The sequence below is a fragment of the Bidens hawaiensis genome, unplaced genomic scaffold (genome assembly GCF_021521415.1).
Source record: "Bidens hawaiensis isolate Kalapana, Puna unplaced genomic scaffold, B.hawaiensis_p1.1 tig00021536_1, whole genome shotgun sequence".
In the NCBI taxonomy this organism is placed as follows: domain Eukaryota; kingdom Viridiplantae; phylum Streptophyta; class Magnoliopsida; order Asterales; family Asteraceae; genus Bidens; species Bidens hawaiensis.
In genome coordinates this window covers 193,740-265,828 of record NW_027493355.1, presented here as the reverse complement: position 1 = coordinate 265,828, position 72,089 = coordinate 193,740, and the positions used below count along the sequence as shown (strand labels likewise).

Here is a 72,089-nt window from a genome sequence, read left to right as displayed (position 1 = left end):
CACCGGATTCGCTTGCGTAATCTGAACTTGTAGTCTCGGGCACGCGTTCCGGAAATGACTGGGATCACCGCAGTTAAAGCACGTCCTGGGTCGTGGATTAGGGTATGTTGGTTGTGGGTTCTGCGGGTAGACTGGTGGTGTTGGCGCAATTGGATTGGCGGAAGGGACTCTACAGTACTCAGCAGAGTGACCAACGCGGCCACATCGGTTACATTGTCGACACGGGGTTTGGGTTGGGTGGTGAAGTCTACAGGTTGGGCAAAAGGGTTGGTTTCCTGTGTAAGGTTTCTTAGTTGGCGGGGCAGGGAGTGCGGGATTGGTTGAGGCATAGTTGTGGACTATAGGGGGAGTTGGGTAAGTTGACAGTGGGTTAGGCGCGTAAACTGGAGGTTGGTAGGTGGGTTGCTGGACAATGGGCGGGCTGGTAAGCGCGTAAGCTTGTCTGCGCCTACGTTTCTGGTTATGGTTTGAGGGTTCTGGTTTGGTTTCTGCGGGTTCAGGGACAGTTTTGGTGGGTTTGGTCTTCTCAGTTCCCCGCAGGAACAGGGTTCCTGCTCTGACATGGTTGTCGCTGAGCACAGCGGCCAACTCAATGGCGTCAGAGAGGGTTGCTGGGTTTCTGGCCCATACAGAATCTTGAATTTCCATGGGGAGACCCCCAAGGAATTTCTCTATGGCTCGGCGGGAAGGGGTAACAAGGTGAGGGACAAGCAGGATTAGTTCATGGAAGCGCGTCGCGTACTCGCGCGCTTCACCGCTGTATTGCTTAAGATTCCAAAATTCCTCCTCCAGGCGCTTAACTTCGTTGGGAGGGCAGAATTCTCGCGTCAGAATTTTCTTGAATTCCTCCCATGTCATGCTAGAAGCAGCTTCTGCGCCACGCGCATGAGCTACTCCATTCCACCATGTAAGCGCTCTAGATTCCAGGACACTGGAAGCATATAGGGTTCGTCTGTCTGGAGGGCATTGGGTATGGAGGAAAGTGTTTTCTATCTTTTCGAGCCACTGGAGCATCACGGTGGCTCCTTCAAGACCTGTGAACTTTGGAGGGTTACCCGCGTTAAAGGACTTAATGTTATAACCGGAGGTATTGTTTTGGCTCAAGGCTTGGGCTATTGCGGCGGCCATTTCCTGGGAACGTTGCTGTCTACGCCTGCGCGAGGCTTCTCTCCTCTGATGACGGCGAGATAGCGGAGGCATTCTATAAAAGTTTTAATTTAGTTAATATCTTAGCGCAAAGTTTAATCTTATAAAGCTTGGTTTCGCGGAGTCAGTTACTGTCAAAAGTTAAAGTAAAATAAATGACCCTAGATGCAAACTTAATAAAGGTAACAAATTCGAATCAAGAATCGACAATTCATGTATCACCATGACTTTCCGAATTCCCAATTTAAAATATACGAGTAAACGAGTATTGGAGATTGACGATTCATGTATCACCATGACTTTTCAATCCTCAATATAAAATATACTAGAAAATGAGTATTGGAGGTTGACAATTCATGTATCACCATGACTTTTCAAGTCTCCAACCTCAGAACATAATCGTAAATGGAAATTGAAAATCAACTATTCATGTATCACCATGACTTTTCGGATTTTCAATCCCAACAAACGAATATGTAAGTAAAATCAATAAAAATCGAAATTAAGCAAAAATCGAAATATCGCGAAATAAATCATAAAATCATATACTGCGTCTGCGCAAGCATATTTATAAATAACGAGTAATTAACAATAAGCGCGCAAACATGAGATTTCTCTCATGCGCGAGAAGGGACTCTTAGGTATTCTAGGCCGTTACGTCTAACCACCTATCCTAAAGTCAACGAGCTCTGATACCAATCTGTAACACCCCGACCAAAGGCGGATTATACATCGGGGCGCCACATATTGTTTCATTACTCGTGACACTATTGGGTGTCAATATTTAATAAATATATTCATTCGCGCACGCGCAACGTAAACACAAGATAACATAAATCAACATAAATCAATATATTATAAGACAAAATATTCGAACAATAATAACTTGTCTTGTTACATTTTAATCTAAGTCCAAAAGTAGAAACGTCCTATGTGTCCACAAGCTCCAAATGTAGCTACAGCAAACCTGAACATGTGTTAAAATAAAACGTCAAACACTTGCGTGTTGGTGAGAAATCAAGTTTAATACAATACATAGATAACAATAAATCTGCGCGCAACACGTGTATGTCTGGTGTTTAACAAGGGTGTAATCAGATTGTGATCAAGCCTAAATAGATCATAGTTCATAGTTCAATCCGTGCTCCCAAATGAGCACAAAAACAAGAAAAACATCTGTGCAAGTGTAAACAAAGAAAACCGTAAACGATAGGTCTCCCGTGTTCATCTAATGGATCCATGAAAACTTCGGAATAGGCCGAACAAAGCGGTTAATGATACACACATACAAATAAACAGCCAAGTAAACGTCCTCAACACATGGGATACTGCGCGACTAAAGTTCATAAATAAGTTTAAGACTAAGTTTGTATGAACACATGAACATCCCAAAACATTAAAAATAAAAAGGGATTAGGTACGAGATTACTCACTTGATAAACGGTGCGGTGAAAGATAAAGCAAGAACCAACTTTAAACAAGCACAAGTTAACCTATAATTAAAGATTATTGTTTTAATGATTTGATTTAAGTCTTGACTATAAGTTAGCATAATTAATAAGTAACTTAAACAAATTATTATATATTATAGATTACCGGAAAACAGGGCAGAACAGGAGAGAGGACGGAGGCAGAGAGAGAAGGCGGCAGAGGGAGAACAACGGCAAGGAGCAAAGGAAGAGAGAACAGGAGAGTTTAAGTGTTTTGTGTGTATAGTGTTAGGAAAATAACATTATTATTTATAGGGAAACCCTAGGAAACACAATCCCTAGAAAAGGGGAAAAGATCTCAAAAAGCAAAAGATTCCAAAAGCAAAAGATATCAAAAGATATGGCAGCTGCAGGGGGCAAAGGAAAAGCTGACAGGTAACAGTAAACAGGCATGAGCGGGTCAGATAAAGGTACTGGTCAAGCATGGAAAAAGCAGATCTCAAAAGATAATGTCAGTCACTTTTTCTGCCAACCAATGGGGTTGGTGCGCATGCTGCGCCGAAAGTAACTTTTCAGACATAAGATAGGTCAGGTCAACAACACAGAAGATAAGACATCACAAAAGCAAACGGCTAGATTAAACAGAAGAAAACTCAAAGGGGTTTAGCGCGAGAAGGCATCGAGCGCACGCGCGAGGGCGAAGGCAGACAGAGAACAGCCCACAGCGCGCCGCGGGAAGAACTAAAATCTTTAGCGCGTCGCGGGAAGAACTACCATTCTTAGCGCGCTGCGAGAAGAACTATAATTCTTAGCGCGTCGCGGGAAGAACTTCCGTTCTTAGCGCGCTGCGGGAAGAACTACAATTCTTAGCGCGCTGCGAGAACAGTTCGCCTCGCGTATCGCAGGAACAACTGGTCTTCGCGCAGGCTTCCTTGTAAGGAGTCTGGCGCGTGGAGCTGCGCAGACAACCTTAGGCGGGAAGGAACAAAGGACAGTTAGGGGTTCAAGGCTTAAGGGCGGAACAACGACAAGAGAGAGAAAGAGGCGGGATGGCAACAAGAGGGAAAAGAAGGCGGAAAGAGAGAAGAAGAGGGACGGGACGGCGGGAAGGAAAAGAGAGAAGAAAAAGGAAGGAAAATATATTATTATTATTAAAAGTAAAGTATAAGTATAAATAAATATTAAATCATAAAAGAAAGAGATCGGATCGGAGAAACGGGTACCTGGGTCGGGTCGGATCGGGTCAGATGTCACAGTCTCCCCTACTTCAAGAAATTTCGTCCCGAAATTTATCTCGAAGTAGGTTGCGCAGAGAACAGGTGCGGGTATTTGATCTTCATATGATCTTCCCTTTCCCATGTAAACTCGGCTCCGCGCTTGGACTCCCAGCGAACTTTCACGATAGGGATGCGACTGCGCTTGGTTTGCTTTACCTCGCGATCCATAATCTCAACAGGCTTCTCAACGAAATGCATGGATTCGTCAACTTGAACTTCATCAAGTGGGATGTGAAGGTTCTCGTCGACTAAACACTTCTTGAGATTGGATACATGGAACGTTGGATGTACATTGCTGAGCGCGGGCGGCAGGTCAAGTCTGTAGGCAACTTTTCCCACACGCGCGAGAATCTTAAATGGTCCAACATATCGAGGAGCAAGCTTACCTTTCTTCCCAAAGCGGACAACACCCTTCCAGGGCGACACTTTGAGGAGAACAAGATCACCAACTTGAAATTCGAGAGGCTTTCGCCTACGATCTGCGTAACTCTTCTGTCGGCTTCTGGCAGTCAGCAGATGATCACGGATCTTGGCGATTTTATCGGTTGTCTCTTGAACAAGTTCGGGTCCTGTGATTTGAGCTTCACCCACTTCGCTCCAACAAATCGGGGAGCGGCACTTACGACCGTAAAGTGCTTCAAATGGGGCTATACCAATACTGGAATGATAGCTGTTATTATAAGAGAACTCGATCAAAGGCAGGTGCGAATCCCAATTACCTCCAAAATCAAGAACACAAGATCGGAGCATATCCTCAAGAGTTTGAATAGTTCGATCAGACTGACCGTCAGTCTGAGGATGATATGCCGTACTCATGTCCAAGCGAGTTCCTAGCGCAGATTGGAGAGATTTCCAAAAGCGGGATATAAAACGGCCATCGCGATCGGATATGATGCTCAAAGGAGTACCATGACGGCAGACAATCTCCTTGACATAAAGCTGCGCAAGTTGCTCAACACGGTAGTTTTCACGAATGGGCAGAAAGTGAGCAGACTTAGTCAATCGATCCACTATTACCCAAATGCTATCATGTTTGCTTGCTGTCAAAGGAAACTTGGTAATAAAGTCCATTGCTATACCTTCCCATTTCCACGTAGGAATTTCTGGTTGTTCGAGCAAACCAGATGGGCGTTGATGTTCAGCTTTTACCTTAGAACAAGTCAGGCATTTAGCTACGAACACAGCAATATCCTTTTTCATACCGGGCCACCAATAAGTAATGCGCAAATCCTTGTACATCTTATCAGCGCCGGGATGAATAGAATACCGAGATTTATGCGCTTCACTCAGGATATCAGCGCGAAGATTCTCATCAAAGGGAATCCAGATGCGATTTAGATAGCAGAGAATTCCACTCAGATTAGGGACAAAGTGCGCTTCCGCGCCACATGCTAACTCGGCGCGAAGGTTACCATTACTGATGGATGCGCGCTGCGCGTCGCGAATGCGTGATTCAAGATTGCTCAGAATCGGCGCAAAGTGAAGCTACGTGCGCGGCAAAATACAGTTAAGCTGGCTGGGTATACGGCTGAGCGCATCAGCTACCACATTAGCCTTACCAGGATGATACCGGATCTCACAATCGTAATCGCTGATGAGTTCGTTCCATCGGCGTTGTCTCATGTTGAGTTCCTTTTGATCAAAGATATGCTGAAGGCTTTTATGGTCAGTGTAGAGGATACACTTAGTACCATAAAGGTAGTGTCTCCAGATCTTCAAGGCGAATACAACTGCGCCTAGTTCGAGGTCGTGAGTTGTATAATTCTTTTCATGAACCTTGAGTTGCCTTGATGCGTAAGCGATAACCTTGCCTCGTTGCATAAGAACACAACCGAGACCTTGGTTGGATGCATCGCAATACACGACAAAATCTTCATTACCCTCAGGTAGCGCAAGAACAGGAGCTTCACACAACAAACGCTTGAGCGTCAGAAAGGCTTCTTCTTGCTTCGAGCCCCAAATATACGGTTTACCTTTGTGCGTTAGAGCTGTTAAAGGCAATGCGATCTTTGAGAAGTTCGAAATGAATCGCCGGTAGTAACCAGCTAAGCCCAGAAAGGAACGGATCTCGGTAGGAGTGGATGGCGTAATCCAGTTCTTGATTGCTTCAATCTTGGATGGGTCGACATGAATACCCATCTTGTTTACAACATGACCAAGAAACTGTACTTCATCCGACCAAAATTCACACTTGGAGAGCTTGGCAAAGAGCTGCTCGGCTCTAAGCTTTTGCAACACCAACCGAAGATGTTGCTCATGCTCGGCCTTGGTCTTAGAATAAATCAGAACGTCATCGATAAACACAATCACGAATTTATCCAAGAAAGGCCTACACACCCGATTCATTAGATCCATGAAAACGGCGGGTGCGTTGGTTAAACCGAAGGACATGACCAAGAATTCATAATGGCCATAGCGAGTACGAAAAGCAGTCTTGGGAATATCTTCATCGCGGATGCGCAACTGGTGATAGCCAGAGCGGAGATCGATCTTGGAGAAACAAGAGGCACCTTGGAGTTGATCAAAGAGGTCGTCAATACGCGGTAAGGGATACCGGTTCTTAATGGTGAGTTTGTTCAACTCGCGGTAATCAATACACATGCGAAACGTACCATCTTTCTTTTTAACGAACAACACCGGAGCACCCCAGGGCGAAGAGCTAGGGCGAATGAATCCTTTAGCGGTCAACTCTTGAAGTTGACTTGCCAATTCTTGCATTTCAGCGGGTGCAAGACGATAAGGAGATTTAGCTACGGGGGAAGCACCAGGGACAAGATCAATACGGAACTCGACTTCACGAGCGGGAGGGATACCAGGAAGATCATCAGGAAAAACTTCAGGGAAATCACGCACAACAGGGGTATCGCGAAGCTTCTTCTTTCCTTCATCGGGTTTAACCACATGGGCTAAAAATGCAATACACTTCTTCCGCATGAGTCTTTGGGCTTCGGCGCAAGACATAAGCTTAAGACCACTGGAGGGTTTCTCGCCATAGATGTGAAGATCATTGGACTGGGGGGACTTGAAGAGGTAGGTCCCAGCAGAGCCCAGTTGGACCCGCAAGACTCATCTTGAAAAGAGACGTCTGCGCAGAAACCAATTGGATCCGCAGGACCCACCATGCTCAGAGACGTGACGTCCTTACGCGCAGTACGCAAGCTGTTCCAGCAGGAAATGCCTCCCAATGGTGAAGTACTCCGCCTGTTCCCGCAGCTGCGGATACAAGCCATCAGGGAAGGCCACCCGCGCAGCAAGGCTACACGCACAAGGCACTTAGCTCTCAATAATTCAGTTGTCACCTGAAGGAATGAGCAAAGCCGGGAGCAATCCCGCACAAAGGCGGGAGGGGGAATACTCCCGCCCAAATAAGCCAGTCCGTACGATACGGGAAGATCTTCTGTACTGTACCTGACGAGGTATGGGCAAAAGATCTGACCAAAGATACGACAGCTTATTGACAACAGTATGGCGAGCAGCATGCTCTTGTACTGTATGTCACTATTAGCCGCTGCCTACTCACCAACTCCTGTCATACCACGTGCACAGCCGGCAGTTGGTGGAAAAGGAATAGTACACAGCAGGCCTGGTCACTGTCAGCTGCTGCCTACCCACCAACTACCAGCATGGCACGTGCGTAGGCCACAGTTGGTAGAACAGGAATACTATTCAGCCGGCTATACCTTCTTGGAAACCTACCTTCGGCTATAAATACCTCAAATGGTATGATCATCTCATATTATCATCTTATCATCATATACTATCTCGTATTACATATTATACCTGATATCTGCTCTAGCAATCTCTTAATATACATTTATATTTAAGAGCAATCTAGTCTGATTCTCACGCCGGATGGTGGTCACAAGGAGGAACCCCCCCCCCCCCCCTTCTCAGTGACGAGCTCACGGTGTCTGTTTTGCAGGTTATCAGAAGAACCATCTTTGCCGGGTTTAACCCCTCGTGGGAAACATCTATCTAACCCCCAGGTTACCCGTAATCTGCCCGGGGTCCGATTAGTGTTTCTTCACTTATATAGTATAGTTCTTGTATATCACCAAATTGTAAAGAACAGAGAAGTTGAACCTAAATTAAGCAGCAAAACGCTAAACACCATGTTGTATTGCTTCACAAGCATATTACGAGCGAATACGTGTTTAACCGACTTTCTTTCATAAGCAATTGTTTCATGTCGCAAGCACGAATTCCTTCATGTCTAGTAAGTTTTGTTGCAGACAAAAAATATGTTTGCACTAGAAAAAAGTAGACTCAACAAACAATTGCAAATTATTATTATCAAACAAGTTCTGTAAACTTTGTATTCAGACTTTATAATCATTCCAAAATATACCAATCATAATAAAGTTTAAATTTAATATATTTAATTGTAAAAGAGATGCATTATTTCAAATCATTGTTTTAAGCAATTTTAGGTTATCCACTATCATGAGCATTTGCCCCAACCGGTTGTCACGTGAAGTAAAAGACAAAAAATCATTATTAATTAAAAAATTAGAAATTCATTTTTTCTCCTGGCCAGTTCGTTTCACCAAACTCTGTTTGCAAACGGTTGATGATTATTTTAATATATATATACGATACCTTTTCTCTTCTTTAAACCATTATTGTGTATTATTCATATTATTATTATTATTTTATTTTTATTAGATTGTTTTGTTACGTAAAATTAGAAATTCCTTTTTTGCTTCACAGCTAGACACCAGTTTCTTTTTGCAATGTTTTTCATTTCATTGTAATTTTATTTATTTAAAAATTTTATATATGTTTTTAAATTAAATATAAATAATAAACTAGTTTAAAAAAAATAATTTATTATTTTTAATATTTTTTATATAATAAAAAACAATTATGAATCATATTTACTTAATAAAATATGAGTTTAGGTTGGGTTGTGATAGTGAGTGAAATATTGGATTGGGGTTTGGTTATGTATGTGAAAAAGAGAGAAATTAATTTTTTAATAAAAAGTTGAGTTAGTTTGGGTTGTTATAGTGGATAGTCTTAGATCCTCTTCAGTAACCTAGAGATTATCAATTTGAGTATAAAATTTGTTCTCTGTTCAAAATATACAAATAAAATAAACATAATATTTTATTCAGACACTAAAAACAGTAAAAATTTGATTTTGTAGAAGATAGGTACACACTTATTTATTTATTATTTTTATTTTTACAACAAATTTACGTAACCGAGAAACTTAAACCTAATTTTTTTTAACTTTTTATTGTTTTAAAGGTTTTATCTTTTAAATAGATCATCAACACCCTTGATAGACAGATATATGAATGGATCCATAAATATACTTTTCTATTAAAAAACAAGATTTACAATGAAAAATTAATTGAAAACCAACATGTTTACTTCTTTATCTACCAAATAATTTATTTTTACACAACAAATACAAATTTATATTCCTTTTCTAAAAAATACCCAAACAAACTAGTGAAAACACGAATATATACAATGAAAAATTAATTGAAAACCAACATGTTTACTTCTTTATCTACCAAATAATTTATTTTTACACAACAAATACAAATTTATATTCCTTTTCTAAAAAATACCCAAACAAACTAGTGAAAACACGAATATATATAGATGCAAACGCCATACGAAGCTCGTTCATTGATATAGGTTCGGGGTTCCTGTCACTTTGATGTTAAAAAAACCAAAAAACATACGCAAACATATATTGACCTTTTATAAAAGAACCAAACTAGTTTTCAAAATCTATTTCACTACACATACAAACATTTTACCAAAGTAAGCCCAAATTTAATATCATTTTAAGTAACCTTCGTACACAATTTTTACTACAACCTTTAGACAAAATCATTTCAATAATTGAATTCTTTTAGGGTTCTTTTACTAGAACAAATAATAATAACCTGTGACCCCACCTAGCATTAATATCACACCAACCGATTTACCTGTTCAAATATTATTCCCGCTTATGTACGCACACATTCCAAATATATTATTACCGTTACTTGTAACCAAACTACACATAAGGCTGAGGGGTGTGGGGGGCGCGAGAGGGGGCGCGAGTGGGGGCGTCAGCCAATAATATTGTGACGTGTGGCAGAGAGAGAAAGTTGATAAGATGGGTGTTGGTAGTGGTGCTCGCGCCCCGGGACATGGTGTGGAGGGGCGCGAGAGGGGGCGCGAGCGGTTTTTTTTTTATTATTTTTTAAATGTAGTAAAAAAACGTATTATTAAAAAAACGCAAAAATTATTTAAAAAAACACATATTTTTTTGAAAATTCATATAATAAAAAAAACATACTAAAAATTAAACAAACAATAATATTTAATAATAAAACTAATCTAATACAAGATCCTCTGGTCGCCTCGCCCACAAATGTTCAACCAACTCATGTCGAAGATCCTCGTGTATCTCACGGCTCTTGATATTTGCTATGTTATGAAGTTTTTGTTGATCACTGATTGTGGACGGTTGTGGCGGAATGTCACCTTGGTAGTTTTGGCATATAGCTTTGCCCTCGTCTTCTAACGTCATGTTGTGTAGGATAAGACACGTGTAGACGACGTCCATTATCCTCTCCCGAGCCCAATAACGTATCGGGTTCGCCAGAACATAATATTGTTTTTTTATAGCTCCAAAAGCTCTTTCAATATCTTTTCTAGCAGACTCTTGCTTCTTCGTAAAATACTTCCGTTTGTCGGCGACTGGATCTGTAAAAGCTTGAACTAACACAGCCCATTCGTTGTAAATACCATCGACCAGATAGTACCCGTACTTGAAGAGTTCTTCATTTGCAACAAAAGATTGAGGTGGTTCAACCCCGTCGATAAGGTCGTTGATCAAATGTGACTGATCGATAACATTAAGGTCGTTATTTGACCCAGCAACACCAAAAAAAGCATGCCAAAACCAAAGATCCTGTGACACCGCCGCCTCAAGTATGAGGGTCGGCCCTTCATGATCACCACGGTGGAACTGACCTCGCCAGGCCGTTGGACACATAGCCCATCCAACATGCGTACAATCGATGCTACCTAGCATCCCAGGAAAACCATGTTTTTCTGCGTGCACCTCATATATGCGTTGGATGTCATACGTTGTAGGTTTACGCAGATATCTCCGAGCGTAAGTCGATATGACTCCTACGTACAATATATATTAAAAAATGTAATAAATATTTAATAAAAAGTAAAATTAATGTTTTTTACCTTGGCAGAAAAAATGAAGGGATTCACGTGCAACCCTTTTCGACATCTGTAAATACTCGTCCAAAGCGTCCGACGAGATGCCGCACGCTAGTTGACGGATAGCAGCCGTGCATTTTTGAAGAGGGGTAAAACCGGGAAGACCCCTAGCATCCTCCCTTTGTTGGAAAAAGGGATACCGTGCCTCTAAATCACTCGCTATACGCGTGAACAATTGCCTGCTCATTCGAAAACGAGTTCGAAAATCCGACTCCGCGTATACCGGTTGAGGGCTAAAATAATGCCTCATCAAAGTATCGTTAGCACCCGATCGATCACGATCACGAGGTGGTGCTCTAACCCTCGGGAGTCGGGGTTGATGGGCTTGATTTTGCAAGAGATTTACCACGGCTGCGGTCAAAACTCCCCCTACATGAAGAAGCAAATCATCCTCTTCGGAGGAGTCGGAATCAGACGAGTACGACGACATTATTTTTAAAAAAAAAAATGGGACGATGGGTTGTTTGGAGATTGAAGTTGTGTTTGATATGGTAAAAATGGGTTGATTTAGGGGTATTATATAGGATTTTGTAAAGGTTTTTTTAAAAAAGTTTGAAAGAAATGGGTAATATATAGAAAGTGTTGTATAAAGAAATGGGTAAGTTTGGTGTTTTTTGAAGTTGTGTTAAAGTGTTGTATAAAATGGGTAATATATAGGAGTAGAAAATTTTTTTTTTTTTTAAAATTAAGAGCCAACGGCTCAATTTTATCTTTCAAACGGCTCTTTTCACCACTCCCCATGCCCCTCACGCTCAACCTGTCCCGCGAACCCCCTGGCGCCTGCCTCTTTTTCCGCGCTCGCGCCCCTCTCGCGCCCCTCTCGCTCCTCGGTGGTGTGGTGCTCGCGCCCCGGGGCGCGAGTGGCTGTCCTCTTGCGCCCTTTCTCACGCTCCACACCCCTCAGCCTAAATCCAACAACGTTTTAAACTCACTTCCCAACATTTTTCAAATTCAAATTTCTTACCTTAATATTTCCTACCTTAATATAAGTATATATATATAACATCCGACCTCTCATACCAACCAGTTACATTTTCTCAATAATGTCACAATCCAAAAATGTCAACAACAGTCAAAACCTGTCAGATGATAAAGAGATTTCGGAACCGAATAGAGTTAACAAGAGTTTAGATTCTAATGTGGATAAGGAGAATGTTGAGTCTAATATTCTTGTGTCGAAAGACTCGAAACAAGGGCCCGTGGTGAAGTCTCGGGTGAAGGATAGAGCGTGGAAGCCGTCTTCGTTGCAGCTTTGTATGCAGTTGAATGACCCGAACCCGATTTTTGGGGCGGGGTTTTATGAACCGGTTGATTCGGGCAAAAATAATTCTGGGAATATTTGGGATTATTCGGATTCGGAATCCGCTCCTGCTTCATCTTGGTCTACAATTCCTAATAGGTGTGTGTTAAGAACCATTATTATTATTATTATTATTATTATTATTATTACTATTATTATTATTATTATTATTATGTGTTAAGATCAAGAACAAATAACTGGAGTAATTATCCAGATAATATAGTACTTTTATAGTTATTCAACTAGAGTAATTTTTAATATTGTACAATATTGTTGGTATTGTTATTATTTTAGGGGTGCAAACGAGCTGAGCTTAAAAGTAAGCTCGTTTAATAAACGAGCATGAGCCCGAGCTTCACTTATCGAGCTCGAGCCGGCTCGCGAGCCTAAACGAGCAAGTCATTAATATAATATTTTAAAATATAAATTTAATAATTTACTAATTAGTAATATTATGAACATTATAAAAATAACTAAAGAATATATATTATTTTATACATAAAATTATAATTGAAAAAAATATATACAAAAATAATTAATAAATAGTAAACGAGCCGAGCTTGAAAGAGCTCCAAACAAACCGAGCTCCAGCCTAGTCGAGCTTGGGCTCGGCTCGGTTGCACCCTTAATTATTTAGTTCAAAAGTCTAGAATAATAATGTATTTTGAAAGGCCGAATATATTATAACTACAACGAAGAGAAACCAAAGAGGTGTAGAATAATGATTATTATTTGTATGTTTAGTAGGTTATATTTAATTGTACCACCCTGCAGCTATTATTATTATTATTATTATTCGAAACTTATTAATTCATTTCGAGAATAATAAATTAACTAATTGTATGTTTATTTTCAGGTCTTTGTTATGCAGACCGTTACCGGTGGATATTGGAAGATGTACTTGTATTATTGTTAAAGAAAAATCAGTTGATGGGTTAAATGGTGGGAGTGTTTACACACTCTATACCAATGTAAGCTTTAAGGTTCTAATGATTAAAATGATGTTACAAGTTGATGTTTTGTGACTAATTATTTATATTGCAGGAGGGTCAAGGAAGACAAAACAGGAAACTTGCTGTAGCTTATCACAGGCGTCACAACCGAAGATCCGAATTCATAATTGCGCAGAATACGAAAGGGATATTATGTTGTGCAGATGACAGTTTTGTAGGGAGTGTGACTGCCAATCTCATGGGTTCCAAATACCATATATGGGACCAGGTAACGTTTTCTCAACAATCGTTACTATGTGATTTTGACTCGTTTGATTATTATTATTTTGATTTAGGTTGTGTTTTATCTGATCAAATAAAAATTTTCACCTAAAGGGTGTTTATGAAAATTCGCTTAATTAGCGGGGTATTGGTGTGGGTCCAGTGAGTTACACGTTTAAAGATTATTATGCAACATTATTGTTTTTGTTATCTTTGTTGACACGTTATTTTATTTTGTTTAGGGAAGGCGACTTAATCCCGTGACCAAACAGTCCAAACTCTTAGCGATGGTTTCGTAAGTTCCATCTCTTTTCGCATTTCAATTTTCGGATGATCATAAATTCATAATTGAAACTTATATTTACTAATGTTTTTAAACCACTTTTTATTATATTATAGGTTTGTTCCTACAATAGCAACATGGACAGGAAGTTATAGGAGCATGAAGGCATGGCTTCCCAAACACCAATCTATGCAGTTGAAGAATACAGCTCAGGTAAATGGGCTTGTCGGGTCACGGGTATAACGGGCCAGGCCAGCCCAAATTTCTTTTTTGTCCAAAACTTAGGGGTGCAAACGAGCCGAACTTAATCAAGCTCGAGCTTAAAAGTATGCTCATTTAAACAACGAGCCTGAGCCCGAGCTTCACTTATCGAGCCCGTCATTAATATAATATTTTAAAATATAATTTAATAATTAGTAATATTTTGAAAAAATAAATAAAAATTACTAAATAATATATATTAATTTATACATAAAATTATATTGAAAAAAATATATACAAAAATAATTAAAAATATATAAAAAAATAATTAATAAATAGTAAACGGGCCGAGCTTGAAAGTCTACTCACGAGCTGAGCTCGAGCTTTGAAAATAGAGCTCCAAACGAGCCGAGCTCGAGCCTAGTCAAGCTTGGGCTCGGCTCGGTTGCACCCCTACCAAAACTTACTCTTTGTAGTGATTACAAAAAGTAATATGATCACATTTGTTTATAAATATGTTGTTTCAATGCAATTTTTTTATATACAAAATATGGCTCTAATGTTTATATGTTCAGGCACAACATATAAATGGGCTAGCTAAAGACTGGGAAGAGAGAATGGATAGAGTACATCAGCTGTATTCAAAAGTACCACACTACAACAATGTAAAGTTAACATTAATCTAAAGCTATATAATAATTTCAAGAAAAATTAATATTATCGGCTAAATACGCTGTTTTGCTTTAGATTACGAAGCAATACGAGTTGGATTTCAGAAACAGGGGAAAGGCAGGGCTTAAAATCCAGAGTTCGGTCAAGAATTTCCAGTTGACCATGGAGGTAAAGTCAACTTTCCTTTGAATATTAATAAAATTGTCGGGTTGGTGTGGTTAAATATAGTTAGGCTTGTAAACGAACCGAACGAACACAAACACTTAATCGAGCACATGTGTTTGGTTAAATATAGTTAGGCTTGTAAACGAACCGAACGAACACAAACACTTAATCGAGCACATGTGTTCGAGTTCGTGTTCGTTTATGTTCGTGTGTTTAACTTCTAAACCAACATAAATGAAATAACTGAACAAAAAAAAACAAAAATGAACATATATAAACAAATGTAAATGAACACAAACAAACGTAAACGAACATAAATGAACACAAATGAACAAATACTTCAAGATAATATTTAATTATTTGCTATTAATATGTAAACGAAGTAACGAACATAAATAAATATATCATAAATGAACGAACAAAACATGTGCTCATGTTCGTTCGTTTAATTAAGCGAGCGTAAATTATTTGTTCATGTTTGTTTGTTTATTAAATAATCGAACATAAACGAACTTCCTGTCGAACGGTTAACGATCAGTTCACTGAACGCTCGTTCATTTGCAGGCCTACATAAAGTTGCAAAACTTATGTTATAACAATAATTTTAGTTAACTCGTTCATAAGTAATTTGGTCGAAAATCGCCTCTAATATGTAGAATTGATGAAACTTAGCTTAGCATTAAGTTATATACAATATTGTTTTATTTTGTTCAGAAAGATGGAAGACAAACAATATTGCAACTTGGCAGAGTGGCTAAATCCAAATATGTGATGGACTACAGGTAACAAAACTGCAAGGTTATTTATAACTTAATCTTCAAATAATAATAAACCGCGTTTGGTTTTCAGATATCCGCTAACTGGTTATCAAGCCTTCAGCATATGTTTGGCATCTATCGACTCAAAGCTTTGCTGCACGATGTGACAAGCCGATCGCAAAGACATTTATGAACAAAATTTGAAATGAAAGTAATGTTTTTGCTTTTAATTACTTATCATTCCTTATGATGATGTATCTTTTAAAAAAAAAATGTTTTAGATGCAATTAACTATTTGCTGTGATATGCATTTATTTAATATCAAGTTGCATCTAATTTCTTGTTGTGACACTAGCAGCTAGCAGCTTAGCACTTGGTGTAGAACACATATTAAGAAAAGTCAAATAAAATTAGGCTATCCATTTGGCATCTATGAGGCTTTTACTAATAAATTGAGTACCATCTATATTTGGTTATTCCAACTGCTAGCTACTATTAAATGTAGCTTTGAAAAATAAAACTCAACACCAATAATATTCTGGTTTGACATTTTTGGAAGGTTTAGAACGTGTGTTGTGGGATAACTAGCAAGAAGAGCTGGTTATCATGTCACGTAGATAATGGGATTATAACTTAGCTAGCATGTTGTGAGTTAATTTGGTTTAACTGATTTAAAATAAAAAGAAGTAATATGTAAATATTACATATTAATGTAAATATTACATATTACTTAAAAGTAATATGTAAGATTACTTTCATTGTAAGTAATCTTTTTGACACTTTTTGTCACTTGAATATAAACATCTTTAAAATCGAACATCAACTATTTCAGTCCTCTCTCAGTGGAGATACATGTTCGATTATCACTTGGGCCAATTTGAATGACATCTGTGTGAAGGGAGGGATGGGGGGGGGGGGGGGGGAGTTTTTACGCATTCCATCCGGTTCCCGCACATCTGGGGGGTACGGTCTCAAGACGATCAAGAAGTCAAACTTGAACATAACCTCAAAATGATAGGTTTATCCATGAAATTATCTACCGTTAAAAATATATATTTTTGTCATATATGCATGTCAAACTTGTATATTTCAACTTAGCATTAAGCATTGTCTTTAGTTATAAACTTTTATACATGGCTTTACATACATTGTGAAATATAAAAAAAGAAGAAGAAAAAAACACATTTTTTTTTGAAAAATCACATAATAAATAAGGATTTTAAATGCATTAAACATCTTTATTGATATTCTTTTTTCTCGAAAAAAAGAAAAAGGAAATAAATATAAAAATAAATGAATGTCTATAGCATAAGTATATCTACAACCACTAACAACTCTTTAAAATAAATAACCAAACTCTAACCTAATAAAAAACTCACGTCATCTCATATCATGTCATATCATAACTGCTCAATTCATCACGGGTTTAATCTAACTCACACTGAAACATCGGCGCCGTTAAATCCGCAAAAATACTGTCTTCGCCTTCCGTATGACTATTCGACTCATGACAATCAAAATACGTCAGTATATCGTCTGGAAAGCTCCGCCGAGGCAAATCTGACTCCGGCGGCGGGGACGGCGAATCCGCCGTTTCCGCCGCCGAAGTCTGCTCAAGCATTTCCTTAAATTTCATTGACTTAAATAATAACCCGACGGCGGATGCGCCACGCGGCGGCGGGTGGCCGCTGGCGGTTGTTACGCCGGAACTTGAAGTTTCCGGCTGGTTGTTGTAACTGAAATTTAACTCTAGGTCTTGACTAGGGTTAAATATTGGGTTACCGTTAAAGTTTGTTTGGATGCCATCAGATACTGAACTGTTGTTGGAATCTGTTTCATTGGGTTTTGGTAAGTTGATGTAACGGCTGAGGTCAAAATTTGTAACGGCGTTAAGTCCTCTATACTCTATTGCTGCCAAGTCATATGCTGTTGCTGCTTCTTCTTGAGTAGCTAAATGACAATATGACAAAAGTTCAGGGGTGTATTCATAAAATTACATAATAAAATTTGACACTTTTTTTTTCAATTTAAGACTCGAGATCAACCGGTTAAAAGCTTGAGTTTAGCTGAGTTCAAACAAGCTTGAGCCAGCTTACAAGCCTTGACAAAAAATTAGTAAATACATATGTTTACAATAATTGATATTATGTGTAAAACTTTAATAAAAATCAAAATTAACTAAAAATAAGTAAATAATATAACTTAAATAATTAAAAATAAACAAGTTGAGCCTCAACGGAACTCGAGCTTGAAAAAATCCTAGACGAGCTGAGGCTCAGCTTATTATTTACTTATAAAAATAAGTAAATAATAAAGTAAACAATATAACAAAAATAATTAAAAATGAACAAGTTGAGCACTCGAGCAGAACTCGAGCTTGAAAAAATCCTAGACAAGCTGGGGCTCAAGTCGTTTACACGTCTAAATTTTATGCTTTGTAAATCAATTGAATAAGCACACATGTGAATTATTCATGTTCATACTTCTAGCTTTAACCGAAGAAACGAACAAATAGGAACAGTTAAACGAACTAATTTTCTTGTTCATATTTGTTTGTTAAAAAATGAGTGCCTGTTCGTTCATTAATTTTCTAAACGAGCATAGATAAAAGATTATAAACGAACGTAAATAAGCAAACCTAAATGAAGAAAATAAACATGTTCTTTTTTATGTGTTCATTAGTAGATTACACAAAGTTTGATTCTAAGGTTTAGTTGAATAAACATAATTTTAATTGAATATGTAAACATACATAAACAAACTTTCTAAGAATTCAAATGAATAAACAAGACACGTATTTATGTTCGTCCGCTTAATTAACTGAATAAAAATGTTCATGTTTGTTCATTTATCAAGCATTCGATTCGTTTACGGGGGCCTAACATTTACTTTGAATTAAAGTCAAAATAATAAAATTATTACGTGCATGAAATATTTGGTAGGAGGTTGGGACCATGGTCCATGAAGTTAACAAATTGACGTCAAAAACCTGCTTTAAATTTTCATAACGTCACTAGATAGCAGTTGAAGGTTGGTAATCTATTATACCAACTACATCTTCATTTATTTTTTTATAACTTTCCAATTTATTATTTACTACTAATAAACAAATTTTTTATTCAAACCAATCAATTTTTCAGAAAATAAGTTCAGTTGCGGCCCCAAGAGAAGCAATTGGGCGCCCGGTCAGGACACGTTTTTTCCGGACACAAAACTATAAAAAGAATTCCAATATTACATATTTTAATATACCTGAACACTTAATAAGTGTATTGTTATAATAAACTCATTCTAATAATATGATTTTGCTAATTATTATGTAAACTGATATACCTTTAATCATCTTTAAAAAAAGTTAGTTTACATTATCTAGTTTATTAAGACTAAAGAGATAAATTTTTTGGCTCGATCGGGACACGTAAATTCTCAGAGTCTCCAAAAATATATTATAATAGGGTAATTGTTTATCAATAAGTCCAATACTTTTGAATGGGATGTTTAGAGTTTGATAACAAATAAAAAAAGTCTTATAAGTTATGTCACACATTTAAAATAATATAATTTTGGGTTTTGTAATTTTCATTTGTAGGTAAGCAACTTTTGATTTTGATGGGATAAAATAACAAGATGTAAAATAAGAATTTACCGTATGTTCCAAGATAAAGATATTTATTGCCAAACACCCTTCCAATACGAGCCTCCCACCTACCATTATGATGGTGCCTACACATTAAATATCAACAATAAAAAACTTATAATTATATATCATATATACCACAACACTATCGTTATCGACCTCCCAAAAATCAATGGACAATAATAAAATACCTTGCTACACCTCTGTATTTTGAAACTCCTCGTGAAAAACCGCTACTTTTTCTATCATAACATTAATAATAATTAGATAGGAAAACAAAAAAAACAATAATTTACGTAAAAAAACGTTTACAGATATTCCCAACTTAAAAAATGTTTACAGACAGTCTCAAATAGCAATCCCATACGTATTTTCAACGTTATCAAAAAGTTAACGGGGTTAGTTTTCAGTTACTATAAGATTGCTGGAGAAAAATACGTTCAAAATCGCGACCGTCTATTTTTATGTATCCACTTTATATTTTTCAGAACATATTTAAACTTGAGACCTCTGATCTAAAAGTCATGTGCCTCTACCAAATAGGTTGGTCCCACGTTGGCAATTTCATGACGACTTTATATTAAAGAAGATAAGGTTAGTGGTTATGTACATTAGCATCTACCTTATACTAATGAATAATGTGAAAATGTTTTGAAAAATAAAAATTCTAGACAAAAATTTTGTGTCGACATGGACAATGACTTATGAATATACCTAAAATAATTGACATGTGTGTGACTTGTACGAAATAAAGAAACATTACAAACTATTAAACAACAAAATGGTTGATTTTAACATATTGCGTTGATTAGTTTACCTTCGTAGTGATCCAATATACTCCTCCTTCGACAAACTCTCCATTTCTTGAAGCTCGTCTTTGTACGTTCCTAGCTGCGATATAATGGAACATAAATATAAAAAAACTACTAATCCGTGTTTATAAAAATAAATAACTAGGAGTTTAAATTATAGAAAAAAAATGGTAAATAGAATGAAAATTAAAAAAAAAATAAAAAATAATTACAGGAAAATTGAGGGTGGTATCTTGTCCCCAATACTTCAATGCTGCCAAGTCATATGCATGTGCTGCGGCCTTTTCATCGTCGTAAGCCCCTAAATATCATCATTTTGGATAAGTTCAAATTTTGTATTTTTGAACATCATTTTGAATTCAAACAAGTTTTCCCACTTTTTATTATATTATTATAGTTTAATATGACTCACGAAATTTGGATATACATCCGGATATTGATGACATATTGACATGGATGTTGAGTATAAAAATTATCCGAACCATCTAAACCATCTAAACCGAGCTAAATCATAAATCAGCCGGTTCAGTTTTAGGGTTTGGTTTACGGTTTGATACCAATAAGTAAGGGAAACTGAACCGGCTGATATATTTAACAGACAATTTTTCTTTAACTTACATGGGTTTAAGAAAAAAAATGGCTTTTTTAACGAATAGGAATCTTAACACTTATAATAATTAACTTTAAGTAATTTTAATTATAATCAGAATAGATTATTAATTTAATCGATTTAATGGTACTAACTTTTTTACATTTTCTCCCTACACTATAAAACATTTTGTCTTTTTATGACATATGCAAACCGCTAAACCGAACCATTTTGAGCGGCTTGACCAGTCCAGTGGACCTAGTCAACCCAGTGGTTCAGTTTAGGTTCTCAAAAACCATAATTATCGGTTTAAGCCAATAAGCTTACCTAAATATACTGTATGCATCAGCAAATCACCACCATTTCCATGAACCAGCAATCATAAACAAAAACTAAATCAGTAATTAAACAAAACCGAATCAAACAAGTGAAAATAAATCATGATTTAACGACGAAAAACCTTGTCGTCCTTTTTTATTCTGCGACTGATTCCAACAATTCTTATCCCACAAATGAGCTTCATATCTACCCGTCCATCTATGCCTTCACATTCAATAAACTCAAATCAATTAAAAAACTAAAAAGTAGTGTTTACAACTTTACATCGGTACAGAATGCAAATTGGCAACAAGCCGCTCTACTAGCCCTTTATGGATCAACTTTGCTAATCAAAATGGGGTTGCAGAGCAGCTTGTTATTGTCCGTTTACCTGCCAGTTCATTGTAATCGTTTGAGTTTAAATAAATTATTTAAAAAACAGTGTTTACATCAATACAAAATGCAAATTAGCAATAAGCGGCTCTGCTAGCCCTTTTTGTATCAGTTTTGTTATTCAAAAAAGAAGTTGCGACACAACTTGTTGTCAATTTACATACCACTTCATTGTAATCGTTTTGAGTTTAAATAAATTATTTAAAAAGCAGTGTTTATATCGATACATAATGCAAATTGACAACAAGCTGCTCTGCTAGCCCTTTTGGATCGTTTACCTGCCACTCCATTGTAATTGTTTTGAGTTTAAAGAAAATATTTAAAAAGCAGCGCTTACATCGATAAATAATGCAAATTAGCAACAAGCTGCTCCGCTAGCCTCTTTGTAAATCATCTTTGTTATTCAAATAGAGGTTGCAGCCAGCTTGTTGTTGTCCGTATACCACTTCATAGTGATCGTTTTGTTTTGAGTTTAAAGAAATTATTTTATATTTCCTAGAAGGAAAAAAAAAACTAACTCGTAGATCGTGAGGTCATAACATTAAAAAGACGTACCTGGTTACGCCTCTATAAACTGAGCTACGTTGTGGGGGCGAATCTCTTTGAACCGTTTTACGCGTTCTCTTCGCTTTACCAATAACCGGTTTGGTCGGTTTCGTTGCGGTTGATGATACATTCTTCTTCTGTGAGACCCTCGCCATTCAAATCAAACTTTAAAAGATAGTTTTTTCAGACACGAGAGAAAAACAAACAGACTGGCTCTCAGCGTCCAATAAGAATGGACAATTGTTGAAACATATAAAGCAATCAATAGATGTGAGAGAAATAATAATAATAATAATAATATTAAAATGGACTCAGTGGGAGCCGGCAAATGGAGTAATGGTACTTGTAATTACTGTTTTAAACTTTACCGTGAATGTGTGTGAGAGTATTTGTGTGGGGGTGGGTGAGAGGAGAAAAGAAGGCCGTCTATGAGCGGCTGGGAGTGAAATTGTATTAAGTTTTTGTGATGTGTTTTGGGGTTTGTGGTGTTCTCATGTCATTTGGAATTGATGGTGATATCATAGAGCTGGTTTTGGGGTTTAGTAGGTGGTTTAACTGTTTATAGAGCCCTAATTTTTATAGATTTGTTTGTTGTTTAGGCCCAAATTAAATCTAATGGTGGACTTTGGGGTTTGGGGATCCACCCCTAAAAGTTAAGCTTTTTTAAAACTTTTTATTTTTTTATGTGATTATGAAAATTATAGATTAAAGAATTATAGTTTACAGAACCAAATTTCTCTTGTTAAAAGAATATGGTATTAATGTTTAAATAAAGTTACTTTCAGTTTTTTCTAGATTAACTAAATATTAATATTGTTCTGTTTTTATAAAAGATATATATATATATATTAATGTTTAAAACTAAGTTACATGAATTAAACATTTATGAAAACAGTTATTATCAATTGGCTTTTATTTTCTCTCTTCATAGTTACCTTCCACTTGACATTAAACTAAAAAATAAATAATAGACTATGAACAAATTCTATATCTGTTTCCTTTAAATCATTTAGTTTTAATATTGAGAAAAACAAAACTACAATGAAATACAGTTTAAAATTTTAGTGGTGCTTAAAGTTGAAAAGAAGTTATTATAATTGAAGAAACGTGGATCGACTCACTGGTAGACGATCTACTTTCCTCGGGTGTGATTATGCTATCCCACCGATGGTTCTCTGGAATCTGGGTTCTTCCACCTACAAAATGAACAGCACCGTAAACTTACCCCTCAGAAAGGGACAGAGGGGTCCTCTTTGGGGTAACCCTCCGGTGTGAGAATAAGAGTTTGTAGGAGAAGATAATAATATGAGAGTAAGGAAATTGGAGTGTATTGCTTAATATAGCTGAATACTGTGTAATTGGGTGTCCTCCTCCTTGTGGAGTTGATGTGGTATTTATAGTGCTAGGGTTTCCAATGATTGGGCTTAGACCCAATTAGGGCCTTGTTGGCCTCCTCCAATTGCTTTGCGCCACGTGTCCTTGGGACACCTGGTGCTTTTTCATTGGTTATAATCACGTGGTAGCACATGAGTTTTGCTGAGTTGTCCACCTTTCATTGGCAGCTGTCAACATCAGCATATTCTTATTCCTTAAAAAGATACCTTTTGGAAGGTTGTCTGAAGTGCACAATCAAGGTTGCCCTAATCCTGATTTGGATAAGGACGAGGTTAATTATGTGCATGTGTGATATGCGCCTATCCTGAGGATGCGCGAGGTCTTCTCTTTATTCTCACGCGCAGATGTTTCATGCGCAGATGTGATATGCACAAGCATGTGATATGCGCCACGCACAGATGTGATATGCGTGAGCATATGTGATGCGTGAGCATATGTGATGCATGAGCATATGTGATGCCTGAGCATGTGATGCATGAGCATATGTGATATGCGTGAGCATATGTGATATGCGCCATGCGCATAGGTTTTGGCTTTGTGCCTTCATAATATCTTGATTTCAAGCCTCTTGTCTATATCTTGTGGGTTGACCCGCCTCGCTCGGTGTTGAGGCGGGTACATACCTCTTCAAGCCCCCCAGTCTAATGTTTGTCTTGTCTCGCGCGAGCGAGGTAAGATAGATATTAGACTTAAAGGTTGCTCTTTTAATAGTGTCTTTTCTTCTTATTACTCATCGGTGCGCGAAATTCTATCCTTTTTGGTTGAAAACGAATCGTCCCTGTACGTGGTTGGTCGTTGCTGACATGCGTCAGTGATGGAGACGTGTCAGACCTTTCGTGTGCTCGAGGTGCTACAGTTGCCTTTCATATCCCCCACATAGTGTCAGGAACACGTGTCGCGCTCGCGTTGGTCCGTACCTGCGAGTGGTGGCGCGTGAACTCTGGCAGCCCCTGTATCGCTTCTTTTCGTGTCCCCTCACACAGTGTCAGGGACACGTGTCGCGCTCGCGTTGGCTTACACCTGCGAGTGGGGGCGCGTGAAGTTCGATTAGTACCAAATTTTCTCTCTCCTGGGCCTATAAAAGCAAGCCCTTAGAGTTTTAATTCTTCATCTTCTTTGTTGTTTATTCGAAGCTTTCCTTTCTTTCATTCTTTTCCGATTACCTGTCTTCTGCTTCCAGATCTCTGTTCTTCAGAAGCATCCTTTGTCCGTTTTTACAGTTGTATGTCTGATAGCTCAGACACCACAATCTCCCCTATCCATCGCCGTATGAAATCGTTAGTAATGTCTACATTGAAGAAGACCGGCAAGGGGAAGAGGGCTGCTGAGGCCTCATCGGAGGAGGTAGGGAAAACCAAGGCAGTGAAGAAGTGGGATGAGATCCCATGTAAACTGAGGCAGTCCGATTTTGACAGCCTTATCGCCTCTCAGGGTTTTCTCCCTGAGTATGGCTGCATGCTGCCGGCGGCCGGGCAAACGGCGGCGGACCCGCCCACCGGCTATATATCCCTTTATTGCCATTTTTTCACCCACTGCAACCTTCGTCTCCCGATGACAAGGTTTGTGGGTGCGCTGCTTAGGTTTTATGGGATTCATATATCCCAAGTCCATCCGTTTGGACTCGTGCGCATGACTCACTTTGAGTTCATGTGCAAATCTCAGCGCGAGGAGCCCACCCCTCGTCGCTTTCAATTTTTTTATAAGCCCAAGATCCAAGATTCTTGGTTCTCATTTATTCCTCGCAGTCAGAAGGTCAAGTGCTGCACTGTTTCATTCAAGAGCCTTCATGACTGGTCTGAGAGGTTTTTTTATATCAGGGCTGGTGTGATCACCATCCGCATGACCATGCGCGCGATCTCTTCTGCGCCTGCGGATGTGGGTGTCTTCAAGAACCCAACTGGCGCCTGGGTTAAAAAGTTGACTGTCGAACCATCCCCCGCCAAGAATATTTGTGAGGAGGCGCTGGTGGGGGTTGGTATGAGCAGGAGGTGGGCCGACAGCGCGACTGAGCCCGTTATCCAAGTTGACGGCTTGTGTAAGTTAATCTCCTTGCATTACTTCTGCGCGAATATAATTCGTTTTGCTGATCATTTGACTTGTTTTGTGCAGTCAGCAAGGAGTATGTCCACGCCGCCTATGATGAGCATATGGAGGGTGGCTCCGTCGCGCTGGGCGCTGGGGAGGTTGGCTTCCCCGATCGCTTCGATGACATGTTCATCCCTGTTGATCTGGGATTTCTCTTTGACAGCGATGCGCCTGGTAAGCCTTTGTACTTATGCTTACGCCTTTATAATACCAAATTTGGCTAACATTTCTGTTGCACGTATTGTAGACGCGCTTGAAAACTACGAGCTGGAGCTCGCGGAAGAGGAGGAGGATGAGGAGGTTGAGGTGCCCCAACTAAAGCGTAAAGCTAAGGGAAAAACTGGCGCAGGGGCCAGTAAGAAACAGAAGAAAGATGTTGCCCCTGTTGCTCAGGATCCTCCTACTCAGGCAAGGGGATTTGAGAAAACCCAGGAGTTTCCCTCCAAGTTTTCCTTGTCTTCCCTGCCTCAAAAAGTGGGCAGACCTCCTGTCCACACGAGGTATGGTGCCGCTACCTCCTCCCTTCGCGTGGCGGAAAAGGGGAGCGGCGTTGCGCCTGCCGTTTCACCTTCGACAGGTATACTTTGCTTATCCTTTATGGTTCTATGAGCGCGATTCTGATAGAATTACTAATGAATCTTTGTTCACTCAAATGTTTGTAGAGCCGGCGACCTTGGTAGATCAACCTCAGGCGCAACAAGGTGCCGAGCCTGCGCCGGAGGTCGCTTCGAAGTCCCCTGTTTTACCCTAAAAAAAGGGGAGAATGGACTTCATGGCGATGTTTGACTCGCGAACGGCATTGCGTCAAGGTATGTATTGCGCTTTTATTTTCTTAATTTTTTTCTTTTAGATCAAGTCATGAACCATATCTTTTGTTGATTTTTCATAGGAGTCATAGCTGGCGTACAAGCTGCTGGCGGCACTCCTGGCGCCGGTGCCAGCGCCGTTGGTTCTGCTCCTGCTCCTGCAAGCGCTGAATCTCCCCTCATCGGGATTACTAAGGAGCAGGAGTCCGTTTTACGCGCCGACCTGGCGGCGTCGAGACCTCCCTCACCTCCTCCTGCGCGCAGCCCTCCTCGCGAGACTGACTTTGGTTCTCGGTCGCAGGAGAAAAGGCTTGTTTCAGAGGAGGATGAGGAGGTTCAAGTTGAAGGCTCCGACAGTGGCCGCGCCAGCCCTGCAGCGCCACGAGATTTTCCGGCGCAGTCTTCTCGTGGGGCTGGCGCTGACTTTTCTGCTTCATCCCCGCAGGTATAGGTTCGTTTTTGCTCCGCTGCGCGGACTTCCATATTAGTGTTTTGATGACTTAGACATTACTTTGTGTTTGCAGGAAGCCGATCACATTTACCGCCCGAGATGGAACATTACTGAGAACAGCTCATTTCAGTCCATGGGTGTGTGTGAGGACTTCTGGGCTCATTCTGTGCCTCCAGCTGAAAGGAGGTTTCAGGAGGGCCGCGCTCGCGATGACTTGCTCAACGATCATCTGTTTGCTGGGTCGGCTTTCTTTGCTGCCTCCCAAGAGCTTCGCTATAATTACGTAAAGGTACGTGATGCTCTTGTGGAAGCCAAGCAAGAGGCTAAAGTGTCTGCTTGGCATCTTTCTGATGCTCGAGAGAGAGCTGAGAAGCTCCAAGCAGAGCTCAGTGAGAACAGAGCAAGTGCCAACACCGCCTTCGTGAAGCGCGGGCATGAGCTACATGCTGCGCGGGAGAAGCTACAGGCGGCCGAGGCGGACGCGGCCAAGTACGCGCGTAGAGTGCGCGACTTGGAGCTGGACGCGGAGGCGCGTGACCAAGCTCTTGTCCAGTCTATAACTGACAAATCATCACTGGAGAGTGAGGTTGCCCGCCTGAAGAAGGAGCTGGCGGCCACGCAGGCCGAGAAAGATGAAGCCTTGGCGACGGCAGCGTCTAGCCAGGAAGCACTCGATGTTGCGCGAGCGGAAAAGGAAGAAGCCTTGGCGGCAGCAGCGTCCGACAAAGAGGAGCTGAAACAGACTAAGGAAACTGTTGAGTTGTTAAACTCTCAGATTCCTGCCCTCGAGACGACTGTTTCTTCTCTCGCGCAGGATCGCCAATGGCTAGTCTCACAAGGTATGACTCGTTGCGCTTATGCGATGAAATACTCAGACGAGTTTCGGGCCCTTGTGATGGATTGCAACGCTGCCTCGCGCTTGGTGGGTCGAGCTGAAGGGTTCAAGGATGGTTGTGAATATAGCGCACTAAAGAAGAACCCATCCGACTACCCTTACCAGCTCGACGTTGTCTTCGCGGATATGGCCGCGATGGGGGAGAAGTATTTGAATACTCCCATTCCCATCCTTGGGCAGGTATTTTAACCTTAATGAGATTACCTTGACTTATTTTCCAAGTCCTTTTTTTTTTTTTTTTTTTGTACTCATATTTTTCCATATGATTTGCAGATATCCGCGCTTGCTGACCAGCCCGATCTCGGCGCGCTAAAGAAATTACTTGACGAGTGCGAAGGGGCTGGTGACGGCGATGATGGCGCGGGGAATGCTGCCCCTGCTAGCGGCTCTGGCGTGGCCAAAGGATCCGCTCCTGACACTATTGTGATAGAAGACTCCATTCATGACGAACAACTTGACTATGGTCAGTTTGGAGATGACGAGGAGCGGGCTGCGCCAGATGCTGAGGGCGGTGATGAGGACTATGAAGAGGCTGACGTCGACGTGGAGACTTGAGAAGCCCTTCATGTTTTTTATTTTTATTTGTAGTTTGTATCTAATCATCTTGTAAACTTGTAAATTTCAATGCTTTGGAATGAAATTTTGTTTTTCCCTTCTTCGCATCTTGCGCAGTCCCCATTCATCTCTTTATATTGCATGTTTGCTTGTTGAATATAAGATATGCTTGCACGTTGAAATAAGAACAAGGTTGTAAGGAAATTATTATACTTAATCCTTGTCATATTGTAAGTGATTTTGCCATATCTTGATTATGTTGACACGTGCCTTGGCGTTTTCATTATTCCTCTTTTGCGCGACGTTATCTCGCATTTATTATAGGGAACTATGAGTTTTTTAGCCTTTACGTGTCAGTATGTGTTACTCAGATATCCATTACAATTTCATGCGCGACCTCGACCTGAGACCTTAACAACTATATTTTGGCATTTGCTTTGCCTTAGTTGTGCTTAGGTATTTTTATGGTCAGGCTGCGTAGCATGTAGGATGGATGTTGTGAGTGATTTGAGCTAAGGCTCACATTATTGGGCTAAGGCCCTGAGCTAAGGCTCATATTATTGGGCTAAGGCCCTGACGTTTTAGAGTTAAGACTCGTTAACGCGTTTGAGCTTGAAGCTCGCGCATGTATGTTTTACTTCGTTTTATTTTGTTTTGATGTCAATACAATGTTGTCGTATTGTTCAAAATTAATAAAGGGAAGTGTGAAACATGTATGCAAAAGGTAATAGAATCCTCATTAAGAGAAGATAGCGCGTATCATTATTCATAATGGCTTAAAAAGCCTTGATTACAAACTTGACATTTTTTTTTTACATGAAACATTTTCTAAGCTGTGCCGCGTTCCATGCGCGCGGGATCTTCTTTCCATTCAAATCTTTTAAAGCGTATGCGCCTTTTCCCAATTCTTCGGAGACTTGATAAGGTCCCTCCCAGTTGGGGGACATTTTTCCCGGGGGAATCGCGCGGCTAGCTTCATTGTTTCGAAGGACAAAATCATTTTTCTTGAAGTGGCACTCTTTCACGCGCTGATTGTAATATTTTTCCAATTTTTTCTTGTATCTGGCTTCACTGATGATAGCCGTCTCTCTGCGCCCCTCAAGTAAGTTGAGATCCAACCTCCTTTCGCGCTCGTTATCAATCTTGCTCATCATGAGCACTCTATGGGATGGGCATCCAATTTCTGCTGGAATCATTGCCTTTGTTCCATAGGTTAGGCTGAACGGGGATTCGCCGTTACTGGTTTTGCTTAATGTCCTGTGCGCCCACAGGACATTAGGTAGCTCTTCGACCCAAGAATGGGATTCTCCCTCCAACCTTTTCTTCAGCCCATTTAGCAAGCTTTGGTTCGCGCGTTCCACTTGGCCATTCCCCTGAGGGTGGTATACTGAAGTGAAAATTTGGTTGATGCGCAATTCCTTGAGCCAGCTAGATATCTTCTTGTCAGTGAATTGTTTGCCATTGTCGCTCACAATTTCCATGGGAAGGCCAAAACGGCATATGATGTGGCTCCAAATAAACTGCTTCATCGCCTCGGCTGTGATTTTTGCTAGTGGCTTGGCTTCGACCCATTTTGTGAAATAGTCTACTGCCACTACAAAAAATTTTACTCGCCCTTGCGCTTGCGGTAGGGGACCCACAATATCGATTGCCCATTTGTGGAAAGGCCATGCGGAGGTCACCGGAATCAAGTTGTTCTTTGGCCGCATGGTGTTTGGTGCAAAGCTCTGACACGCTTTGCATTTTTGAATCTCTTTTAAAGCGTCCAAGTACATGCCTGGCCAATAGTAACCTGCGCTCATTGCCTTGGTAACCACCATGCGCGGGCCAGCATGTATTCCACAGATTCCTTCGTGTATCTCTCTGATCACATAGCTTGCTTCTTCAGCATCTAGGCATTTCATGAGCGGTCCAAGATAAGAGCTTCGATATAGTGTACCATCAAGCAGTTCATAGTTCTGCGACTTGTGCCTTATCTTCCTCGCCTGTGCGCGATCGTCCGGTAGTTTTCCCTCCTTCAAGAATTCCATTACTGGAGTTATCCATGATGAAGGGGTTGTATGAGTTACAAGGACAGACTTCGCTCCCACCGACGGGTTGCTCATTACTTCTACCCTGACATCTTTGCCAAAGTGATCGAAGCTGGTTGATGCCATCTTGCTCAGCGCGTCAGCAGATTTGTTTTCACTGCGCGGAATATGAATGATTCTAAAGCAGTCAAATTGCTCGATGAGCTTTTTCGCCTGCTCTAGATACAGAGGCATGGTGTTCTCCTTGGCATCATAAAGGCCATTGACCTGTGCTGCTACCAAGTATGAATCAACATGGGCCTCTAGCTTTTTAACTCCGAATTTGTGCGCGATGCGCAGGCCAGCCAGCAGGGCTTCATACTCAGCTTCATTGTTGGTGCTCTTGAAGTCCAACCTGATGGCGTAAGTATATTCCTGATTCTCTGGATCCACCAGCTTGAGGCCTGCGCCGGATCCTTCGTTGTTTGACGCTCCGTCAGTGAATAATCTCCAAACATTTTCTTCATCATTGGCTCGCGGAGGGTCTACCTCGCGCTGAGCCTCTTCAATTTTTCCTTCGGGGATTTCTGCAATGAAATCAGCCAAGACTTGTCCCTTTATTGCTGGACGGGGCTTATAGGCGATCGTGTGCTCTCCTAATTCCAGCGCCATTTTGTTAGCCTTCCCGAGAGCGCGGGGCGCCGCAAGACTTGCTGGATGTTGTAACCAGTTAGAACTTCAATAGGATGACCATTGAAATATCTATGAAGCTTGCGCGACGCATGTGTTAGTGATAAAACTAACTTTTCCATGATGGAGTAGCGCGTCTCAGGATCTGTCAGCACCCGACTCACATAGTATATTGGCGTTTGGATTCCCTTGCGATCCACCAACAATACTGCGCCGATGGCGCGCTCTCCTGCTGATAGGTACAATGTCAAAGTTTCACCAGGAAGTGGAGCTGTGAGCGCGGGCAGATTTATCAAACACTCTTTTATCTCACTGAAAGCTTGCTCGGCCTCAGGAGTCCATTTGAATTGGCTTTTCTTTAAGCAATTTCTCAATGTGTTGACAAATGGGGTAGATTTGCTTGCATGGTTCGCTAGGAACCTGTTGATTGATACCAATCTACCATTCAGCTTCTGGACTTCTTTCATGGTGGATGGCGAGGGCATGTCAAGGATGGCCTCCACCTTTTCTGGGTTCACCTTGAAACCATCCTTGGTGACCATTACACCTAGAAATTTTCCCTCTTGTACGCCGAAAGTGCATTTGCTCGGATTGAGCTTCATGTTCACTTCGTTTAGGCGCCCAAGGGTTTCTTCGATGTCTTTGAGCATTTGTTTTTCCTCCCTGCTTTTGATCACCAAATCATCCACGGAGACTTCTAGGTTTCTTCCAATTTGCTCGCTGAAAACGGCATCCATAAGTCTTTGGTAGGTGGCTCCCGCATTCTTCAAACCAAAGGGCATTTTTGTGTAACAAAAAACACCCTTGTCGGTTCTGAAGGCGGTCTTGTCCTCGTCTTGTGGTGCCATTTGAATCTGGTGATAGCCCTTGTAGGCATCCAGGAAACATTTGAGCTTGAATGGCGCCACGGAGTCCACCTTTGCGTCGATGTTTGGGAGGGGGTAACAATCTTTTGGGCATGCTTTGTTGAGGTCCTTGAAGTCAATGCACATCCTCCACGACCCGTTACTTTTCTTTACCATCACAGGATTGGCTACCCATGTCTGGTATCGTATCGGGCGGATGATGTTTGCGCGCAATAGATCCTCAACCTGCTCATTCATGGCCCTCGCTTTCTCATCCCCCATGACTCTCTTCTTTTGAGCAATTGGCTCTACAGACTTGAACGTGTTGAGAGAATGTTGCGCCAGGTCTAGCGGAACCCCAGTCATATCAGAGTGTTGCCACGCGAAGACCGACATATATGCTGTGAGCAATCTTTTCATTCTCAACCTCGTGTCGTCTGATATCGTAGCGCCAATTGTGATTGTTTGCTCCGGGAATTTGGGGTTGAGAATCCATTCATCTGGCGCGTTGTCTGCCATTGGAAGTTTCATTCTCCCTTCCCGCGGAGTACTTGTCACTGCACACAAATGATCTCGGTATACAAAAGTTACACCTGTTGGTGTTGGGAACCCCAACGCGCAGTGCGCTGGCGACGGTATGGCGTTGAATTGGGCAATCGTTCCTCTACCTAAGATCATATTGTGGCATGAAGTGGTGGGCAAGACCAAGAAGTTGACAACTTCGGCTCGCTTGTGTTTCTCATCCCCCATAGTTAGCTCAAATTGTATTTGACCTAGGGGATGAATGATTTCATTTGAAACACCAGAGATTGGTGCATTCACAATTTCAAGCCTTGCTTGGTCTGCCGGATCCAGTTTCCTGAAACATTGCTCATACATGATGTCTGATTCGCTGCCAGTGTCCACCAGGACTTTTAACACTTCATAATGAGCAATGTGTGTAGTGATGACAAGAGGACTGCTGATAGAAGGGCCTCCCCTGATTCTTGGGAAGATTACTTGTTGCTCGCGCCAATCTCCGTGGATTTGCGCGCTTCTCTTTCTTGATATTTGCCCTTGCCTTCCTCCCTCGGCTACACAGATTCTTTTGTACTTTTTGCTGGCTGAGGCTCCTTCTGGTTGTTCATTTTCTGGTCTTGAGTTTTTCACCAGGTGAGCCAGCTTGCCTGATTTCACATCTTTTTCAATTGCATCCTTCAAGTGGTGGCATGCATCAGTGTTGTGTCCTGTGGACTTGTGAAACTCACAGTACTTGCCACTGCTTGATGGTCCCTTGTAGTGTAGTGGCTTGGGGCTTTTGAACTGGACATTCTCAGTGCTTAACACTTGTGAAGGCGTTTTAGTGAGGGGAGTCCATATTCTTGGCAGAGGTCTGTTAGGATCTCTGCCGCCTTCCCTCTTGTCACCCTCCCCGCGATTACGAACGTCTTTTTGGGGCTGGGGTGAGCTTGGTTGCGCCTGCTTTTCTGCGGAAGAAAAACTGGTTGGTTGCAACCTGGACCATACAGAGTTCTGTTTGCCCCTTCTTTCGTTGCTGCGCGGTGTCTCAGCTTGATGCCCTCTTTCTCTTGCCCTATCTTGGGCAATTTGTTTTTCATTTCTCGCGAAGACTCGCGATGCTTCCATTAGCTTGGCCCAAGTGGTTGGCATGCCATCTCTGCTTACGAGAGCTCGGCGGAGTTGATCACTGCGCGCGCCTTGTATAAAGGCCACGCGCAAGAGTTGCTCAGTGATACCTCCGATTGCCAGAGACTCCTGATTGAAACGAGTTATGTAGTCTTCAATCGTTTCATCATTCCTGCGCACGCAGTGCATGATGTCGTCAGGGTCGCGCGTGTGTCTGCGCTGCTGTACGAAGTGGGCTTGGAACTTTTCCAATAGTTCCTCGAACCCATCGATTTGCCCAGTCGGCAAGCTCTCGAACCAGACACGCGCCGCGCCCGTGAGGCAGCGAGCAAACATGTGACACCATGTTGGCATCGTCCAGCTTTCTAGGTTTCCCGTGTTGTAAAAACCTTGTAAGAAGTCGTCTGGATCTGTTGTGCCGTCATATTTGCCCAAACCACTTGGCATCTTGGTTTTGTGCTGAATGGGAGCCTTCGCGATGCGCTCAGTGAATTTTGAATGTTTTACCAAGATGGCTGGCCTGTATGGTGTGGTTACGTCCACTTGCCCTCTCACTGGTGGGCTGTACGGAGTGTGCAGATCCAGATCTGCTTTGGCTCCAGGCGCCATGTTCACGTGCGCACGGAGCTGAGAGCCTCCTGCATGAGTATCTCGCGTCCTCCTCATGCTGTGCACTTCTTCATCACTAAACTCAGCGTGTGCAGTGTGAACAGAATGACCATCTTCCAGCGCGCGCGCCCTTTTTGTTCCATGAACGTTTTGCTTGTCAAACGCTAGCCTTTGTGTTAAGTCGGCTGACTTTTTGTGTTTGACCAGCTCATTGTACTTGTCCATTAGACGTCATTGCTCGTTTATGAGCCATTCTTTGGGGTCATTGGTTTCATCTTCTGGACCCATTGGTCCTTTTTGTTTCGCGCCGGCAAGATTTTGGAACGTGAGATCGTCTGGAGGAGTTTCAGTCTGGCCATGAGGAGTTGTGATGAAAGGATGGTTACTGGTGGTGCGCGTAGAGTCACGCGGCACCCTCAGAAACTGCTGTCCCCCATTAACATCCTCACGCTCAATATCCTCCAGAACTTGATCGACGTTACGAACACCAGAAACCATGGTGGAAAATTTTTTTTTTAGAGAACTGATGAGATTTTGTTGCCGTTGTAACAGGTGATGGCGCCAATGAAGAAACGTGGATCGACTTACTGGTAGACGATCTACTTTCCTCGGGTGTGATTATGCTATCCCACCGATGGTTCTCTGGAATCTGGGTTCTTCCACCTACAAAATGAACAGCACCGTAAACTTACCCCTCAGAAAGGGACAGAGGGGTCCTCTTTGGGGTAACCCTCCGGTGTGAGAATAAGAGTTTGTAGGAGAAGATAATAATATGAGAGTAAGGAAATTGGAGTGTATTGCTTAATATAGCTGAATACTGTGTAATTGGGTGTCCTCCTCCTTGTGGAGTTGATGTGGTATTTATAGTGCTAGGGTTTCCAATGATTGGGCTCAGACCCAATTAGGGCCTTGTTGGCCTCCTCCAATTGCTTTGCGCCACGTGTCCTTGGGACACCTGGTGCTTTTTCATTGGTTATAATCACGTGGTAGCACATGGGTTTTGCTGAGTTGTCCACCTTTCATTGGCAGCTGTCAACATCAGCATATTCTTATTCCTTAAAAAGATACCTTCTGGAAGGTTGTCTGACGTGCACAATCAAGGTTGCCTTAATCCTGATTTGGATAAGGACGAGGTTGATTATGTGCATGTGTGATATGCGCCTATCCTGAGGATGCGCGAGGTCTTCTCTTTATTCTCACGCGCAGATGTTTCATGCGCAGATGTGATATGCACAAGCATGTGATATGCGCCACGCGCGGATGCGCCACGCACAGATGTGATATGCGTGAGCATGTGATATGCGTGATCATATGTGATGCGTTAGCATATGTGATGCGTGAGTATATGTGATGCCTGAGCATGTGATGCATGCGTGAGCATATGTGATATGCGCCATGCGCATAGGTTTTGGCTTTGTGCCTTCATAATATCTTGATTTCAAGCCTCTTGTCTATATCTTGTGGGTTGACCCGCCTCGCTCGGTGTTGAGGCGGGTACATACCTCTTCAATAATGTAACATTGAATAAGCTTAATTATATATATGGTATATTTTATTCTATATTTGGTATAAAAACTCTATTTTGTGGTGGTTTAAATTTTTTGTAATGAAACTATGTGATTTAAATATGCTTAGAGTTGCAGACGTATAAGGTCTATTATTATCTGGATTCTACATTCTATGGACGGTTTGAATGTACAAAAGAAATAAGATAGAAGTTGAAAACCTATGTGTAAGGGGCTTTTTAGGGGTTGACTATGTTCGATATTAATTCGATTCTTCAAATCCAATCACAACTCACTCAGTTCTCTGTATCTGACATGTTTTGTTAAAATTGTGTAATTTTATGCTTTTTGGAAATCATATACGAAAATGTGTATCGTATTTCAAGTGTCACGATTCTAAGCAAAAATAATTTACTTTTTTTAACGAAAAAAACACTAATTTTTATATTTTACTTTACCAGAAGATCAAGCTCATGTCAAACCATATTTCGTTTATAAAATCATGATCATTTGGAGTTCATCGTAAAATTATAAAACAAAGTTCTAACTTAAGATACATCTTTAAAAATTAATAATTGTTACAGACTTACAGATTAACTTATTTATCTTATTGTTATAAAATAATGGTTGTGATTAAATACAAATGTTGTCAGTGAAAGTAAGTTGTATGGATTAATTTGCACCATTTGGAGATCACGTGCTCACGTGACTATGACAAGATGTGGACGTTGTTAAACAATTTGTTCCCCGGATATTGACATTGAACTTATCTTGATGAGTGATGACTCCTTTCGCAAATAATAATATTCTCAAAAGGCATTCACTTTTATTGAATCATTTTAATTAAATTGATAAACTTGTTAACTATCATATTGCAAAGGCTCAAAAACATCTACATATATATCTTCTATGTCATCAAATTATATATTTACTCAACATTTATTTTCTACTATTTTTAACATCTTTATAAATCCTTACATTTGTACATAATTGGTGATAGAGAGATAAAAACACCGTAAAATTTTGACTCATTGAATAAGAAAATTCATGGGTCCGTTATTGTGTATAACAAACTACGTGATTATCTAATTCTTACAATTTTTATTTAAAATTATTTTTTTTAAAACACCCCCTAGGCAAATGTTCTAAGGTTAAAACATGTGTTACAGTATAAATAAATTTATATGGTAAACTGTAAAAAAAAAACAGGGTCGTTTTTAGGGGGGTAAAATCTAGCTAGAGCTTTATGCATCCGCTTCAATAAGGCCTCCATTTTTTTAGGTTGGTTATATAAAGACAATGGATAAGTGTTCAAGTCAGAACAAAAACATATAAAATGATGAAAATGATTGTTAAGTTATTTGGAAAAACAAACATATTTGCGATTAGTTGTTTTAGCTTGTAACGATATAGATTTGAAAAAGACCCCCGATTCTCGTTTTTATTTTAGGCCTCCAAAATGGTTGAGACTAGTGATGAGCTCAGAATGGTACCGGTACCGATCCCGAAAATCCCGATCCCAAAATTCGGAAATCTTTGGTACATGTACCGATAGTCCGATACTGAAATATTTGGTTCGGTACTGGTACGGTACCAGTATCGGTTCGGTTACCGGTATTTCGTGCAAAATTCGGAATATATATGTATCGTGCCGATACCAAAAGCTCAAAACCTAATACCATTCGTACCGACAGTGATTCAGTACTGGTAATCAGTACCTGTACCGCAAAAGTTCATCCCTAGTTGAGAAGAACATGAAATAAATTACATAATTTGATAAATTACAAAAAAATAATAATAATAAAAAAAATCAAAAAACACTATTTGATGTTAACTTACATTAAATAGAAACATGTGTTTTATCCTTTTCAAAGAAAAACTGGGCACTAGCAAAACGAGGATATAGGGCCCAAGTTATGGTTAGATTGATTGCCCTAAATTTTAGGTGCACCATATTTGCGGCTCGTTTTTAAGACCACCTCTCGAGGGGCCTGTTCTCTGTGCATGACCATGACATAATTAATCAAAATCTTTATATATTCAACAACTTCACAAATATATTGTATTTGGCAAAGGTATATGATGATCGTCGGTTATTGACGAAAAAACATACTATATTTAGACATCACAAACATACGTAACATTAAACATTCTATTGATAAGGATATTTAATGACGTCCTTTTCTTATGGTTTGATTCAGAGTTGTCGGTCATATGGTAGTCAAAGGTAATATGTACGTTCTTATCCTTAGGAGCATAAGAAACGCAAGTTGTTAAAAACGCTCATGAACGTGTTCGGTTATATATCACATCAAGTCATCAACAATGAATTAACACTTAAGAAAAACATGATGTTAATCCTAACTCTATCATGTTTCACGAACATCCTTACATTTCCACATCACCGTCATCTTGTGTTTTTTCTTTCATAGCCATATTATTTATTAAAATAAACTATTTATTTTTTATTTTGAATTTTCAATTTAATAAATCATGTAACAGAAAATGTACAAACTTTATAATAAACTTTCAAAAGCTTCACAAATCTTTAATTTTTTTTTTATAAAAAATCACATTCTTTTTATAAATTTTACAAATCATAGAAAAGAAAGTTAAACTTATTTTATAAATTTTTAATAAAAAAAGGAAAATAAAGTAAACAAAGAAAATAGAAATGGAAACAAACACGGCATCACATCTCCCTTCAGGCCCTGCGACGACCACCTCACATAGGGGGCGTGAGAAGTGGGTGCTACGTGCGCTAACAATTGAACTATGGCATCCCTGTTATAGGCATTTTAGTGCAGCTGTTGATTATTTGATAAATTTTTTGAAGTCAAGTTAACGTAAGTCATAAAATCAATCAAAATTTAATTGAGAGGGAACATGCATTATAATTAACAAGCATCTCCTAAACTGTTGGAAAATTAGTAGATGTTTTAGTCTAAGTTGAAAACATGTTGGGTGATTGAGACTTTAGTGGTTACAACTTACATGACACCTAAGATATCGATGTAACAATTGATCCACCTTATCTTTATCGTCATAAAGACAATTATCTCAAATGCATGATTGAAATTTGAAAGTATGCAGTGGGCACTAGTACAAAAATAACCGTAATATAAAATAAAAATTAATTAAGAAAGTTGATAAACAAGTTAACAAGATATTTATTGAAAATCAATAAATGAAAGAAAATCAAAAGTTTGATTCTTTTAAAAAAAGTTATTATAACTATGATAAACGAATGTTGTTGCGGGTACATACAAAGAAATGAATAAAAAGGACACTATTTGTCAGAGAATTGAGAACTGAGAACGTGGAGTAGATCATGAAGAAATACCCCTTCCTCGTGAATTTATCCATAATTTGATATATTACTTATTAAATACATGCAGGGGAAAGTTAGCGTGCAAACTAAAAAATCGTGCTAATTGTGAAAATTAAGTAGTATAATTATATATACATGTATGGTGATTATGTAAGTAATTACACTATACTATAATTATATTATGTTGTATATATAATTACATTATCTGATTCGTACAGTTAACACGTTCATTTAATTTGTATTTGATCTAAACCAAATACATGTATATCTTAATTATACAATATCTATAACTACAAACAGAACGCATTTCGATACACTATTGATCTATTTTATATAATCACATATGAATTCAAATGGCATGCATATGATTTAGAGGTGCACAAGCTAACTGGTTAACTAATTTCTAACCGGAAATCTAACCAATTAGTAACTGGTCCATCACTAACCGGCTTTTACCCGATTCTAACCGTTGGTTAGAAACCGGTTTGTATTATTCATTTCCGAAACCGATTATAAACTGGTTAACCGATTTTTTTGTTATTTTTATAAAAAAATCGATTTTTTTCCGGTTATTCACCGGTTAACTGATTCGGTTATACCCGAAATCGGTTATACCGAGAAGAGGTTTCTTGTCTCAAAACTGATTAGTACCCAACCCGATTAACATGTTTAACCGGTTATTTCCCGCCAAATAATTAACCGGTTAGAAAATTAACCGGTAATGTGCACCTCTACTGTTTGATGATATGGAATATAAGACTTAGACGAGAAGCCCAATTAGTTTTGTTTTGATTAATGGGCCGTGTTAAAATGTTAGCCCAAGTTATGTTTTAGTTTTCTTTTACCCCCCATAACAAAACTGAAATGCGTCGTAAATTTCTATTTTCATTAAGATCGTATTTATACAAATTATTTTTACTCAAAGCAAGTAACGGCTTAACACAACCAACCGGTTGCGCGTGCCATGAGTGAAAGGGGTTTTGATTGACAGGGAAGAGAATAACTGAGGATCGACTCAAAACATAATTAAGATTTTTATACATGAAGTCGGCACTATGCAAAAGGTTCATGCTCTGATTAAGATGCTCTTGGCCTGAAATCCTAAGGGTTCATGCTAAGACAATTACATAACCGTCACACTTTCTCTCTCCCGTTACTTTGATCATCTTTAATGCAATATATATAAGTGTATTATGCGGTTCTCACAGTTCTCAACAGTTTTTGTTTTGAAAAATGCATCCTATACGTTATTTTGTGTGTCTACATACATGTGTGGGTGATGGTACAAACGAAAACCATAAGATATTTGATAATTATATATTTACTAGTGAATACACCAAGATATAAACGTGGAAATGTCTTATACTACTAGTTAATTAAGGGTTGTGCATTGTTTGAAAACAAACTTGACCAAATAGTTGGAAGAGATTTAGACTGAAAACCGCACCGATAAAACATAAAAGGTCGATCGTTCATGGTTTGGTTCAGGTTATTTGATCAATTGATTAACTATCTTACCACTTAGTATTTTTTAAATTTTAATTGACATGAATGTATTCAATATATTTGTATCATTGTATGCCATCCACTTGCATGTACAGTTATTGAACCACATAAATAACATAACTAATAGCTTACCAATAGCTTATGTCAATCACATGCTCCCAAACTTGTCACATATATTTTATGATTGTTTTGTTTTCAGTTCTTACGCGGTTGTAGTTCTTTATTGAGTATCTACGTTTAAATTTTTTAATATATCTTATCTACCAATATAATTTATTCCGACATAATAATCTTTGTATAAAAGAGCGTGGTATTTAAAATATTATACGAGTATTTTACAAAGTATCTGCCCACATCAAATGGTACGTTAAACATGACGAGTACGTATCCGAATTTTGTTCTTGATTGGAATAAGTGGGTCCCAGTAAAGTGAACTTGTTTGCGTGGTAGGAGAGATGAGTCGGGTTGCAACTTTAGATGCATTACATAAACGCAGGGTGCTCATAGAGACCAAGTAACGTCTGTTATGCGATAAATCACTTGAGTCGTTGGACCATATACTAACATCATGTTATAATATGGCATTTATTAGTAGTTGGTGTGGTATACATGTGATCTATGCATTTGAGGTGAATGATTTGTTAACACTAAATCTTAACATAAATGGGCATGAAGTTAAAAGACAAGCCATTCAATCGTTTCTTTGAGTGATAAATATAGGGAAATTAACCGAGCTAGAATGGGAGGCGTGATGTTCTTTTTCATTTTAAATATAATAGGTGAAATTGATGCATTTTTCTGACTAATTACTTGCTGGTATCTTATTTTAATCAAATTTGTCGTTTAAAAGGGTCCATTTTTGAAGAAAGAGTTTAAAAATGCCTCTCATTTGCTAAATTCCCATAAATACCCAACCCAATATTATATTCACATTGAGATTAATTCATAGTCTAACAAGAACCTGTCACGTGATCTCAAATCTTATCGTCAAAATTAGATTGAGCTCAAATATAATCTTCAAGATGAGTTTGATATCAAATTCCATAATTAAGATGAGTTTGAGAATAATTTCACTGTGAAGTTGAGATTTGACAGCCACGTGTCGGTATGCCACTGGCATATGAATGTCATTGTCTCACATATAAATCTCATCATCATGGATTGGGACAAACTATTTGTTAGTGATTCTAGTACAACTGGGATTAACTTATTGATCAAGGAACTTATTAATATTAATATAAATAAGTTGGGTACGATATACACAGTTATTTAATCTTATTATAACATATAATTCTATTGGTATTATAGAGGCGAAGCCCCTAAGCCATGAGGCTTCGGGGGGGGGGGGGGGGGGGGGGCTTCTGGTAGTAGGGTCAAAGAGTCGGCACCTCTGGTAGTGTCTAAGGGGCAGAGCATTTGGCTGGAGATCGAAAGGGTGATAACTACAAAGCAATTATCATTGACCCTAACCCTAATAATAATAATCGTTTTAATCATACGATCTCTTACTCTGATTCATCAAAACACACACAAAATTACATACTTGATTCTTGCTCTGAAGTTTGAGTTTTATCCGATCAACTCATTTATGAACCATAACTAGTTTTGATCTAAAAGTACGATAACGACTCTAAAAAATCCAAGATAACCCAACACTAGAGGTACACAAACTGGTTTAAAACTCAAAACCGGTTATGGTTGGTTAATAAAAGTCAAAATCGGTTCCACTTCGGGTTGAAACCGACTTCTTACCACGTTACCATCGGTTTCGGTTTAGTTCGGGGTTTGACAGGTTATTGCGCGGTTTTTGCCGGTTTCGGTTCGGTTAACCGGTTTGGAACCGTTTTGGTAGAGAAAATTACAAACCGGTTCCTAACCTATGGTTTCAATCGGTTCCTAACCTATGGTTTCAATCGGTTCCAAACCAGTTTCTACATAATCGATTTCCAACCTATTCAGTTTCAGTCTTATTTTCAGATCAATTCAATTAACCGGTTTATTTGCCCCCACCAGTCCAGGAATTACAATATAAGATTATGGGAATTTTCCCAAAAAAGTAACCCTAGACACATCATACATGACGTACTTGCAATCTCCATCCCCCATTTGACTGACTTCATTGTAGTCAACGCCATTCAACCGTACATCCACCGTCACCTACCCATATTCCAATCCCCAATTTCACTTCACACCCATCAATCAAATCCAAAATAATATTCAAGATGTCAGAAGATCAAGAAAATATTAGAACAGCAAAACATGCTAATAATAATAATAATATGATCTGGAAGTCAATAAGTTGGTTTAAAATGTTGGGCAATGAACTAAGCTGGAGGTTTGTGTTTTCGGTTATTATTGTGTACGGGATTAATCAAGGTGTCAGTATAGGCTTGTACCGTGTGAGTGTACAATACTATATGAAAGATGTCCTTAAGTTACAACCTTCCCAAGCACAGTTTTATGCTGGAATCATTCAGATTCCTTGGATTATTAAGCCCCTTTGGGGGCTTATGACCGATATTGTCCCGATTTTTCGGTTGAGGAGACGGCCTTACTTCGTGTTCGCGGGTAATTTTAAGTTCTTATTTTGTAATTTACGGGTGTAAATGAGCCGAGCTGGGTCATGAGTTGTTTTTTTAAGCTCAGGTTTCGTTCGTTTATTATTTATTAGTTGATATATATATATATATATATAAGTTTTTAGTTTTTTCTATAGAACTTGAGGAAAACCTTAAACGAGCATAAGCTTGGCTTGAGCTCGTGCCGTACCTTAAACAAGCCAAAGCTTAGATATTTTAAGCTCGGGCTTGGCTTGTTTACTATTTATTAATTAATTTATATATGTTTTTAGTTATTTTTATATCGTTTGAGAAAAACCTTAAACGAGCCAAAGCCATTTAAGGTAGGTACTACACGAGCTAAAAGTAACTTTGTTAGATATTACGTTTTTAGTTATTTTTTTCGAACTTGAGGAAAACCTTAAACGAGCATAAGCTTGGCTTGAGCTTGTCTGTGCGGTGTGAAATTAATAAATAGAAGTCCAAAGAGGTAAAACTTTGTTAGATATTTTAGTGTAATTGGATTAACTTTGTGTACCAATGTGTATCGTAATATTCATCAAACAAGTCAGGAGGTACGGGATGCACACTTGTTTTGAGTTTATCATGATCTTAAGGGTGAAGGCCCTAACCATTTTTTTTGGGGGGGGGTGATTCAAGCGGAAACACATTTTTCACGGGTTCTTCTGGGGGCAGCATCCCTGGTAGTAGGGTCCAAGGGGCTGAGCCATTGGCCGGTCAAAACATGACGTGCTGTATTAAAATTTACCGTTATTGTTGTATCAAAAATTCGTTACAAATTGAATTTTTGGAATTTCACATGTGAAGTCCGTGGTCAAAATATGGCGCATTTTGATGCTAATTTAAATTCCGAAACGAAACTGCCAGTTTCTATTCCTAATCTGGATATACAACATATTGTCTTTTTGGTCGAACACTTTGGTTCTCGAGTTCACAAAAACACATACGAAACTCTTGTCTCTTATGAGTTTTATACGATTAAATATTCGAACACCATTGAATTAATTCGATTTGAAAGTGTATCACGACTCTCAGATTATCCTGTAGTTATATCTCATGAATCCCCTACAAACTTAAAATACACAAGGCTTGTTAAGGCTCGACAAGCCTAAATGAGCTTCCCATACACGGCTCAAGCTTGGGTTCGATAACTAAACGAGCTTTATTGAGGCTTGAGATTGAAAAAGCTTGGCTCGTTTGGAGCTCGAGTAGCTCACTAGCGGCCCGGCTCGTTTGCACCCCTACTTTGCATTTTAATTTAGTTTTCAAGTGCAAAATCAATTTAAATGTTTTGCAAATGCAAAACATATACGCGTTAGCAAATCTTAAACAAATTTGTTTGTTTACTGTTTCAGGTTTAGTTGGTTCAATAGCAATGTTAATACCAGCTTTTAGCACAAACTTGCCAGCAGTATGCGCTGTATTATCTTTCATGACAGCTGGTGCAGGGGTCGCGATAGCTGACGTGACAATCGATGCTTGTGTAACAGAACACAGCATAAGTCATCCTACTCTTGCAGGTGACATGCAAAGCTTGTGTGGAGTTAGTTCTTCAATTGGTCAACTTGTTGGGTTCGCATTGAGTGGTGTTCTTGTTCATATTATTGGACCGCAGGTTCGTTGCTAGTAATTATTTTAGTATGCAAAGTTTTCATCTTACATATATGTTTGATTCTGAACTCAAATTGATTATTGATGGTGTTTGTGTGTGCGCATTTCAGGGTGTGTTTGGTGTATTAAGTATTCCGGCTGGATTGGTTATTTTGGTTGGAATGATGCTGCAAGAACCGCTTGTCAATAGCTATTCTCATAAGCGGGTAAGGTTTTCGATGTTCGAATAAACATATTTTGCTTTCAGATTATTTAAGGTTTTAAAATTGTCACTAGTAGTTGCAATAATAAGTTTTTAATGTTTCAAAAGACAAATTTTCGTTTCGTAATGTAAGGGCATTTTGGTCAATTCCTTAATAGTTAACTGAAACTTTAACGTCTATCCACGTCAAGGACCATTTATGTTACGCTTGAGTGAACAATGTGTAATAAATGAAACTTAGGGACCCAAATACCGTAGAATAGACATCTCGCAGGGACTATCAGTGTAGTTCGTTTTAAACTTAAATGCTATATATGATATACATCAAAAGTTGTATTTGTGTCACGCAACGTCTAACGGTTGATTATTAGTAAGCTTCGGATGAATAGTTATTAGCAGTATTTTATAAACTATTTTTTAGGTGAGTTCTAATATTCCCTTTTTATGTTTATTCGACACGATTCATTTTCGATAAACGTTACAAAATAAAGCTCGATAAGGAATGACCGAACATTGCTTAAATTATCAATTTATTAAGAGTTAAGTGCCATTTTAGTACCTGTGGTTTGGCCAACTACGCAACTTTAGCACCTATTCTTTATTTTGTGCAAATGGCTACTGATTACAGGTAAAGCAAAAGTTTCTTGATGCTATTAAAACCATGACGACGGCCCTGAAAACACCGGAAGTTTGGAGACCGTGTTTGTACATGTATCTATCACTTGCATTAGGTGTAAGTATTCATGAAGGAATGTTTTACTGGTACACCGATGCAAAAACGGGCCCATCTTTCTCACAGAAGGTTATCGGGTCCATATTCTCAGTGGGTGCAGTCGGGTCACTTTTGGGCGTTCTTCTATACCAAAACGTGTTCAGAACCCACCCGTTTCGTGGTGTATTATTCTGGACACAGTTACTATACGGTGCTTCGAGTCTTCTGGATTTAATGTTGGTGTTGCGACTAAACTTAAAAGTTAATGTGCCCGATTACATATTTGTAGTAATGGACGAAGGGGTTTCTAAAATGATTGGGCGTCTCAGATGGATGCCGCTTCTCGTTCTCAGCTCCAAGTTATGCCCCTCGGGAATCGAAGGCACGTTTTTTGCTTTGTTAATGTCAATCGACCATATTGGGACGCTTACGTCATCATGGGCGGGAAGTGTCTTGCTTTGTGCTCTAAATGTCACAAGAACTCGGTTTGATAGTTTATGGGCTGCTATTTTGATACGAAGTGTCGCGAGGGTTCTTCCGATTGGGCTTTTGTTTTTGGTGCCCGGTAATGACCCGAATTCGACTATTCTTCCGGCTGAATTGTTGATGACAAAAAAAGGTGATGATGATGTGTTGGAAAATGGTAATTCTGAAATGATTTCTTTGGTTAATAATAGCATATGACAAGATTTAGTTTATTAAATTTACTCGTTAATCATTAACTGCTTCCATACATTCATAGTTTTGTAACTTAAGGAGTGTACTATATCTTTTAAGCTTATAATGTACACCCATTTTGTTTATTTGACCTATTAGAGAGAGAATATTAATCCATGGAGGAGTGTTCTAGTGGTACCCTTGTGACTTTCTCTAGGTCGCTGGTTCAAGCCTCGTATGTGACAAAATATCGTGTGTGAGCCTTTAGGCGGTGGGTTTTCTTGGAATTGGTGGCAGGACGGGTCACCAGTGCTATATGTGATCGCAGGCGTGGGTGGCATTTTGCCGATAGGTGTAATTGTTCAAAAACAAAGTTATAATAATAACCTAAATTGACTGATTACCATAGACCTAACAAAAATTAGAGATAATAATAATAATAATAATAATAATAATAATAATTAATAACCTAAATTGACTAATTACCATAGACCTTCTGAAGCAAAATTGATCATGATCAGATAATATATGGAAAATAAATACATGTGAATTTGAACAGAAACTGGCTAAGTGCAAAAAAAAAATAAAAAAATACAAATTATACATGTAATCTGAATATTTGATACACTTGGTGCTAATGCTATATCTGCAGAAAATAGTAGATAATCTATATATATTTGGTAGCTTTTCATATGCCAAACAAACAAGACAATGAACATAAATAAATTAATAACTATATGTAAACTTAATGTTCTTCTTCGTCTTCTATGTTCTCGGGCTCTTGAAGCATGTTCATCAACATATCAACCTGGTTCTGCAACATAGCATTTTGTCGTTCTACATCCGCACGTTTACTTCTTTCATCAAGTAGCTGCAGTTGGAGATGCTCTAGGACACGCGAGTCCTCTTCCAATTGCTCATTTAGGCCATCGATCTCTCTGTCCTGTAATATTATTGACCAGTAATTCATTCATACAGATAATGACTAGGGTTTATTATCGGAGAAAAGAGAAAACAAGATAATAAATAGGAAAGCTATCTAAATTTAACTTAACTAAAAAGCACTGCCCGTCGGGCGGCTCTCAGCCAGATCACCCCGGTAGTGACTTTATTAACTAAATATATGCCGGTAATGAATAAATCCAATTATCCAATTCATTTAAGCCCATTTTTACAAACAAAAAAAATTTGCACAACGCTATTCAATAAGCCCATTTAAAATTTTAATTGTTTAAACCCAATAAAAAAAACATTTTTACTTAAGGCCCAAATTTTTCTTGCCTTTGGACCAAAAATCTACGATTCTCAGAATGGCTTTGCTAAAAAGCCAATGAAAGCCTAATACAGAAAGAGCCCAATATGACTTATTAAGCAGTTGCTAACAGTCAACAACATCAACATTTACACAATTTTTTAAAAACCGGTATTTTAATCGTGCCAGATTTCGTTCAAAAATGGTACAACCGGTTGAACCGGGATACACCTGGAGGTTCAACTGGGTTGAATATTTTACCTTGTAATTTGTATAAATACAACTTCAACTTAATAAATAACCCAAAAGTATATTAATAAACAACACATTGACAATGATCGAGTTGAATAGAAAGTAATAGAAAGTTTATATTTTGTATATGAACTTAATCAATTAAAAAAGATGTAAACAAAAACCAACATTGCATTTGCAGGTTATAAAACTGGTAGATTAGCTAATTGTCGTTTATTGTGTTTACTCGTTTCAATTTTATCCGCTAGGTTAAAAGTCATTTTAAAAAACATGAGCCGCAAAAAAATATAAAATATCTCTTGGGTTTAAAACCGGTATTAAAAAAAAACCGGCGGTATGATGTTATAGCAAACCGCCCAAATATACCGGGCTCTAAATACCGGTTGCCTTACCAAAATCCGGTATAATCAGCCGGTACGTACCGGTTTTTAAAACATTGCATTTACAAGCTTTCTCTTGTACCTTTCGGTTCATTTCTTGTACAGCAATGCGGCGCATGCTTTCAACAACATCAACATTTACAAGCTTTCTCTTCTTGCCAATGAGCCATCCGCGTGGATAACTGGCAGAATCAAAGTCGGGTGGAGGAAGTAAAGATTCAGCCGAAGGCCTTCTACCGTTCAAATCCATTATTGGTTCAAGAGGTTCAAAGAGGGCCTTACGCTTCTCTGACAGAACAACCGGCGGTTCTTCCATAACATCGTCTGCTAAAGTTTCCCCTTTCGTTGTTTTATCAGCTTCATCTTTAGCGTCTTTAGCATCTTTAACGTCAACGTCCTTGTGCAAGTTCTTCGTACTACCTGCAACCATAGTTACAATTTAAAAAAATAAACGCATGGATCATTATCGACCCATGATTAATAGTTTAGATTATCAGAATTCAATTTGGCTATGAAATATGAATGGTTTTATTTATGCATCTTGATTATTTTCTAAATGTTATAGAATTATAAATCATTATCAGACTCACTAACTTTGTTAAATTCAAGTAGCACAAACTAAAACTATAAAAAGAATTATAATATTTAATTACAAGTAGTTTAATGAATATATTGTGAATTTGTGATTAGTAATGTATGATGTTTTACTAAAACCATTAACAAAAATCAAACTTACCAACTTTATTAAATTCAAGTGATTAGTTGGGGACAAAGACATGATTGTAACTTTTGTTAGAAGCTTACGGAAAAAAGTATGGTCCTTTATCTTTTGAAAAAACCAAAGAGCACACACGAGGGTAGTTTTATTATTATTATTATTATTATTATTATTATTATTATTATTATTATTATTATTATATTTTAAATCGTGAAAGTCTTTCAAAAATCAAATTTTACACCCGCTCATTTAAAACACCCATTATTTTACTAATTAACTTACTCTTGGTTCTTAAAATAAAGGGTTGGATCAGATACAAATTAAATTAACGTATTAACTGTGTGAATCAAGTAATGTAATTATATATACAACATAGTGTAATTACACTACGATGTAATTACATAATTACATTACTTGATTCGCATAGTTAGCACGTTAATTTAATTTATACATCTACATTCCCATTAGAATAAAATTACAAATTTTACTATCATTACCAAAAATTCAAATACATTTTTTATTTTTATCTAATTTACTTTTGATTCTTAAAATTAAAATACTTTGTATGTTATTTTATTATTATTATTATTATCCAATACATTTGTGGAACATCATGTATTGAAAAATAGAAATGTATTGGTATATTAACATTTGAAAAATAATATATTTACAAGGGATCTATATATAGTGTTTGAATGCTAGATGAAGACCAATTAATTAATTATAACATTTACTCTTATTATAACAAACAAAAAAACATGACTTTTCTGTTAAGTCTTATGATTTCATCAAACTCTATAATTCACAAATAATTTCCATGATTAAAGTTTGTTCAACAACAAAAACATAGATCTAATACTATCATATATTCATAAGTTAAATCCATATCTTAATCAAGATAAAACAAAATCAAACTTCCATCCGACTCTGCTAATAACTGTGCTATCAATAAAATTTTACTGAATATGATTGTTGTTTAATAATAATAATAATAACAACACACCTGATCTCTTACGAGACTTCCAAAACACAGGAGTTGAAGACACCGGTGAGAAGCCATTAACAACCACCACCTTATTATTATTATTATTATTATTGTTATTATCTTCTTCCATAATGATAAATACTCACTTGTCTTCAATTCCTTATGTTCTTCAAAACATATAGTGAGAGAGACTATTATTGTCTTGCTTCCTAGTTCTAATGTTTGTTTGTTGTTTAATAAATCTTGTAAAACGTGTTGTTGTCGTTTAACTCACACGAGGTTTTAATGGCACCGATAAGACCGATGGTGTGAAATCAACGGCTGAGATTTTGTATGAGAGTTGGGTTGTATTTGTTCGTCTGCTTTCTTATTACTCTATCCACGTGGGCCCGGTTCTTATTACCAAATTGCACCGAGTGTTGTTGATATTTATTATATTAATCATGTCTCTAGATGTGGGCAGAATGGTCAACAAAGGAATATTTCTGTTAAAGTACTCATTTTCATTTATCACACATTTCAATAAAGATATATTTTCACTTAAAAAAATAAAAAAAGTGTTGGTCCACTCATATTCGTTTTATGAAGGCTTAACCATAACCGAGCTTATAACCATCGATTATGGGCCAATTTCAGTTAATTGTTCAATGTATATTATATGATCTTTTCCCCTTTGTTTTTGACTTTTAGGGCGCGTTCGTTTCACAGAATGAAATGTAATTGTAATTAGAATTTGAATAGAATTTGTAATTGGAAGGGATTGGATTTGGAATCTAGACATCTCAATAGGAATTGGAATCGAAAGGAATTGAAATCCAATTCCATTTTTGATGTGTTCGTTTGACAAATGAATTGTAAACCACAAATTAATTGGAATTCTTTTTTTTAACAAGGATAACGGCAGAAACATTTTAGTTTTATTAGATTTTTTTTTGTTTTGTATTTATATTTTGCGTCATGATTTTTTTATTATCTTTTTTGAATTCTTTTATGGGTTTTTCTATTAATATCAAAAACACCTCAAAAAAATATTCAAAAGTAAATAATAAAATTATAACTCGAAGTATAAATCAAAAACTAAAAAAAAACTAACATGTTTTATTCGTTATCATCGTAAAAAAAATATTGAGAAAAAATTTCAATGAATTTACTTGAATTTCTCTACATTTTAGAAGGATTTGGAATCCCTTTATTAAAAACTTTGAAGGAATTGAATTCCAATTCTTTGACAACGTACACACCAAAATGGAATTGAGATTCCAATTCCAACGAAACGAACACGTCATCTCATGGAATTTTAATTCCAGTTCCTTTGAATTCTGTAAAACCAACGAGCCCGTTGAAATTGGATCGGTGTAAAAGATTTAAAAAGAGTTGAAAAATTTTGAAATGAAGGTAATAAATTTGCACATTTCGGTTTTTGCTCCTCTATACTTATTTCTAAATTTACATAGTTTACTATTACACTACAAGTCTGCAACTAACAGCTACCTAACAAGAAAATACCTTTTCACACATTTTGGTGGCCGGTATTATCACACATTTTAGTACTGCAAAGCTGCTGGTTAGGATTGTAAAAGAGTTACTTGACATACAAGTTTAAGGTTGCCAAAATGTTGTCACTATTTAGCTAAAGATTAGAACTATGTTTTGTTGAGAATCCTTTCAAAGAGGAAGGAGCTCTCCAAAAATAGGCGTATGCTATTTTAGCACAACGAGCATATAGTATTCTTTAGTAAAAGGCGAAAGAATAGTTCGCTTTGTGCTCATTGCATAGCTGCATGACTTTCTCTATTGCTGCTTGGCTGCTTATATACACACTTCCTCACTTTCTAACTCCTTTAACCAGCCAATGTGGGACAAACCTATGTTTATTAATGACGGTAAGCAATCCTACTTATGGGCTAGATGAATTGATGTTCAAGTATAAACGAGAAGGTGTGAGAAGTTGGCTCGTTAGGCGAAAAAATATGAAACATCTAAGCGAGTCATAAACTGCCAAGCTTATTGTTCATTTTCTTGACAACATGACTCAACAAGGGGGGCTTGTACTATGCGTATTTCATAGAAGAATATGTTAAAGAGGTTGCATGTGGGTTACAAATGAATATACAAAGTTACAAACATCTTACCGGCACACTAGTGTCTCATTGGAGGAAGTAAGGAAGAAAAAGTGGGCAAAAGGAACCAGAAAACAATAGCTGAAACTGTAGAGATACTCAAAAAGTTTGATAAGTGCTCAAGGCATTCGAGCAAATCAGTGGTGAAGCTTGGACGAAGATGCCCAGGTAGGGGCGGACATATCTTATGCCGAGGCTACGGCTCAAATTTTTTACGGGTAGTGTAAAAAAAATTGGTCGATTTTCATCTTTCGTTACGGCTGGAAAAAAATAACGTTCTGGTTAATATTTTAAGCCCAAGTAATATATGTGTTAAATCTAATCAAAAGATAAAGCCCAAACAAAAAAACCCATTAACCCAACCCAACCAACCCATTAACCCACCTTTCACAACAACAACAAAAAATCTCTTGGCATACCGGTGTTAAAGAATTTTATGAATCTCTTGGCATGGTTGTTAATACGGTTGATGCTTCTTGCAAAAGAAAAGATAATTATGTTGGAGTTAAATAGTGAGGGAGTGAAAAATGAAATTCTTCTTGGTGAGATTAAAACAGGAAAAAGATTAAATCAAGAGGTTTCCCTTGCACGAGCCGGAGACACGCGATGGGGTTCTCATCATAGAACAATCACACATATGTTAAAATTATTCCCGGAAGTTGTTGAGGTGCTTCAATTTATTAAATTAGATGGAGATAGTGTATAACAAAGATACAATATGAAAGGTATTCTATCATATTTTAAGACTTTTGAATTTGTGTTTTATATACACTTGTTGGACGAAATTTTAGGCTTCACAAATGCTTTATCAAAACATCTTCAAAAAAATAGTCAAGATTTGTTGGAGGCGTCTAAGTTGATAAGCGGGACAAATCGAGCATTGAATAATCTAAGACAAACCGGATTTGACAAGATGTTGGCAAAAGTTACATCTTTTTGTGAAAAAAAACAAGATTAAGATGTTAGATATGGAGGAAAGTTATGGTAATCAAAGAAACCGGAAGTATGTCATTACTAATCGACATCATTTTGAGGTTGAAATTTTTAACACGGTCTTGGATATGCAAATTACAAGAACTTAGAAATAGATTTAGTGAGGTCTCAACTACTTTGTTAGAAAATATGTCGGGTTTAAATCCTTGTGATTCGTTTTCTAAGTTTGACATATCTAAGATAGTCGCTTTTTCAGAGATGTATCCGAATGATTTTACTAACGAAGAAAGAGGGTTTATTTCGGGTGATCTTACGACCTTTTATTACACTTTAAAGGAAGATGATAAATGTCACACCCCGATCAAAGGCGGAACATGCCGGGGTGCAACCGATTGCCCAAAACACAAAACACTATTAAAGTGAAAATATTTAATCAACTCATTTATTTCACAAATCAATAAACAACACATCTTGGTCATACAAACAAATTGAACCCAAGTAAACAAATATATTGTTCGTTTTACTAATATCCTAATAGTCTTGGTAACGTTTTCCGTCAAGTCCTCAAGTCGATAAAAGTCAAACCTGTAACAATGCATAAAATAATATTTTGTCAACACGTACGTTGGTGAGCAATTTCATAGTTTGAGTATATATAATATGAACGAAATCCACAAACGTATATGAGACTATAAATAAAAGCATCAATCGTGGCATATAAAACATATGTAAATGAGGATCCTTTCTACTCGGTAACAACCGACATACTCGGATAATGAGGCCCTATTCTACTAGCACAAGGATAAGTAGTTAGGGGAGCGTATGATCATACTTAATGAGGCTCAACAACAACATAAAAATAAACACTCACGCACGTAAAGCATATGAGGCATATAACACACAAAAGAGCAAGTATTCCAAGTATCATATACCCTAAAGTTTGTGGTTTGAGAAAAATGTATAATAAATCATTCTTGTTTTAAATAAGTATGCATGTTACCCCCAAAACATAAAAGGGAAAACGGGGGATGAAATGTACTCACCTCGATTGACGAATCGAGAAATAATAAATGATCGAAATGTAGAAAGCTTGCGAACGAAACGAACGAATCCAACTTGAAAGCTAAATGAAAACGAATAAATAAAATATATTAATGAACTTGAACTTTAGTTGAAACTTCATTTGAAACATTGAACGAGAAGGTTCGGTGGTTAATCGGATTACTGGTTAGTTTGTTAACGATTAGGGACTCGTACTTAATTGATAATAAAATATTATTTTATTGGGCTTTTAAATAGCTAAACCAATATTAAAAGAAACAAGACGGGTTTAAATCAAGAGTTCGGTTTTATGAAAATGAATAGATAATAAAGTTTATAATAATATTATTAATGATAATGATAGTAATGATAATAATAATTCTTTAAAGATATGTTATATATATATATATGATAATGACGATAATAATATGTAAATATACTACTAATCGAGAATTGTTGTTAAAACTAATAATAGTAGTAGTAATAATAAATATAATAATTATTACTTTATTGTTGAAAACGTTATTAATAGATTTTAGGTTTTAATAATAATTATTATTATTGTTATTATAATAATTATATGTGTCATATTAATAATAACTAATACTTATAACATTTTAATAACAGTAGTATTAGGGTTAAAAAGGATATAACTCAAGTGACGATGACGTTAAATGGTAACTATGCCCGACATGGGTTTCGGTTTAATAAAACAAGTAGATAATATTAACAATATTAGATTTTAGTAATATTCCTTAATAACCATAATAATAATCATAATAATAATAATCTATTATTGTGAAAATAATGATAATAATAATAATTGTTTTGTTAGACAATAATAATAATGATAATGATAATAATAATAATAATAAATATTATCTTAATAATAATAATAATAATAATCTTGTTAATAATGATAATAATAATAATAATCTAGTTAATAATAATGATAATAATAATAATAATAATAATAATAATCTAGTTAATAATAATAATGATAATAATAACAATAATCTAGATAATAAACATGGTTGCCGGAGTTGATTCCGGCCGCCGTAAAGGCGCCGGAAAACAGAAACAAAGAGAGAGACTTACTGTGAGAGAGAGGGAGTCCGCGAGAGAGAGAGAGTTCACGAGAGAGAAAGAGAGATACGGGAATGAGAGAGAGATACGGATATAGAGAGAGAGACTGAGGGACGGAGATAGACAGAGAGAAAGAGGCCGAGAGACGGAGAGCGAGAGAGAGGTCGGTGGAGCTCGCCGGAGATCGACGCCGGACATCCGAGGTCGCCGGAAAAACGATAGGAAGGAGGGAGGGAAAATGGTAGCGGGTGTGTGTTGTGTGTGGAAGAGGGGGTGGCTGAGATGGTGGTGATACAGTGGGGGTGATGGCCGGAGGTGTTTGGCGTCGCCGGATTCTCGCCGGAAATCCGAGGTCTGCCGGAAAACGGCTACCAAAGGAGGGGCGGCTGAATGTTTTAAATGGGTTTAGGGTTAGGGTATTTTAATATATATATGGCATATGGATATTACATTTTTGGCCCCTCAAGTTCTAATGGTTTTACGAAGAGGTATTAAACTTAGGAAATATTAATATATATTTGGAAACAAAAATGTTGAGTCAGTTTTATAAAATAAAAGTTTACAAAACAAATAAAACTCGAGACCTAAATTTGACGAATGTCACAGTATCCCCAACTTTTTGGAAATTTCGTCCCGAAATTAAAATAAACATAAAGAAAAGTAATTATTAACGAATGTTGTCTTTAGTAAGATAATTGCATGAACAAGTTTTAAGCAAACGAATAACGTCAAATCCTTGCATGATTTGAAAAACGTTACAAATGAGAAACATAATAAAGGCACTTATATATAGGATGTACCAGCGGCGTATCCACCATGCCTTTATCATGATTCGCATGTTTATCGTTTTTCAGCCATCATCCTCGGTCTGAGTTATCGCACACAACCGTACTTACCATGGCTTCCATACGGGGATTTCGATAATTAAGTGTGCACCCAAAATTATTTAGATCGTCGTATGGTCCACATGGTTCGTCCATTGTGTGGTTTAAGAGGCATATTTATTTTGAAATATTTAAAATAGATGCGTAAATAAATTTGTTGAATTTTACCAATATTGACCAAACATTATTAGCGTATGAAAATTTCGGGATTGACTTTTTAATAAGTAGGAAAATGGGATACATAAATGAAACAATTTAAAGTCTTAGAATATAAACAAGACGAAAATAACAATTCGGCTTAAATTAAGTAAAGACGATCGATTAAATAAATAAAAAAAATTTTGAGTAAACAATATGAAATAAGATTTGAAATCAAAAGTCATCAACATAATTACCAAAGTCTATAAATCGAGATACTAAATAAAATTGATAAAATGAAACCCGATAAATAGAAATGAAAAAGTCCGATAAGTGAGTACATGAGGTTGGGATAAACGATTATACAGCTTGCAATAACGTCGTACGATGAGTTTCACACGTGAACAAACTTGATGTTATAAGTATTTGAGGATATGATTTCATGAGTTGTGATAACACGAGAATGAGGTGAGTTTCTTTGGGGTGACGCATACGTGTAACAATATAAATAAAATAGTATTTGATTAACAATCACAAAAATCGATAAAACGTGAATACGACCACTATTGTGAAACCATTTATATAATCGTCGTTATAATAACGGTTCCTAATAGCGCCAAAAGTTGTAGACAGCAACACATAGACCGTTAATAGATTATATAAAATGATATAGAATAATGTATAGAATTGTGTTTCCATAAATGCTCAAATATGAATAACATAGTGATAGAAATATCGTTTAAAAGATAAACAAAATTTGTAGCGAAATTGAGGCGAAAGTATTACACAAATTGTTATTGAATAGTTGGATTTGGTCATGAATAATCAAGACATAAAATGAAATCTCATGAGCGTAAAGTTACCATCGAAACATCTCATCAAATGAAAATAAAATCGCAATAATTGTGAGACTTGAATTTAATGTCGAAATATGTAAATCGCGTAGCGTATAATAGACTAAAACTGAAAATGAGGTCTTAAGTAAGGCCGTTTTGTTGTTTCTAAGATATGTACATAATAACAAAGCATCGCGGTAATGCATTGCTAGGGAAAATATTTAAATCGTTATTGAATGTAAATCTTGTAAGTCCAATTTGTTAAAGGAGTTTGTATACATAAAGCGGTTGTGATAAAAAAATTATTTATAAAATAATGCTTGCGATAATAAGATGTAATAGTTTGCGTAAATTGTTATTGAGCAAAAATTTGTGTTACAATATAAAGTATTTATAAACGCGTCCTAAAAAATTTGCAAAGCCATGGTCATTGAGTTTATGCAATATGGTGAAAGTTGTAATTTATTACTGAATAAATCTCGCATTCATCATTCAAAATGAAACCTCATATTTATAAAGTTATTAAGAGGTTTATTACCTTAGGTGACAATATTTAAAATCTTGAAATCATATACATATAATCGTTTATTAACCTTTGAAAACAAATCCTCATAATAAAACTTTTGTTGTCATGACAATACCATATATATAGACATATTTTTAGGGTGTAAAATTTAAAATTTATTATTTGAACACCTGAGGTTGTTATAAATACATTAGTTGTATATATATAAATAAAAAAATATGGAAAACGAAGCTTGCATGTGTAAGGAGGGGTTTTAGGCTTCGTACGGTGAATGGGTTGGAAATTTAGTAGTAAGTGAGAGTGTTTAGGTCGGCTTGGGGTAGTTGAGTTTTCTTGAGTTGAATCGATGGGGTTTGTTGAGTTTAGGTCTTTTGAGTGGGTTAGGCTTGGATGATTTGTGTGAGTAGTGGTTGGGCTATTAGGATGATGCTTGCTTATTTGAGTTCGGGTAAGTTGATGGGTTGGGTAAGTCGACCTTGACTAGTTTGGGTTTAGATTCGGTTTATGGTTTATACATGTATTTAGTAAGGTTTGTTTGGGTTTCTATTTTTATATCAAACTCTATGGTTGGATGTGAACGGTGTGGCGATATGGTTTGGTGAATTGACATAGCATGGGTCGAAGGATTTGAGTCATAGTTGGGTAAGCTTTGGTTATCGCATGTTCAAGGTATTTTGTGGGTGTGTTTTTCGGTGTCCTTGAAGTAATTGGATAGTGAGTTTAATAGGTTTTCGTGGTGTAGAAGTGTCGGTAGTTAGGGTCTTTTGTTGGGTTGATTTTTTGTATATCTTGGACTTGCATGGGGTTTGGGTAGATGAGGGTATACTTTTGGATGTTTAGATTTCGTTCATATTGAGGAAAGCTTTGAGTGCGTGGGAAAACTTTTGAAGTGTAAGGATGGTTCGATTTAAGGCGGTAGTTAGAGATGGGATACGGGTGTTTGGAAACTTGTGATTGCGTTTAAGGAAATTTTGACTAATAGTAGGTATTAAATTGAAAATATCATAATTTATAAATAATGTTTGAAATGTCGATGAAAATTTTGATGATTAAAATTACATGTTAATATATATATATATATATATTTATATGAATATATATTTTATATAAAAAGAATTTTTTTTTGAGATCCGAGCGTGTGAATCATACAACAATTTTTTTATAAAGATTACAATAATTTTTTTTATTTTTTATTTTTTATTTTTTTTTTTAGTTTTTTTGTTTATGAGGAAATTTAAAATACGTAAATTGAATGTCGAAATTTGTTATGAGGTCTCAGTATTAAATGATAAATGTCGTTTTTGGAAAAACAAAGTTGCGAAATGAAAATTTTCTCTTACCAAGTTCGTTACTTAATATCTTGTGACGAAAATATTATAGTAAGTTAAAATGACCGGCATTGCAAATCGAGAAATCACAAGTAAACAATTTTTTGGTATTTAAAGTAAAATTTATATGAAGTTTTGCATGAGAATTTCAAGAAGATTACAAGCTATAAGTTTGTGACTTTCTTGAAAAATCATGGTAAAGCTATCATAAGAATTTTAAAACGCGGAAAAGCGTATGATTTAAATTTTTTATTTGCGAAAATTTATAATTAACCAAAGATTGTCTGATGAAAGTTGTTATGAAAATAAAATTGGGTAGTGAAAATTTTACCACGTGTATTATATAATATAGTATAATTAAAAATGTCGTGAGAAGTTTAAATAATTAAAATTTTGAAGTGATCGTCCAAAATAAACGGAATAGTTATAAAAAAAATTTATAAAATTTTCGTGCGAGGACTTTAAAAACAATTTAAAGTTTATACAATAGGAAATTTACTTGAAAAGTTGAGGTGAAATTTATCATAAAACCTTCTTAATATGATGAAATTTATATAATAAGATTTTCGTTTGTAAATCGTCTTAATGAAAATAAATTGCATATTAATAATTATTATGAATTGATCAAACTCTATATATACATATATTTAACCTATATCGAAGAGATCATAATGAACGAAATTTGTAATAAAAATCATCGTGAAATCAAAATGAGAAAATTGGTGTAAAACTTTACTATATAAAATCGAGATATATATAAAAAATATATATAACATTTATAAATGAAGACTTGTAATAAGAATTTATAACAAAATAAAGGAAAAAGTGGTTTCAATTCTTGAAACGTAATAATTAATGTTTTAAGATTTAAAGGCGGAGAAATCATGCATGAACCACCATGACTTGATATTCCAACACTAAAAACCTTTAATACAAAAATACCATGTTGGAGTCTAAACATGTGCACGTACCACCACGTCTTTTTCATGTCTTCGACTCAAATAACGATTGTAACAATAACAATAAATCAAAATACAACGTCATGTCAAAACGCTAGTCCACGAAATCACCGTAGTTCTATTGTTTTAACACCGAAAATTAGGATGGCGGGCGGAACGCTCGCATTCGACAACTTAAAGTGGTCATCTCATATGAGACGATCTTTAAGGAGATTTGAAACAACGGGATCCAAGTTAAGCTCGTGATCCATAAAACACAATAAAAACTAATGTTTTGCGTTTTAAGATAAAGTTACCTTGGAGTACTATGAAAGTGTGTGTATGTGTATATTTATGATTTGATAAAATAAGTAAGTATATAAGTAAACAAGTGTATTGAACAATCAAATAGGGTAAACACGTATAGGCAACACGTATAAGGACCCTAAAGTAAAGACTATACTAGGTCATTACGTCTAACCACCTATCTTATAGTATTGTGGCTCTGATACCAATCTGTCACACCTCGACCAAAGGCGGAACATGCCGGGGTGCAACCGATTGCCCAAAACACAAAACACTATTAAAATGAAAATATTTAATCAACTCATTTATTTCACAAATCAATAAACAACACATCTTGGTCATACAAACAAATTGAACACAAGTAAACAAATATATTGTTCGTTTTACTAATATCCTAATAGTCTTGGTAACGTTTTCCGTCAAGTCCTCAGGTCGATAAAAGTCAAACCTGTAATAATGCATAAAATAATATTTTGTCAACACGTACGTTGGTGAGCAATTTCATAGTTTGAGTATATATAATATGAACGAAATCCACAAACGTATATGAGACTATAAATAAAAGCATCAATCGTGGCATATAAAACATATGTAAATGAGGATCCTTTCTACTCGGTAATAACCGACATACTCGGATAATGAGGCCCTATTCTACTAGGCTAAGTAGTTAGGGAGCGTATGATCATACTTAATGAGGCTTAACAACAACATAAAAATAAACACCCGCGCACGTAAAGCATATGAGGCATATAACACACAAAAGAGCAAGTATTCCAAGTATCATATACCCTAAAGTTTGTGGTTTGAGAAAAGTGTATAATAAATCATTCTTGTTTTGAATAAGTATGCATGTTACCCCCAAAACATAAAAGGGAAAACGGGGGATGAAATGTACTCACCTCGATTGACGAATCGAGAAATAATAAATGATCGAAATGTAGAAAGCTTGCGAACGAAACGAACGAATCCAACTTGAAAGCTAAATGAAAACGAATAAATAAAATATATTAATGAACTTGAACTTTAGTTGAAACTTCATTTGAAACATTGAACGAGAAGGTTCGGTGGTTAATCGGATTACTGGTTAGTTTGTTAACGATTAGGGACTCGTACTTAATTGATAATAAAATATTATTTTATTGGGCTTTTAAATAGCTAAACAATATTAAAAGAAACAAGACGGGTTTAAATCAAGAGTTCGGTTTTATGAAAATGAATAGATAATAAAGTTTATAATAATATTATTAATGTAATGATAGTAATGATAATAATAATTCTATAAAGATATGTTATATATATATATATGATAATGACGATAATAATATGTAAATATACTACTAATCGAGAATTGTTGTTAAAACTAATAATAGTAGTAGTAATAATAAATATAATAATTATTACTTTATTATTGAAAACGTTATTAATAGATTTATAGGTTTTAATAATAATAATTATTATTGTTATTATAATAATTATATGTGTCATATTAATAATAACTAATACTTATAACATTTTAATAACAGTAGTATCAGTGATAAAAATGATATAACTCGAGTGACGATGACGTTAAATGGTAATTATGCCCGACATGGGTTTCGGTTTAATAAAACAAGTAGATAATATTAACAATATTAGATTTTAGTAATATTCCTTAATAACCATAATAATAATCATAATAATAATAATCTATTATTGTGAAAATAATGATAATAATAGTAATTGTTTTGTTAGACAATAATAATAATGATAATGATAATGATAATAATAATAATAATAATAAATATTATCTTAATAATAATAATAATCAGCTTCTTAATAATGATAATAATAATAATAATCTAGTTAATAATAATAATCTAGTTAATAATAATAATGATAATAATAACAACAATCTAGATAATAAACATGGTTGCCGGAGTTGATTCCGACCGCCGGAAAGGCGCCGGAAAACAGAAACAGAGAGAGAGAGACTTACTGTGAGAGAGAGGGAGTCCGCGAGAGAGAGAGTTCACGAGAGAGAAAGAGAGATACGGGAATGAGAGAGAGAGAGACGGATATAGAGAGAGAGAGAGACGGAGGGACAGAGATAGAGAGAGAGAGAGAGAGTATGACACGGAGAGAGAGGCCGAGAGACGGAGAGCGAGAGAGAGGTCGGTGGAGCTCGCCGGAGATCGACGCCGGACATCCGAGGTCGCCGGAAAAACGATAGGGAAGGAGGGAGGGAAAAAGGTAGCGGGTGTGTGTTGTGTGTGGAAGAGGGGGTGGCTGAGATGGTGGTGATACAGTGGGGGGTGATGGCCGGAGGTGTTTGGCGTCGCCGGATTCTCGCCGGAAATCCGAGGTCCGCCGGAAAACGACTACCAAGAGGGGCGGCTGAATGTTTTAAATGGGTTTAGGGTTAGGGTATTTTAATATATATATATATGGCATATGGATATTACATTTTTGGCCTCTCAAGTTCTAATGGTTTTACGAAGAGGTATTAAACTTAGGAAATATTAATATAGATTTGGAAACAAAAATGTTGAGTCAGTTTTATAAAATAAAAGTTTACAAAACGAATATAACTCGAGACCTAAATTTGACGAATGTCACAATAAATTTGCAAAACTTGGTGGAATGGGAGATCTTGTTCGTGTAATGGTGGAAACCGGAAAATACACAATTTTTCCTTTGGTTTATCGGATATTGAAGCCAGCATTTGTTTTACCGGTTGCAACTGCAACCGTTGAAAGATGTTTCTCTAAAATGAAGCTTATCAAGACGGATTTGCGCAATCGAATGGGTAATGAGCATTTGAACAATGCTTTAGTTTGTGTTGTCGAAAGAGAAACGTTTGATAAAGTAAATGAAGAAGATGTAATGGCTCGGTTTCAAGCTATCAAAAACCGAAGAGGAGATATTTACAGCCCAACCTAGATCCGTCACTGTTGGTTCATTAACCCGGTTAGTTTAAATTTATATGTTGTCGTGTTCTTTATATTTGTTTCGTTAACATTGTATTAAAATATGGGGTAAAAAATTTTGAGCGCCCCGGCTCGGTTTCGAGTCTAGATCCGCCACTGTGCCCTTGGGGGTGGGGTGGGGTTCAAATTTCGGCCGAAAACATATAAATTTACTTTAAAAGCTATTAGGAAACATAAGTTTGGCCTAGATGGGCAGTTTTGGGAATTGAAAGTTGAAAATGTAAAGAAATCTTGTTGGGTTGCATGGGTTACAACTGGGGTTATCATTAGCAGTATAGATCTTGTGTTCAACCACATGAAGTGTGACAACAAGGCAATAATGTTGCATTTAATTTTGGGGTCAAAATTCTTTAAAGGGAAGAGTATTGTTACGCGCCATTTAGTCTATGGACTTAATTGTACTTTTGATAAGTAGTAGGACTGGTTGTGTAAATATTGTAATAGTTGTCAGCGAGTCAGTTAGGTGTCGGTTAATTTTGTGACCAATTTCCTAACGTTTCTTCTCTCTAATTCTCTTTATCAATGTGGTACGTAACAAAGAGGTTCAATTGAAAAGTCGTGTTCATTAGTTGAGTAAAAAAGGGTGTTTAAAACTAGGATGGTGGCATAGTGTCCGGTCAGTGTGTTTTGGATGACACATGTGACTTTGTTTTGGACAAATTAATGTATGTAACATGCATGTGAACTTTTTTCTTTTTTCTTTTTTAATTGCATCAACATGTAGAAAAAGGGTCTTAACACAAATAAGACTTATGTGCATGACTTCAAAATGCAACTTATTTGTGCATTACTGCATTTGTTTACGTTGGTAAGTTCCATCATAATAGGCGCGTCACGTGTAGATGACTTAGTTGTACCTATTAGGCCCATGAAATTCATTAATGTTGTAATGAGTTTATGAGGTTGCAATTTAGGTTTTATATTAGGTAATTACTTGTTGGCTAAGTTTGGTTCACCCTATAAGTACATAGCCATGATTAAAGTGATTATAATAATACGAGAGGTTGTCCCTAAATATCGTGTACTTGCTTGTGTTTCTATTATCAATTCGTTCTTGAGTTTATTGTTACTCACGAGATTCAAATTTAGTTTTATTCAAGAAGAAACGAGTCACATAATGATGAGTGATAACGATATGAAATTTTCTGCGTGCATTAACAAGCCTTACATTACTTACTAAGATTCTAATACATAGGTTCGCAAGGTATACCTTCATCAAATAAAAACTTTTAGTCGTCGAGTGATTCTGCCATCTTCATAGTCTCCATTTTTGTTAAACATCTAAGGTTGCTTATACTCTTTTATAAAAAAAATGCTAATTCATTATCATGCTTTTGGCGAATTATAAGACGCGTAGAGGGTGTCTTCCTAGACAAATGGAGTGAAATGCAGGCTCCTCTTCGAGATTTCAAATGTCCCAAACAAGAATTAAGCGACTACCAAGGCCCGCCACACCTCCCAGCTGGCCCTAGTGGAGTGAAATGAAGGGGCGATGCATCAATTATTGAGAATGAAAACTGAAACATCAAACCCTAATTGGTTTGCTAATGCGCGTCGGGTCAGCCCAACGAGCACATTACCAATATTCTAACTCGGGCTAAGCAATCAACCCGATATGATACATTCGTCATCAATCTTCCAAACCTTAAGAAAATCTACATCACAACAAATCACCAACCAAACCCTATCTCGTATATAAAGGATACACGATAAAACTTGAATACTAATCAATGATTAAATAATTCTTTTATAGAAATCAATTTTTTTATTTTAGTAAAAAAGCTATTACCTACTTTAATTAGACCAAACAAAATGATCAGGAGGGTTGGATGGGTGGGCAACGATCATAGTCAAAATAGACAGATTTAGAATAAAAGTATCAAATGATTGAATTATAGAAAATATATCAACTCGACAACGACCATATATAATATTCCAATCATAACACCACATTCAAAAGCATAAAGAAAGAAATACATGCTCTACATTATTATTTCGATATACTGAATTGGGAAAAGTTAATGTACAAATTAAATTAGTGTGCTAACTGTGAGAATCACTTAGTGTAATTATATATACAGGTAATGTAATTATTTAATTATATCGTAGTGTAATTACACTAAACTACTTGATTCTCACAGTTAGCACGTTAATTTAATTTGCATTTGATCCAAACCATATGAAATTAACCTACAAACAAATACAAACAAGAGAAAATTTCCAAAATGTCCAGTTAAAAGAGAGAGATGTTTGTTTTGTTTTGTCAAAAATCGACTTCCGGTTTTATCCCTTCCTAACACGTAACCGGAGACGTGTCATTTGGTTACCTTGAGAAATTTTTCTATTTTTCTATCTAACAAGAAAATGACACTTGTCATAAATACACGACAACCCAACAAAAAATCTATTTGTCCCGATGGAAAATTTGAAAAATCTATACGTGTCGATGAAAATTTAAAAAAATTTATTCATCCCGATGAAATTTGAAACATCTATACGTCGTGATGAGAAATTTAGAAAATCTATGTATCATGATCAATAATTTGAAAAATCCATGGGTCCATTTCAAATACAAGAACAAAAATTTAAGCAACTCCGACCAAATTTATGGCAAACACGTCATACCAACTTTTTTATTAACAGATGTCGTTTTCTAAATGGAAAAAAACTTGTCCGGCTAAAAAACAGGTAACCAAATATGTGTTTAGAGGGGCAATGAAGTTTTGGAATTTTACCTCTTTAATCAAATGTAACAATAATAGCAGTGCCTTTAGCACACTTGTCTTATATTACATTTACAACTACACCATCACTCATCATCTACTAATATTATTTTAAAACTACACCATCACCAACACACCCATGGCAAATGCAACCTCTATAGACCCCCAATCCAGCTTCTCTTCAACCACCAAAGCCTTCCACAGCCTCCGCCCGCCCGCCCCGCTCCCGCCACCCTCCAATCACTCTCGATCACCGACTACACACTCTCCCTCCTTCGATCCAACCCCGCATTCTCACCATCAACCGATTTCCTCATAGACTCCACAACAGGCCACCGTCTCTCCTACGCCGAATTCATTCGTCAAGTCCACTCCCTATCCGCTTCACTCGCTGCAATATTCCCTCCACATGCGAAAAATGCGAAAAACCAAGTCGCATTAATCCTCTCTCCAACTTCAGTTCACGTACCTGTAATATATTTCTCGCTTTTATACCTCAGTGTCACTGTCTCCCCAGTTAACCCGGTATCCCATGATACCGAGTTAACTGACCTTGTTAATCTTATTAACCCCGTCATTTCCTTCACTACTTCCTCTCTAGCGTCGAAACTAACGACGTCGTTCCCGTTAGGGACAATCATTATTGACTCCCCACAATTCATTTCCATGTTACAAAATTCAAAAAATAATATTAATCCAATACAAGTGAACCAGCACGATACATCTGCGATCCTGTACTCGTCCGGTACAACTGGACGAGTAAAAGGCGTCGAACTAACCCATAGGAATTACATTGCTAGAACGTCCATTTCACATTATAACAGATTTGTTAGGCACGGAAATTCAGTTCAACAAACTCAACTACCACAACAACCTCAACAAACTCATGAAGTGTCATTGTTTCCTTTACCATTATTTCACTCTTTCGGGTTTTTTATGCTGATCAGGGCGGTTTCGTTTGGTGAGACACTGGTTCTGATGGAGAGGTTTGATTTTAGTAAGATGTTGAAAGCTGTGGAGGATTACAAGGTTACTTATATGCCGGTTGCACCGCCACTCGTGGTGGCAATGGCGAAATCCGAGATAGTGACGAAATTCGACCTGAGCTCACTTTTGTCGCTTGCATGTGGTGGCGCTCCGCTAGGAAAAGAAGCGGCCGAGAGGTTCAAGGCGAGGTTTCCCAATGTTGAGATTATCCAGGTAGTCGCGTGCCCTGGAAATCAATCGTATTGGATTAAACCATAGACTGAAGATCAGTTGTAATGAAACTTATTAGTTTAATTACAACTGATGATAACGGTCTAAGGTTTAAATCAAATGATTATTTAAGTTTTGTCGCGTAATACATTTAAAATAAATAGTAACACAATCATTTTTTGAGGACTATAGTGTGATATGATGAGACATCTGGTTTAATATCTGATTTTATGTCTGGTCCGGTTTTAAAAACATTGCTTATCAACACCTTTGTCTGTACAAAAAAAATATCTTTCCTAGTCGCACTTGTGCAAGTGCGTTGAGTGCTGGCTCGATTATGTGACCCAACAACCTGAAGTGATTGAGTAGATACCATTATTGAGCAAAAGCATAGTTTTCTTGTCACATCTTCAAAATTTGAAATGTTTTCAAAATATATACATTGTGAATAGGATGCATAATATCTAAAGCAGTAATGATCAAACTTTGAGTTTGCGCTTAACGATTTGAGGCCCGCTTTAATGATGTTGTTAATAACCTGTTTTCAATACAAATTAAACAAAAAAATGAAAATGCTTTGTTTTATTAGTCAGATTAAGTAAAGATCTTTAGATTATTATGTGGTAAATGACCATTTTATTTTTTGTTCGAATAATATAAAGGGATACGGTTTGACAGAGACCGGGGGAGGGGTTACTGGAATGATCAATCCAGACGAGTGTCGACACTATGGATCTGCAGGCCGTTTATCGTGTAATGTGGAGGCCAAAATAGTTGATCCCGAAAGCGGCGAGGCTTTATCTCCTATGCAGCAAGGAGAACTATGGCTAAGAGGGCCCATGGTCATGAAAGGTGATACATTTTTTGCTTGTTTGGTCTTTAAAAAAAATAGTTTTATTATTATTATTATTATTATTATTATTATTATTATTATTATTATTATTATTATTATTATTATGTTTATGTTTAAGTCTGAATAACAGGTTATGTGAGAGATAAGGAAGCAACTGCTGCAACTATAGACACTGAGGGGTGGTTAAAGACCGGTGACCTTTGTTATATCGATTATGATGGCTTTCTTTTTATTGTTGACCGTTTAAAAGAATTAATCAAGTACAAGGCTTATCAGGTAACGAATCGGTACATGTCAATTGTTTCAAAGCTAGCACTTATGACGTTACGATGAAAACATTGTAGGTCTCACCAGCTGAACTAGAGCGTTACCTTCAATCAATCCCAGAAGTAGTAGACGCTGCTGTGATTCCGTAAGTTAGTATGCATAAACCTTATCGAATTTGATCATTATAAGTCTATAACAATGTCATTGCAATATGTCAATCTTAAGACATATCTTTGTATAAAAAAATAGTTGTATGTTTGTGACATACTGACATTGAAATATAAAATTAGATATCCGGATGAAGAAGCAGGGCAGATTCCCATGGCGTATGTGGTAAGAAAACCGGGAAGCACAATCAGTGAGGCCCGAATCATGGACATAATTGCAAAACAGGCATGTATAGTTGTATACATACTTCTCGACTTTGTTCATGTTTGAAAGTGTGTGTGGATTAATGCATGTTTGGTTGCAGGTATCACCATACAAAAAGATTAGAAAAGTTGCCTTTATAAATGCGATTCCAAGGACTCCGGTAGGAAAGATATTGAGAAGGGAGTTGGTTAAGCATGCTTTATCCGGTGCTTCATCAAATTAAGATCGGTTATAGTTCACCAGTATACAACAGACACCAGTGGACAAACAAGGGCATCTTGTAACGGTTCTTTTATAAAGGCAACGAGACGATATTGGGGGATGATGTGTGTCTAAAAATAAAGTTTTTAAATATGTAAACCGTTTTTTTACTGTAACATATATTAGAACACGAATAAACAAGTATAACCTCATTAGTATTAGCACCATTTTTTACTGTAACTACTACTTTACGAGTCACTATATCTGAAAAAACGGTTTACGAAGGGTATACGCAGCTTTTGAGTTCTTTCATCCTGTCATTATTATTGACAAAGAAATGAAAGATTAAAGATTATACAAACAAAATAAGCAAAATAATAAACTTGAATTTGAAATTGAAGTAGAAAAATAAAGTAAAACAAGAACCAAATACAGCTGAAAAAATCATTTGTCCCACTTCGGTTAGTTAAAGGAGTTAGATGGTAAGGATGTGTGTGTATAAAGCATTCCAGCAGCAACTAATCAAAGCACGAAACTATGCGATGATCACAAAGCGAACTATTCTTTCGCCTTTTAATAAAGAATACCGTGTGCTCGTTGCGCTAAAATGGCATACGCTTATTTTTGGGGAGTTCTTTCTCTTTGAAAGGACTCCAACAAAACATAGTTCAAGTAAGAAAGTTGCTCACTGTATTTCTTCACGTCGTATCTTGATTTTTGAAGGCGTTTAGCTTTCATTCGGGTTGTGATAGAAAAAATAATCTTGATATCGTTGATCATTTACGCCCTGTTCTTGAGTTTTTTTTAACCAAGGAAAGAAAAGGAAAACCAAGGATAATTAAAAAATGGGTGTTATTGAGTTTTTTTAAGAAGGGAAAGGAAAGGAATAGGAGGAATAAAATAAGAGTATTTTTCTAAAAAATTATCCTCTCATTCTTGGGCTGATTACTAAGGAAAACAACATATAATTACAGTATTACCCATAAAAAACACGATCGGTCTTTTTTCATCTGTGGCTTCTTCATCTTCTTCATTAGCAGCAGAACAGTTGGAACAATCTCTTTCATCTGTACCTCGGTAAGTCAATTTAACCAAATTGTTCGTTCAACCTGCGGCCTCTTTCACAATGATTAGAATCTCTTTCACAATCAATTTAACCTAATTGTTCAAGTTCTTTCATCTGCGGCCTTCTTTCGGTTTATGTGTGATTTGCAACTGTTTTTTTCTTCTTTTAATTCATACATATATACTGGTGTTATTATGAGGACCGATTTAAACCTAAGCTTGTTAATCGAAGTTTCATATTTGATTAACTTTCAAATATGAAAGCTTATTATATAATATTAACCTAAGCTTATTATGACGACCGATTTGTTAATCGAAGTTTCATATTTGTTAACCTAAGCTTGTTATATAATATTATTAATACTGGTGTTATAATCTTATAATGGTTTGCATATTTACCCACTGAGCATTCTATTTAATATTATTAAATAACTGTTTTTTTCTTCTTTTAATTCATGCATATATACTGGTGTTATAATCTTATAATGGGTTGCATATATACTGGTGTTATTATGATGACCGATATAAACCTAAGCTTGTTTATCATAGTTTTGGAGATGATGCATGTTACTATTGTTTATCATCTTATAATGGTTTACATAGAAATATGCTATACTGAAACAGGTTTTGATCTTCTTTTTATAATTGACGATAACCTATTTCTTGCGGTGAGACGGCACCATTTAGCTGTCGTTCATTTAGTTTGTCTAGTGGTAGCTCTTATAGCACATCGTAGACATCGTAGTGGAAATCGTGTTAGGGGAGAAGAGATGTTACATCGACAACGAGTGCGTGAAGAGATGTTGCATGAACTTGCAACAGGTGGAAAATGTCGACAAATAATTCGTATGAGTGAGAATGCATTTATGATATTATGTCAAAAGTTAGAAAGTGATGGTGGTCTCCGATCAACTCAACGTATGACTATTGAAGAACAAGTTGCAAGATTTTTGCATATAATTGGAAATGATTTTAGAAATCGTTTCGTCTCTTGGTTTTATTATCGATCTGGGTCAGCAACAAGCGTGCATTTTCATAGAGTCTTAAACACAATTATATCATTAGAAGACCAATATCTTATTCAACCTACTGGTGATACTGTGCAAAAAGAAATTCAAGAGAAAAGAAGATTTTATCCATTTTTTAAGGATTGTATAGGAGCAATTGATGGAACACATATTCGTGTGAAAGTACCTAGTAAAGATGCTCCGAGATATCGATGTCGGAAAGGATATTCAACTATCAATGTATTAGCTGCTTGCACATTCGATTTGAAGTTCACATATGTTTTAAGTGGCTGGGAAGGCACAGCGTCTGATTCAAGAGTCTTAAAAGATGCACTTACTAGGGAAGATAAATTAAATACTCCAGATGGTAAATTTTATTTAGTGGATGGCGGTCTACCACTCAAAATTTCACTCATAGCACCTTATAGAGGTGTTAGGTATCATTTGAAGGAATACTCAAAACGTGCACCTCAGAATCCAAGAGAATTGTTTAACCTTCGACATGCATCACTAAGAAACTCTATTGAACGGGCGTTTGGCGTTTTAAAGAGAAGATTTCCAATAATTAGAAGTACAACCGAGCCGTTCTACTCATGTGAAACACAATCACAAATATTTTTGGCTTGTTGCATTCTTCACAATTATCTACTTGAAGTTGATCGCGATCGAGAACTTGAAGATGAAGTTGCACAAGAGGTGTTAAATGCCACACACGATGTAGAGGATCATGCTCCAAGAGCCATGGATGATAGAGGGGAACAAATAAGAGAGTCTATAGCAAATGAAATGTGGAGTCAATATTTGTCGCATCCAAACAATGAAATTAACATGTCTAATTAATTATAAGTTATTTTGGAGTTTTTGGAACTTGCAATTTGTTAATCATAGATATTTTTGGGCCTTTGGAAACTCACTGTTATTCAGTTTCTTTATGAAAATGTTAGTGATAATTCAGTTTCTTGAGATTTTTAAATTTGGCTATTATTAGTATGGCTATATATTTGGTTTTTTTATTATTAGTATGGCTATATATTTGGCTTTTTTCTCATTTGTTTATGTAGAAATTAGCCATGAGCAAAAAAGATGGAACGTCCACAAGATTTCATTGGACCACTCCAATGGACACCACATTTTTGCAGGCAATGGTTACGGAGAAAGACAACGGTAATAGAATTGATGGCACGTTTACTCCCCAAGCTTACACCAACATGGTGGAGGAACTAAGCAAAGCTTTTGGAATGGACCTCACAAAAGACCATCTAAAGAATAGACTAAAAACACTCAGAGCATTTTTCTAAGTTTTATGATGTTCTTAAAGGGAATTCAATGAGCGGTTTTTCATGGGATCCGAACACCAAATTACTTGGTGCAGAGGAAGAAGTCTAGGAAAAATTGATCAAGGTAGACCTTGCATATAGTTGGACATTAATTTTTTTTAATTATCCTTTATCTGTAATTTTTATGATTTTTTAAACAGGAGAGTCCCGGAGCTGCAAAATGGAGGGATAAACCAATTCTTCATTACCACGAGATGCTAGAGTTGTTTGCCAAAGATAGAGCTACAGGTGCTAGAGCAGAAATTGCAAAAGAGAGAAACAAGAGACTGAAAGATACAACGGCAACAATTGATGAGATTGATCAAATGTTGGAAACCAAA

At 37.0% G+C, this 72,089-nt stretch overlaps 4 protein-coding genes, 2 non-coding genes and 1 pseudogene across 7 annotated transcripts; 4 read left to right on the top strand and 3 right to left on the bottom strand.

Moving 5' to 3' along the window:
* Positions 1-12,144: 12,144 nt before the first annotated feature.
* Positions 12,145-15,949, top strand: LOC143563842 (tubby-like protein 8). Its single transcript, XM_077051297.1, has 9 exons — positions 12,145-12,500; positions 13,258-13,372; positions 13,446-13,622; positions 13,858-13,910; positions 14,015-14,111; positions 14,675-14,764; positions 14,847-14,939; positions 15,651-15,718; positions 15,786-15,949. The coding sequence occupies exons 1-9, from the start codon at positions 12,145-12,147 to the stop codon at positions 15,859-15,861; spliced, it is 1,125 nt and encodes a 374-aa protein (XP_076907412.1). The 3' UTR covers positions 15,862-15,949.
* A 1,171-nt stretch (positions 15,950-17,120) lies between these two features.
* Positions 17,121-22,591, bottom strand: LOC143563834 (AP2-like ethylene-responsive transcription factor At1g16060). Its single transcript, XM_077051292.1, has 8 exons — positions 21,999-22,591; positions 21,193-21,275; positions 21,060-21,068; positions 20,356-20,444; positions 20,149-20,222; positions 19,523-19,573; positions 19,341-19,417; positions 17,121-17,644 (listed from the first exon to the last, which is right to left on the bottom strand). The coding sequence occupies exons 1-8, from the start codon at positions 22,142-22,144 to the stop codon at positions 17,121-17,123; spliced, it is 1,053 nt and encodes a 350-aa protein (XP_076907407.1). The 5' UTR covers positions 22,145-22,591.
* A 19,928-nt stretch (positions 22,592-42,519) lies between these two features.
* LOC143563833 (putative folate-biopterin transporter 3) lies at positions 42,520-46,123 on the top strand. Its single transcript, XM_077051291.1, has 4 exons — positions 42,520-42,865; positions 44,232-44,491; positions 44,598-44,693; positions 45,318-46,123. The coding sequence occupies exons 1-4, from the start codon at positions 42,520-42,522 to the stop codon at positions 46,083-46,085; spliced, it is 1,470 nt and encodes a 489-aa protein (XP_076907406.1). The 3' UTR covers positions 46,086-46,123.
* Positions 46,124-46,651: 528 nt separating this feature from the next.
* Positions 46,652-49,905, bottom strand: LOC143563832 (protein HEADING DATE REPRESSOR 1-like). Its single transcript, XM_077051290.1, has 3 exons — positions 49,664-49,905; positions 48,025-48,362; positions 46,652-47,001 (listed from the first exon to the last, which is right to left on the bottom strand). Exons 1-3 carry the CDS (start codon positions 49,773-49,775, stop codon positions 46,804-46,806), a joined length of 648 nt encoding a protein of 215 aa, XP_076907405.1. The 5' UTR covers positions 49,776-49,905; the 3' UTR covers positions 46,652-46,803.
* Positions 49,906-51,304: 1,399 nt separating this feature from the next.
* LOC143563847 (U5 spliceosomal RNA) lies at positions 51,305-51,424 on the bottom strand. The gene has a single exon (XR_013140735.1). It is a non-coding gene; the product is annotated as a U5 spliceosomal RNA (small nuclear RNA).
* A 14,185-nt stretch (positions 51,425-65,609) lies between these two features.
* On the top strand, positions 65,610-68,728 carry LOC143563831 (4-coumarate--CoA ligase-like 9; annotated as a pseudogene). Its single transcript, XR_013140731.1, has 6 exons — positions 65,610-66,670; positions 67,330-67,519; positions 67,651-67,796; positions 67,865-67,932; positions 68,078-68,180; positions 68,260-68,728. The product of XR_013140731.1 is annotated as a 4-coumarate--CoA ligase-like 9 (transcript).
* A 165-nt stretch (positions 68,729-68,893) lies between these two features.
* LOC143563845 (U5 spliceosomal RNA) lies at positions 68,894-69,012 on the top strand. Its single transcript, XR_013140734.1, has one exon. It is a non-coding gene; the product is annotated as a U5 spliceosomal RNA (small nuclear RNA).
* The last annotated feature ends 3,077 nt before the right edge of the window (positions 69,013-72,089 follow it).

Excerpts from the sequence above, each read along its gene's own strand:
- LOC143563842 (XM_077051297.1), top strand. The coding sequence starts at position 12,145 with ATGTCACAATCCAAAAATGTCAACAACAGTCAAAACCTGTCAGATGAT. Across the intron at positions 13,911-14,014 it reads AAACTCTTAGCGATGGTTTC|GTTTGTTCCTACAATAGCAA; the intron begins GTAAGTTCCATC and ends ATTATATTATAG. Across the intron at positions 14,940-15,650 it reads ATTTCCAGTTGACCATGGAG|AAAGATGGAAGACAAACAAT; the intron begins GTAAAGTCAACT and ends TATTTTGTTCAG.
- LOC143563834 (XM_077051292.1), bottom strand. The coding sequence starts at position 22,144 with ATGGCGAGGGTCTCACAGAAGAAGAATGTATCATCAACCGCAACGAAA. Across the intron at positions 19,418-19,522 it reads AAATACAGAGGTGTAGCAAG|GCACCATCATAATGGTAGGT; the intron begins GTATTTTATTAT and ends TTTAATGTGTAG. Across the intron at positions 17,645-19,340 it reads TCTTTATCTTGGAACATACG|CTACTCAAGAAGAAGCAGCA; the intron begins GTAAATTCTTAT and ends ATTGTCATTTAG.
- LOC143563833 (XM_077051291.1), top strand. The coding sequence starts at position 42,520 with ATGTCAGAAGATCAAGAAAATATTAGAACAGCAAAACATGCTAATAAT. Across the intron at positions 42,866-44,231 it reads GCCTTACTTCGTGTTCGCGG|GTTTAGTTGGTTCAATAGCA; the intron begins GTAATTTTAAGT and ends TTACTGTTTCAG. Across the intron at positions 44,492-44,597 it reads TTCATATTATTGGACCGCAG|GGTGTGTTTGGTGTATTAAG; the intron begins GTTCGTTGCTAG and ends TGCGCATTTCAG.
- LOC143563832 (XM_077051290.1), bottom strand. The coding sequence starts at position 49,775 with ATGGAAGAAGATAATAACAATAATAATAATAATAATAATAAGGTGGTG. Across the intron at positions 48,363-49,663 it reads GAAGTCTCGTAAGAGATCAG|GTAGTACGAAGAACTTGCAC; the intron begins GTGTGTTGTTAT and ends CTATGGTTGCAG. Across the intron at positions 47,002-48,024 it reads TACAAGAAATGAACCGAAAG|GACAGAGAGATCGATGGCCT; the intron begins GTACAAGAGAAA and ends ATAATATTACAG.